General features: G+C 38.8%; 1 protein-coding gene and 1 pseudogene across 2 annotated transcripts; one reads left to right on the top strand and one right to left on the bottom strand.

The window, feature by feature from the left end:
• Positions 1-30,119: 30,119 nt before the first annotated feature.
• On the bottom strand, positions 30,120-30,836 carry LOC148011530 (mitochondrial phosphate carrier protein 3, mitochondrial pseudogene; annotated as a pseudogene).
• A 6,889-nt stretch (positions 30,837-37,725) lies between these two features.
• On the top strand, positions 37,726-41,607 carry LOC148011529 (alcohol dehydrogenase 2-like). 2 transcript variants are annotated; one of them, XM_087670237.1, is made up of 10 exons: positions 37,726-37,765; positions 37,929-38,065; positions 38,191-38,228; positions 38,356-38,696; positions 38,931-39,013; positions 39,144-39,219; positions 39,375-39,436; positions 40,242-40,337; positions 41,046-41,207; positions 41,340-41,607. In XM_087670237.1, exons 1-10 carry the CDS (start codon positions 37,726-37,728, stop codon positions 41,466-41,468), a joined length of 1,164 nt encoding a protein of 387 aa, XP_087526363.1. In that variant the 3' UTR covers positions 41,469-41,607. The 2 variants fall into 2 exon arrangements, with proteins under 2 accessions (XP_087526363.1, XP_087526364.1); XM_087670238.1 differs by lacking the exon at positions 40,242-40,337 and having other exon boundaries at positions 41,340-41,604.
• Positions 41,608-72,089: the final 30,482 nt, after the last annotated feature.

The raw sequence follows: 72,089 nt of genomic DNA, 5'->3' as shown, positions 1-72,089 counted from the left end.
GAAAAGTTCCCGGCTAACCGGAACCACCCATCCGTAGGACGGGTGACCCATGGCCCATCCTCCGCACTTTCCTCGATTTGTTTTAGTTATGTAATTATCTAACACATTAATTTGACATATAACAATCATCTTCTTTAATTAACCTTGTTAAACACTAGTTCCTTCACGTAATCTTATCACGTGACATAGAAAAACAACATCAAGCAAGTTCTTTTAACATTTCATCATTTTATTTTTGAAATACAAGGAGTTCCGCCCATAGGCTTGTCCATAATGTGCCCGAAGGCTATCCAGTAATCACCAGGGATCACTATTCCAAGCTTCCGCCCGACAACTAGTATGTGGGTCTCGAGATCCAATCCCGAGTCACGTTAGCCTCTTGTGCAGGACCCGGAAGGCAAGGGATTTACGGCCAGAGCCCCCCTTGGCACCCAAGCGTCCTTCTACTCCGAGTAGAGCTTAACGGAGAAACCTCTCGCGGCGGGTTCGGTCCACGTTCCCGGCACGGTCAACAACCCCCTTGGTTAGGGTCAGGCAGGCGGTTGGGGGTAACTGAAGCTGCCTCTCCCTTCAGGCCTTTTAACCTGAAGTATAGGTACTCATTTAATTTGTAATTCATAATTTAAACAGAGTCCTCAAATCTCTAGCAAGCACAAACATTTTCATTAATCAGCCCAGTTGTATGGCAAACTGCTAAGGAAGTGTTCTTTCCTTTTTGAGTGTATCAGCACTCGTTCCCAAGGTGTCTTGTAACTTGGCAAGATCTCTTACATTTTGGTGTAGGGCATACCCAACTTGGTTAACCCTAAGGTACCTTAGATATGCTAGTTTCTAGTTTACAACTTTCCTTATTTAGAAGGATACCCAAAAATACGTCTTTTTGCAAGATAACTTGCGTAAGGATCTGCCATCCTTGATGAGGGTTTTTCCCTCTTCTCCTTGTGGATGAATCACAAAATGATTTCATACATGTTGCGGAAGTCCTGCGATGGAATAATCTGTTTAGATTCTTTAGGCTGACGTATGTCAGGCCTAGGGTTTCTTCATTTAAGAATCTGAGGGACAAACCCTAGTTTCTTATCTTTATGAATTTATTGTCCCTACAGTAAGGAAAGTAGTCAAGTGCTAAGGGTATGAATGTTTCTATGTTTAGATTGGTTCAGTTATCTTTTGGAAGGTAATATTAATCGTCTTGTCACGGTTTTACTATCCTTGTTACAATTTACTTTCCCAATCAATATAGTTTAATTTGGCATATAGCATAATGCCAAGGTGATACAAAGAGCGACAATACTTCTTGGAACAAAAAGGCCTAGTTGTGAAATTGGTGTATACACACTTTATTAGTTCCAAGTCCTCAAATAGTAGGGGAAAAGTGTTAATAGAGTGTCATCCAGCTGTCCCCTTTTACATTTTCTTTCCAAATGAATTCATATATCTAATTTTTATACTTGTTAATTCCTAACATTTAACTTCCTCCTCCTTTAAAGATGAACTCATGCCAAATAACAACAATTTCCTTGCTAAGATGTGCAACTAGCAAAGATAACTCCCTAGTAATTTGAGCATTGAAGAAACCTTTCTTGAATTTAGCTATTTACCATGAATCGTTGCGAAAGGGAATAAGATTAATGGTGTAAGATACAATTTCTACACTTTAGGAATATATTACTATAGTAAATGGTTAATCTTGCTTGTAATTTTATAATGCTTGATGCAATTTGAAGAAAGCTAAGTTGTATACATTGTCATTCATAAGCTAACTCCTTCGTTAAAATTAACTCGAACAAATATATCCTATCCTTAACAATTTTTCTTTGCATGATCGACTTAAAACCGAATTACCACGAAGAAGAAAAACCTGGCTTTGAGGTGAGATATCCACATGGATACCGGGAGATGACCCTCCCGTAGCTACACCTTGGACTTTCTTCGGCGGCATTGTAGTTGGAATGTGAGATAGCCTTTTCCTTTTTCTTCTTGGAATTCCATTGTCTTCTCCTTCCTTTTCTTTTACCTTTTTCCCACTCTTCCTCCTTCACTCCCTCTTTTCACTCCCTCTACTTCCCTCCCTATCTTTTATCTCACGGCTATTTCTCCCTTACGGGATACCATACGAGGCCATGATGATGATTTGGATTTTTAGGACATGGGAGTGTGTGGACACCGGCTTGTTTGATAAAACTAAGAATACAAAGCTCAACTAAGAGAGCACTTGCACAAAAAGATCTAAAAAGTGAGTGAAGGAATTAAGGCAAGAGAATGGAAGTCTGCAAGGCAGCCTAAGGACAAAGTAGGCCTATGGGCGTGACTTGAATAGTCTAAAGAGCTAAGAGGGGGGAAAAAGAACAAGGGCTTAGGGGGAAAATAAAAACCGGGAGGGGAAACAAGGGGGCTTATGGGGATTAAAACCAGGGGGAAAAGGGGCTTAAGGACCACTTAAAGGTCCTTCAATGGCAAATCACGGGTGGGAAAAATAGGGCCTAAAAGCCTTAGGAGGGAATTAGTGGGGTAGCCTTAAGAAGCTATAGGAAGGGGCCTAAGGGATTCATGGGGGGTTTTACAAAAAAAACATGGGTATAACAGGGACCTTTAAGGTCAATTTTTCTTTTTTGGAGGGGGAAAAGGGGCTTATGAAGCCCCTTAGAAGCTTCTAGAAGCTTCAGTGCTTCTACACGTGGAGGTTGGAGGCCGTCGGCAAACAACGGCAGAAATCAGGCTGCTAGGGCAGTAGATGGAAGATAGCGGCCCTTGTAGCGCCTCCTCTCCAATCCTCCTATCCCTAACGTGGCAGCAGCAGCGCGTCGTCAATCTCCCTCTTCCTCAGGATGCTCCAGATTCTCCCCTTATGCATTAATGGCAGCGCCTCTCTCCCTTTTTTCCACTGCTCAGCCTCCCCTTGGTTTAAATAGTGGAGGGGAGGGGGATCTTTCCTCACGGCGTGTCAACACGCATGGTCCCCCTCCCTCCTAAGGCTCCACCAAGGAGCTTATAGCTCCTTCTATTCCCCTCCCCCTCCAGCTCGTCAGTCGAGCTGGAGGGATAAGGGTGGATTTTTTTTTTTCCATAAGTCCCATTTATTTTCTTAACGCGGTATATTACATTCTCTCCCCCTTGGAGGAATCGAGATGTCCTCATCTCGAGATAAACTGGGGATATTGATGGTTGAGAGTGCCTTCATCTACCCAGGTGGCATCCTCTTCGGAATAATCTTTCCACTAGATGAGGCATTCTCTTAAGGTTCTAGATCTTAACTATCTTTCCCTAACATCTAAGATCCTTTCTGGCCTTAGTTCAAGGACTCCTTGACTAGGCATTACAATTTGTTGGTCATCAAGTACATGATTAGGATTGGGTACATATTTTTTCAATAGGCTGATATGGAATACATTGTGAACCTTTAGGTTCTCAGGGAGTTGCAATCTATAAGCATTGGGTCCTAGGCATTTGAGGATTTTATACGGCCCACAATACCTTGGATTAAGCTTCTTGCATTCTCCTAGAGATAGAGAACTCTTTTTAGGGTGTACCCGAATGAAGACCATGTCTCCTTCTTCGAAGAATCTTTCTTGATGTTTCAAATCTGCATATGCCTTTTGTCTATCCTTGGCTGCTTGTATGTCTTGTCTTATTGACCTTATTTGATCATCCATGTCCTTCAACATTTGTCTTGAAGCTTCAACTCTTAGGGTTGGATCAGAAAAGTTTAGGGGACTTCGGCAATCATGACCATACAATGCCTGGAAAGGGGTCATTTGAATGCTCTGCTGGTAAGAAGCATTGTAGGCAAATTCAACTAATGGAAAGTATTGAATCCACCTCTTCGGCTCTCGACAGCAGTATCCCCTAAGCATATCCTCAATGATTTGATTTACTCGCTCTATTTGGCCATCTGTTTGGGGATGGTAGACGGTGCTAAAACAGAGTTGAGTCCCAATAGCTTCAAAGATAGCTCTCCAGAAGTGTGATGTGAAGAGAGAATCTCGATCGCTAATGATTATTCTAGGTAACCCATGTAGCTTGAATATCTCCTTGATAAACAATCTTGCAATGTCAAAGGCTTTATAGTTTGTCTTTACCGGAATCAGGTGTGCAACCTTGGTAAGCATGTCAACCACAACCATAATGGAATTGTATCCTCCTTGGACTTGGGGTAAGCCCACAACAAAATCCATACTGATGAATTCCCATTTCATTTGGGGAATGTCAAGCGGTTGCAGTTTCCCTGGCATCATGACATGTTTGGCTTTGATACGTTGGCAAGACAAACACTCAGTGATATACTTGAGAACGTCACCTTTAAGCCTCTCCCAATGGTAGCTCTTCCTAACTGCATTAAGAGTTCTAGCATAGCCAGGATGTCCTGCGAAAGGAGAATCATGAGCTTCCCATAATATCTTCTACTTAAGTGACTGGCTTGCTGGTATACACAGCCTTGTTCAGTAGTAGACAAGTCCATTATCAATGGAAAATTCATGATACTTAGCTTGCAACTTCTGATTCTGCTCCTTGGTAGATATTTCCTTTATCATTGTTTGGTAGGCCAAATCATGGCATGCTTCCTCTCTAGCTAGTTCAAGTATAGGGTTGTTTGGTATATATACCTTTATAGCCAGAGATCTGGCCGTTGATGGATTCCGCAAGATTGGGGAATTTAGGAATGCCTTGCGACTGAGTGCATCGGCAACTATATTCTCCTTCCCTGGTCGGTACTTGATTTCAAAATCATATTCCTCCAATACTTTAATCCACCGACATTGCCTCATGTTGAGCCCGTTCTGGGTAAAAATCCATTTGAGACTCTTATGATCGGTTACTAAAGTAAACTTGTTACCCAATAGGTAGTGTCTCCTAAGCTTTAGAGCATGGATGACAACTAATAATTCCAGATCATGCGTGGCATAATTCTTTTCATGACTCTTCAATTTCCTTGAAGAGTATGCTACTGGATGACCTTCCTGCATAAGTACACACCCCAAGGCAAGAATGCTAGCATCAGTTACTACCTCGAACTCCTTATTGAGGTTAGGAAGTTTTAGAATAGGTGCTGATACCAAACTTTGCTTCAATTTGTCGAAGCTATTTTGTTCGGAAGTTGACCATGTAATAGAAGTCTGCTTCTTTAGTAAGTCTATAAGAGGTGTTGCAATCAAAGCATAGTTTTTGATGAAGACCCTATACCATCCTGTCAATCCAAGAAAGCTACGTATTTCTTTGACGGATACTGGTATTGGCCATTCAAGCACATCTCTGACTTTGGCTGGTCTACTGATATTCCCTCTGATGATACTATAAATCCCAGATATTCAATCTGACGCTTGAAGAATGCACACTTCTTCATTTTTGCATACAGCTTATGAAGCCTCATTGTCTCAAGGACAATCCGAAGTTGAGGTTCATGATATTCTTCTTGTTTGGAATAGACTAAAGTGTCATCGAAGAAGACAAGCACGAAATCATCAAGATATGGTTTAAAAATATCCTGCATTAATCTATTGAAGGTGGCAGGTGCATTTGTAAGCTCGAATGACATAACCAAGAACTCAAAGTGCCCATATCTTGTATTGAAGGCCGTTTTTGGAATATCTTCTTCCTTGATCCTTATCTGATAGTAACCTGATCTGAGATCAATCTTGGAGAAGATCTTTGCACCTTGAAGATGATCAAGAAGCTCATCTATTCTAGGAATAGGATACTTGTTCTTGACTGTTGATTGATTCAACCCTCAGTAATCAATACATAGTTGAAGTGCCCCATCTTTCTTTTTCTAGAATAGTACTGGAGCTCCCCACGGTGAGTTGCTAGGCCGAATGTAACCCTGATCCAACAGTTGCTTGAGCTGTTCCTTCAACTCAATTGCTTCAGATATGGACATTCTATAAGGTCTCTTTGCAATTGGTGCAGCTCCAGGCACTAGCCTAATTTCATGATCTACTTCTCTTGGAGGCGAAAGTTCAATCAATTCCTCAGGGAATACGTCAGCGTATTCCTTTAGCCAAGAAGGTCCTTCATGAGACTCTTGCTTTTGATCTAACTTATTGAGTTTGATCAAGTAAACAGGTAATCCTTTTCTGACTCCTTTAATGATCCGAGATACTTTGGCTAATTGGATTCTTGGAACTCCTGCCTCACCTTGAGTTGTGACAAATTCCCTTTCAGAGTTTCAAAAGGAAACTTGACCCTTTCCACAGTGGATGTGGGCGTCATTAGGCTTAAGCCAATCCATCCCGAGTAGACACTCATGGATACCTAAATTCATGACTCTGAATTTGACTAAAGTCTTCTTTCCTCCCAGAAAGAATTCCACCTTAGCAGTTTGCCTGGTACAAGTTACCTCACGACCGTTTGCCAATTCCACAAGCAGGGTAGGTGCTTCTACTGTGGCTATTCCTAATCTTTTTGCACATGCTGGTGAGATAAAGGAATGTGTACTGCCACAATCAATCAAGGTTTTGAAACCTTTACCTTGATAGTTCGACGGTGTTTGAATCACTGAGAACTGGCGATTCGGCCCTTTCTTGTGTAAAGCGGCATGGACTGTCGCTCTTTCGAAATTCTGCTTCCATAGTCGCATCTTCCTCTTCTTCTTCTTCGCATCTTTGCCTATTGGAAATCCAGGTAGTTTTTCCTCTTCCACAGGTGGCGGCTCCTTGACCGCGGCCTGCACCTTGGAAAGGCGTTTGACGATGTCCCCCGCTGAGCTTGGGACATTGCCTCTTGAAGTGACTGGGTTTGTTGCAATGGAAACATCGGAGGTTTCGGCCATTACTTTGAGTAGGAACAAAGTTGTTGACGTTATTTGTCCTTGCTTTCTTCCTTTGTCCCTGATTGTGACCTTGAACTCTCCTCACTTGAGGTCTGAATGCTCCTCTGTTCAGGTTACTATAGAACCAAGTTTTATTACCCCTTGGTCTAGCTTGCACCTCCTGAATTATAGGTGCCGCTCAAATGAGTGCATCCTGAAGATTTGATGGACGCATATATTTGAGACGGGTATGTACGGGTGGATTTAAGCCCGCGCAAAATTTGGACACCTGCTGCATTATGTCCATTTGTGGCGCATACTTTAAAAGTGAGACGAATTTAGAGTAGTATGCGTCCAGAGTGAGTCCTAACTATTTTAGCTCGTAGAACTCATTTATTTTCTGTGTACGATATGCAGGTGGCAAATATCTCCCCTGCACGGCTTTTTTTAACTCCTCCCAGGTAATGGACCCCTCTGAAGTGCCTTGATCCCTGCACCATTGTTTCCACCATAGTCTAGCTTCGCCGGTGAGTTTTAACTTGGCGAGCATGGCCTGATTGGTAGGTGCAGTACCAGCTGCTTCAAAGTAATCCTCCATAGATTCAATCCAAATTTTAGCATCAGACTGGACGAATCTGCCTCTCCCGTCAAACTCGGCTGGCTTTATCTGCTTGAGGAGGAACTTCTTCTCCTGGGTCACAACAGTACTTGATGTAGGGGGCGAATTTGGAACCTGTACCTAGGGTTGTGCCTGGATAAAATTTTTCTTAACGTTATTATATGATAATTGATGTTAGCTTAACTTTAGTTCAGCTATCTCGTAAATAATGAAGCTAATTAACTTTTTAACAACTCTGATGCACAGCCAGATATTGATAGAAGAAGTCTTTATTTATATTTACATGGGCGTAGCCTTATACAATATCTCATGTGATGATAATCCAATCATTACATTCAGTTTGAGGAGAACAACGTTGTATTGCATTTGTTTACATGCAGGCTTTGTCATGGATCTTTAGGAATCGATAATTCATTGGAAGTTCGGGATACCCTTTTCATTGGAATCCATACTTCTCATGGCGGCCCAACACTTTAATCCTGTCAGTTGGGATTACACGTGTTACTTCCTCATATACATATGAGTTCATTTCAACCCTCCGACCTTGAATATGTAAAGTCGAATTTACATGAGCTTCCACAAAAATGAACAGCTTTACGACTTTCAAGTCTTCCAACCACTTGATCCTCTTTAGGTTGGTCTGTAGATAAGTGAACCAGTGGGCAGCTATGTAGTAGATTCCTGAAGACCCCATCCATCTTCATTCTATGTATAGAGGTGATGGATTATAAATCTGCTCCAGGATGTTCATCATCCCAATTCTTTGTCTATAAAGCGAAGAATGCATTGCAGTCATAAACATGACCCGAAACACCAAAAACTTGTTCCACGCTTCATAGTTCTGCAATACATTATCGAAGATGAGGAAATGTTTGGACAGCAACAATTTCTTTACTTCATTTTATTGAGATCTCATAAAAACAATTCCGTTGTTGGTCGGCTCTGATACCAATTGTAACGTGTCCCCTGGTATCATCCAGGACACGTCTTAGCAGTCCATTGGAAAGAATGCCTAGAAAACTCCGCCCGGCACTCTCGAGGAATGTTACAGGTTTTGTGATCTAGGTCTTTCCGCGTTTGCCACGTAGCGGAAGTATCCTGGCCATTTCCCACTTAGGATCGACCGGAATTAGAGTTTTCTTGTTTGGTCATTAGCTAACAGCAACTAGCGTCAGACCCGAGCAAACTACTTTACGTAGAAACGCTGGGTCCGAAGCGGATTCACGTTGCACTTGGTTCAAGGAGAATGGGAAACGAGAGGGATGCAAATCTCAACCTCTCTGCCATAAGGCATAGTCCCTATTCAGTTCCCCTAAAACAACGTAAATCGGGTAAGACGTAACTCTAGGTCATCGTTCTCGTTATTCTTTTTGATGATGATGATCATTCCGCTGTTCTTCGAGATTTTTGAGAAAAGTTCCCAGCTAACCGGAACCACCCATCCGTAGGACGGACCCATGGCCCATCCTCTGCACTTTCCTCGGTTTGTTTTAATTATGTAATTATCTAACACATTAATTTGACATATAACAATCATCTTCTTTAATTAACCTTATTAAGCATTGGTTCCTTTACGTAATCTTATCATGTGACATAGAAAAACAACATCAAGCAAGTTCTTTTAACATTTCATCATTTTATTTTTGAAATACAAGGAGTTTCGCCCGTAGGCTTGCCCGAAGGCTATCTAGTAATCACCAGGGATCACTATTCCAAGCTTCCGCCCGACAACTAGTATGCAGATCTCGAGATCCAATCCCGAGTCACGTTAGCCTCTTGTGTAGGACCCGGAAGGCAAGGGATTTACGGCCAGAGCCCCCCCTGGCACTCAAGCGTCCTCCTACTCCAAGTAGAGCTTAACGGAGAGACTTCTCACGGCGGGTTCGGTGCACGTTCCCGGTGCGGTCAACAACCCCCTTGGTTAGGGTTAGGCAGGCAGTCGGCGGTAACTAAAGCTGCCTCTCCCTTCAGGCCTTTTAACCTGAAGTATAGGTACTCATTTAATTTGTAATTCATAATTTAAACAGAGTCCTAAAATCTCTAGCAAGCACAAACATTTTCATTAATCAACCCAGTTATATGGCAAACTGCTAAGGAAGTGTTCTTTCCTTTTTGAGTGTATCAGCACTCGTTCCCAAGGTGTCTTGTAACTTGGCAAGATCTCTTACATTCCGGTGTAGGGCATACCCAACTTGATTAACCCTAAGGTACCTTAGATATGCTAGTTTCTGGTTTACAACTTTCCTTATTTAGAAGGATACCCAAAAATACGTCTTTTTGCAAGATAACTTGCGTAAGGATCTGCCATCCTTGATGAGGGTTTTTCCCTCTTCTCCTTGTGGATGAATCACAAAATGATTTCATACATGTTGTGCAAGTCCTGCGATGGAATAATCTGTTTAGATTCTTTAAGCTGACGTATGTCAGGCCTAGGGTTTCTTCATTTAAGAATCTTAGGGACAAACCCTAGTTTCTTATCTTTATGAATTCATTGTCCCTACGGTAAGGAAAGTAGTCAAGTGTTAAGGGTATGAATGTTTCTATGTTTAGATTGGTTCAGTTATCTTTAGCTTGCTGGTTCTTCTTGGCCGCTATAAAGTCAAGAATATGGATGCCTTTCTCCGTCCATTAGTTGATGAGCTTAAGATTTAGTGGGAGGAGGGGGTTGCCATGGAAGATATGAGCAAGCATGATCGTTGAAGGTCTGCCAAGATACGAGCTATTCTCATGTGGACTATGCATGAATTTTTGAGATTCGAGAAGTGCTCAAGTAAGTAGGCTTTTGTTCTTGTTGGTTATATATATCATAGCTCGTTCAAGCTTGTGTTCACTAAATAGAGGTGTTGGGACAAGTTTGGTTACCATAGGTTATCATGCATGTCCAGTGTGTGGACCATAGTTAGACTCCCGAAGGTCACAAAGCATGAAGAAGATGGTATATCAAGGACACACTGGTTTCTTGCCGGAGGATCATGAACTGAGGGAAGGTTTTCTTGGACGACCTCTAGCACAAATGAATGCCCAAAGTCCGTACGAGCTAAAAGTGGTCCACACAGAGTCGCATCCAAACGGAATGCGATGATTCTCAAATTTCTAAGATTTGTCGAATTAGACCTGGTTACAGATCAACCACGTACTGGATGCCATGCATATTTTCAAGAATGTGGATAGTTTACTATGGGACCACATCACAGGAAAGAGAGACATTGCAGGGGCACGAATGGATTTAAAGGAGGTAGGTAAGATGGAAGCGTTTTGGGCACAGTCAAGTGTTGATGGTAACTTTCAACTACCTCACGCTCCCTGGGTTTTTTTCCCTAAAGAAAAGCGCTTTGTGAAGCATATTACCAGCTCTATCTGCACTTCGATATGTATGATGTGTTCTCTCAGATCCACGTTTTCTGGTTCTTCTTGGCATATTAATCGTCTTGTCACGGTTTTACTATCCTTGTGACAATTTACTTTCCCAATCAATATAGTTTAATTTGGCATATAGCATAATGCCAAGGTGATACAAAGAGCGACAATACTTCTTGGAACAAAAAGGCCTAGCTGTGAAATTGGTGTATACACACTTTATTAGTTCCAAGTCCTCAAATAGCTGGGGAAAAGTGTTAATAGAGTGTCATCCAGTGGTCCCCTTTTACATTTTCTTTCCAAATGAATTCGTATATCTAATTTTTATACTTGTTAATTCCTAACATTTAACTTCCTCCTCCTTTAAAGATGAACTCATGCCAAATAACAACAATTTCCTTGCTAAGATGTGCAACTAGCAAAGATAACTCCCTAGTAATTTGAGCATTGAAGAAACCTTTCTTGAATTTAGCTATTTACCATGAATCGTTGCGAAAGGGAATAAGACTAATGGTGCAAGATATAATTTCTACACTTTAGGAATATATTACTATAGTAAATAGTTAATCTTGCTTGTGATTTTATAATGCTTGATGCAATGTGAAGAAAGCTAAGTTGTATACATTGTCATTCATAAGCTAACTCCTTCGTTAAAATTAACTCGAACAAATATATCCTATCCTTAACAATTTTTCTTTGCATGATCGACTTAAAAACCGAATTAACACCAAGAAGAAAAACCTGGCTTTGAGGTGAGATATCCACATGGATACCGGGAGATGACGCTCCCGCAGCTACACCTTGGACTTTCTTCGGCGGCATCGTAGTTCGAATGTGAGATAGCCTTTTCCTTTTTCTTCTTAGAATTCCACCGTCTTCTCCTTCCTTTTCTTTTACCTTTTTCCCACTGTTCCTCCTTAGCTCCTTCTATTCCCCTCTTCCTCCAGCTCGTCAATTGGCTGGAGGTATAAGGGGGGAATTAATTTTTTTTTTTCCATAAGTCCCATTTATTTTCTTAACGCGGTATATTACACATATGGGTGATGATCTTGTATCATCACAATATTCATGTGCATGCACACATGGTGGGGACATGGATCATGATTGTGGTCTTTGTATGGGTGATGTACATGATTGGTATGATGATGGGTATCAAAGTCTAATGATATTCATAGCAACAAGAAAGCCAATGGAAAATCTCCATGCCTCCATTACATATTAAGCCTTACCATTGAACTAGACTTCAAATAGTGGATGAAACCACTAAATCAAAACGTACTCAAGGAAAACTTTTGAACTATTCTTGAAATTTCATTTGTAAACATGTAGAGGTGCTATCAACAAGAAAGGAACTAGAGAGAAAGAGAAGAGAGAGAAAGATTCCAAAAGAGAGACAAGGAGGAGAGAGAAAGAATAGGAGAGAGAACAAGATAGAAAAAAGAGAGAAAAGGTGAGAGCAATCATAAAAGCTATGCAAGAAGGTGAAGATAAAAGAGACTTCTGATTATTATTCAATGATTATAAAAATTGAGTTTACATATTCTATGCCAAACTTGAGTAGTTGGTATTTTCCCTTATTTTTTTCAAATATATTAATGTCTTTTAAATTATTTACATTCCATCCCCACACACAAGTTTTTGCCAAAAGGGACTTATTACAAATGGCATCAATAGTGGAGATGATAGAGTACTACTTTGTTTTAGAATTACAACATTATGAGACCTAGCGAGCCATGTCTCCATAGAGGCATGGTGCAACATACAGAAGCAATTCACTTTCTCCTCCATTGTAGCATCCCTTCTTTTTCCTACTGCATTTTCAACCACCACATCTCTGGTCAATCTATCATCGTCCTTCAACGACCATAGCATGTTGTTTTCTGAATCCATCATTGGTAGCCACTATGAAATATGCACTAACGCCTCAGACACCAAGCAACCTTCAACCATACTACCTTATGGTGGCCAAGCTTGTTGTCGCACAAAACCTTTTAGGGTTTTCATGAAGGGCTCAAAGAAGAACATCCATTGCGTATGGACAGTTCCAGCAATCTCCACTTCATCTACAAGATACACCAGAAGGTGGCTTTGTATCATAAGCATGGTGGTGGTGGGCAAGTATTTCTCACACTATAAGATATAGGCCTTATATTAACGTTAAAAGTGATGACAATGTTAATAAATAAATTTACCCCCTTCGTCACAAAAAACATCGTTATTGGCAATGCCATAGAACAGTCGGTATTAGCGTCGTTATCAGTATCACTATTTGCGTCAGTATCATGCGACGCTGATACCGACGCAAATAATGACATTGATAATCGTGCTTTGCGATGCATTTTGCGACGCTAATAGCAACACGTGCAGTAAATTTGCGACACTAATAGTGACGGTAATAGCAAAACAAAAATTGTGGCAAGGCAGCAAGCTGCCCTGCCACATATAGACTATGTGTTTTATTTAGGCCATACAAAATAGTTTCAGAAATGTGTACAATTTGCGTGTAAATAAAGAAAAAGTGTACTTAAACCATAACACTAATACAGGAATTAAATACATGATTGCATAATGAAAGCGACCGGTACAATCATGGCAAGATACTACTACTACATAGAAAATGTCTACACAAATCATGTGACAAAAAAAAAAGGGTGTGTGAGCTCTAGAGATTCAAGGGCGAGCTATAGATCATTGCCATCTGAAACTTCATCCCGCCACAAAGGAGCATCGAATGGACTCTGCAAAAAAAGAAACAACTACACATCAGTCCACCATACAATAATGCATTCTAATTAAACATGGTAACTACGGGCAAGAAAGATGAGTGACTTACAGGACTGCCATGTCCATACAATTGGTCGATCAATGCAGTGAGATCGTGCCTCTCTGTATATCGAGTTTCAAGGCCGGTGGGATTGTGATTTGTAATGGAGTGCTACAAAGAAAACAAAATACAACTCTTAGAAACTTGATTGTCAATACAAAGGATATTGCAAAAAAATAAGCAAGCAAAACAAAAAAAAAACTTACAAAGTCCTCCAAATATGTCATGTGGCTACCACTCCCAAGATAATAGACCAATCGGGCCTCTACTCGTGCCCTCGCTGCCTCGTGCTACTATTTCTAACATCCTGGAGAATCTATAGCCTCCTCCCTAACTCGGCACCACTCGTCCGTGTCTAGCCACTCGGGCTTTGAAACCTCACTCTTGAGTGTCTTGCATGCATCGGATCATCTGTGTGACATATATGTACCCATGCACACCATCATCCAGCCCGTAGAAATCCTATCTGCTGCAGCTGGTACCAGAAACTCCTCATGCAAGGATGCTACTATGTAGTCCTTGCTCCCCTCCGGTATGTTCTTCTAATGATCCAAGACGTTGTACCGAAAAACTTGTTGGCACGACTCTCTCATGCAAGCCATCACCCTCCTCCCCTCATCATTCATGATGATGGTTCTTGACCTATCATCTACAAGGTAGACATACCCCTCTAGGATATGCTTAAGATGGGTTCTCTCCCACGTGTGACCACACTCCTGGGCATATCCAAGAGACCCTTGTATATCTGGTGTGTTGATCGTGGTAGTATCTATCGGAGTAGCATCCATAGGGGTGCCATCTGTAGATGGCTGAGCAAAAGTCGAAGTGAGTGGAGTAGACGTCTCCATAGGTGCGAAAAATCTCGAAGGTGATACAACTCTCCAGCAGAACAACGAGACGGAGACACCACATCCGTGCCTCCACAACAATCACTTGAGCCATGCTCTCTCGAGCTGCCACAAGAGCGAGGAGTAGCACTTGTATCCCGAGTCGACTGTGGGCTCACTGTATCCAAATCTTTGCAGCATCCCTCTGAACCAGTCCCTCGATATGGCCCAAGTTTGAAGCGTCGACCTCATCTGCTCAAAACTGAAGCATCAGATTGTGCAAAAGTAGATCTAATAGAGCGGTCTGTGAGGGTGTCTGAGATAGCTCCTTGGTCCACCATGTCTCTGAATCTCGCCATCTGATCTAGAGACATATGTGTGAAGATCTCTTGTAGCTCCTCATAGATCATCTCTTGACTCATCCTAATGATCTAAATATCCATAAAGATCACCTGCACAAACAAAAAATGATGTTAGTATAATCAATTTAAATCATACAAAGTATAGTAATATAAATATTTAAAAAATGATCTTACTTAAAATGCATATCTTATGTACTCTTATAAGCGATTTGTCAACGAATTAAGTAGGTGGATGCTCCAAGTATGAAGTATCATATGGTCCCATGTCAATCTTACTTAAAATGCATATCTTATGTATCCTTATAAGTGATTTGTCAATGAATTGAGTAGGTGGATGCTCCAAGTATGAAGTACGAATTGAGTAGGTGGATGCTCCAAGCATGAAGTATCATATGAAGATATGTCACCACAAAAGGACATGTCCACCTCGTTCTCAAATTCTTGGACTCCTATATTTCCATCATTGTTACCTGATGTTGGCTCCTCTACATGCTCCAAGCTTTCGATGACCTCCAACCCTTGTAATATCGACCCCTCTATTTTCATATTGTCCTCATCTATGCTCGGAACATCGCTTTGATCATATACTCGTGCACTTTGGAGAGCTAAAGGTATAACATACCACCATCGAGGTTATCGGAGGTTTGGATAGAAGATTACCTATTCGCAATCACGTACAAGAGAGTTTTAACTATTGTGATATGTATCATGCTGTAATACAATTAAAAAACAAATGAGTTCATGCACTTGTTCACAATGGACCGGCAATGCAAATGTGTCACGCAAATCCGTCCATTTTTTTTCGGAATCTATTTTGAGAAATCCAGATGGACCTCGTCAAACTATTGCTCTAGCTCCTTCAAGTACCATTTTGAACCATTGCACATCAAATAGGATCATGGATAAGCTATGGTAATCCACCGTAACAATACTTTGCAAGTTCCCAAAATACTCCATCTCATCTATAACCGTTGTCGGAGGGTTTTTTATCGAAACGTCGAATCCACCAGGGATTAGAAGTAGAAGGAAGTAGAGATAGGAGATGGAATAGAAGATAGAGAATACCCAAGTGGTAAATACGATAAAAACAAATTATAATGAGTTGAAACAATATGTATTAAAAGAACCTAGAATCTTTACTCTACCTAGAAGCAATCTTCAGGCATTAGTTCTCCTAGAGCTCCTTCGTAGACCAAAAACGTGGATCAAAAAATTAGCTCTTTCTCTGCTGCTTGGAACCCAAATCTGATGGCTCCGTTGGATCCGAAAGGGGGGTAATACCCTAGGACACTCCTTCTTCTTTCAGTTCCATCCGCAGTTTTCAGCCTGTTTACAGTAATCGCGACGCGCACGATTTCGTCAATCTGTCCTTCTTATGAAAATCCCCTAACTCGTCGAAAAAGCAACTAGCTTTTTGCATGCTATCCTAATCTAGCAGTTTTTTCTAATTTTTTCAAATTTTTATAATAAATAATATTAAAAATAGACTAAAATTATCCAAAAATCTAGTATTTTTGGATAATTCATGCAAGTCGTACTAGTACTAATGGCTCAGATCACATTGACTCTCTAGATCAATAGAGAAGTTGGATGATGATGCATTCCATACATTTTCACACTATGTCCTCATAAAATCACGACATCCACCCCCTTTGAACCTGCACATCCTCTGGTATGTGCCAAAATCCTAGTTGTCACTGGATTCTGAGTCCTCCTCATCCTCTGCAACCATATCCTTTACTTCTTCATCTTCCATATCTTCCTAGCTAGCCCCTGTATCATGGCCACTATTTTCTTCCAATTCTAGCAACTCATAAGTAGTAGATTCCCGTCTTTTGAATAATTTGATTCTTTTTCCTGCTATCGGAAGTTTTATGGCTATCCCATCTAGCTCATTTAATGCATAAGTAGCATTATCAAACACCTGTCTTACCACATAGGGTCCAAACCATCTCTTGGAAACTTTACGCATGGCACTATGCTGGTTATCTAAACTGCTATCATAAACCAATACCCAATCCCCATCTTGTATGGTTCTTGGTCTTAGTCTATGTCTTTTGTCAAACTATTTCTTGTTCTGTATCCTTGCTGCCCTTAACTTTGTAGTTGCTGCCTTTATGTCTTCTGACTTTCTTTCCAACTGTCTAATGCGTAAGGCCAACAAATCTTCTTGATTCAACTCCTCCTCCCAAGGTAACACACTCCATGTGACAATCATCTCTTTTATCGGCATGATAGGTTTTTGACCATACATTATTTCTGCAGGCATATATCTTGTAACACCACTATGAGTTGTTCTATCAGCCCACAAAGCATAAGGGAGAAATCGTGGCCATTCTTTTATCTTCTCTGCACATCATGAGCAAGCACAAGATACCTCATTTGCCAAAGACCTATAGGCATTGTGACCAAATCCACCACCCACTTAAAATGAAGAGACAATGGATATGTGGGTTGCAATCCGTCTCGATGTCTTACAGTTGAATACATTTGACATGTCGTACATGTTTCCACAAAGTGAGCAACATCCTTATACATACCCTACCACCAATATCTTTCTTTGATCTTTGTAAAAGTACCCCAAACACCTCTATGACCAGCCCACAAACTTTCATGAAATTCTTGTATTACTTTTACTTGTGAATCTCTGTCACCCAAAACTCGCAATGGCATATCCTGTTTCTTTTTAGCATATTTCCATAAGTATCCATATTTTAAGAAAAATCCATAGGCTTTCCTCCTGATCTTCTTAAACTTCTCATCTAACCATTCATCTCTCTTTGTTAATGTACTGAGATATTGACCAATTCTTAGCCATTCTCCTGCATATTTGTCTTCCAGAAACACTTCTGTACAAGATGCAAAACATCTAAAGTGTCTTCTCTTTGTTGTCCAAATTTCTATTAATGCTGTAGCAACACTTTGCATTACTAAATTCACTCTTGCAACATCATTTTTAGCCATAAAAAAGTCATCTTATTCCTCCTCATCCATCATCCCATCTTCATTCTCATAACATGCTCGAGATAACATGTCTACACTGGGTTATCCCTTCCTGCAATATGGTGAAATTCAGGGCTCGAAGATTTGATGTATGCAATCCACTGGAGCATAGCAATATCCAGGGCAGTACAACTAGTAATCATACCCAATACTAGCAAACAATCAGTCTCAATGACTACATGAGCACCCATAAAATACTCCTTATCACATTTAAGGGCTGTCACAATTCCCCATAATTCTCTTTTTACTTGTGGATATCTTCTTTGTCGTTCACTCAATACTTTTGCACCAAAGCGTATTGCATACCTTTCCCCTTTCTCATCATCTTGCCCAATTGCCCATCCAATCCCGATTGGGCTTGTATCAACAGTAATAATGATAGGCTTTCAATGTGAATAGTCAGCCTTTCTCAAGGTAGGAGCGGATTTTAAGAGTTGCTTCAATTTCTTCATTGCTTTCTGATACTTCCTTTCCCAATGAAAATTTTGACCTTTCCGTAGAAGCAGATAAAGAACATCGGCTACATGTGCAAAGTGAGGAATCCATATCAAATAGAACACACATGCACCTAAGAATCTACGTACCTCTGATACATTCGTGCATACATCTCGCATTCTATCAATCCCATCTATTTTTACTAGTGATGGCCTTCGCCCATAAGGCCCACACATATGCCCAACAATCGAAACCTCCTCAACTCCAAAGAGAGACTTTGTCCAAAAAGAGTTAAATGCACCTCTTCTAGACGTGTCAAAATCCTCTCATAATCCACAGTATGCTCTGCAACAAACTGTCTACATCCATGAGCATCCATCTCTTCATTCTTTTCATCCATTGCACACCTTTTGATTGGAACATCATCCAAGAATGTCATAGTCAATTGTGGTATAAAATCTCTGAGTACCCTATTCATAGCATTTGTCATGTGTGCCACTGAGTTTGTTGCACCCTCTGGGAGAGTACACATCCATACTAACCCCAAAGGAGTCTTCATGGTTGTGATATCCCTACTTTCAATTGCAAGCTGAAACTGATCATATCCCGAGTAAAGATCACCCAAAGAATAGATCGCTCTGCCTGCAAAAGCCTCTGCAAATTCATCAACCACAAGACCTGCATCCACATTTCTTATGGTCACTTTATTGACCGGTTGCATTTCTTGAATAAATCTCAAAGCCCCATTCTTTTTGGGCACATTAAACCAATGATTTGAGTACGAGGCTAAAGAAGGCTCCAAGATCTTCATGTGAATCTTTTCATTTAGTAAATCCATCAACTTTGGCAAGTGAGCTTTAGGTATTGGAATAGGCCTCAAGTTCCATGGAACATGTGGCACAATAAATATGACCATAGGAGAGACAACATTTGGATCCACACAATCTATTTCACTTGGTTAAAATGCAAATGCCTTCCCATGTCTAGCCAACATATGCATAAAATAGTTTCTCTCAGTAGGCAAAAGAAATCCTTCTGCACCAACTTTCAATTCCTGTAATGTTTCAAATGTAAACTGATGACCTATATCTTTAGGATCTCGTAAGCTTGGATGTCTTGATAATTTCTCATACAAACCCTTACTCTCTGGTGGAAGTGGCAAAGCAATTGGTTTCATCTTTTTATCAACTGTTTTGTACTTTGTCTCCACAAGTACTTCAACCCATTGTAATCCTTCCTACTGAGCAAACAATGCTATAACATCATATATATCCAAAGAACATATTGACAACACTCTGTTTTCAGCCTCATTTTTTGCATGTATAGTTGCTGAAATTTCAGCCATAGTATGAGTAATATTCATCCCATAAAAGATGCCTGAAATGCCATCATTTTCAGCTAACATCCCCAATGATTGCAGTTTCTTAATAGCCCGTTTCATAGATATGTGTTCAGCCGTACACATAGCTTCCATAGGCTTAAACCAACATGGACTGTTGTAAACTGAGAATTACCAATAGTAAATACATGCTTCATTTCATCAAAAGGCGAGTACACCCTCTGATCAGCACTATTGTAGCCCCGCATTACAGCATTGCTTAATGAAAATCTAGGTCTTTGAATTCCCTTGCATTTGGAACCAAAGGAGACTCTCGAAGCGTATCACGATTTCTAGGATGATTAACACAAACAGTAAGAAATTGGACTGCTTTCCTCCCATCTTTGCTTTTGACTCTTGCATAAGCAGAACCAAGAATCTACATACCTCTGATACATTCGTTCATACATCTTGCATTCTATCAATCCCATCTATTTTTACTGGTGATGGCCTTCGCCCATAAGGCCCACACATATGCCCAACAATCAAAACCTCCTCAACTCCAAAGACAGACTTTTGTCCACAGACTTTTGTCCAGAAATAGTTAAATGCACCTCTTCTAGACGTGTCAAAATCCTGTCACAATCCACAATATGATCTGCAACAAACTGTCTACATCCATGAGCATCCATCTCTTCATTCTTTTCATCCACTGCACACCCTTTGATTGGAACATCATCCAAGAAGGGTATAGTCAATTGTGATATAAAATCCCTGAGAACCCTATTCATAGCATTTGTCATGTGTGCCACTAAGTTTGTTGCACCCTCTGGGAGAGTACACATCCATACTAACCCCAAAGGAGTCTTCATGGTTGTGGTATCCCTACTTTCAATTGCAAGCTGAAACTGATCATACCCCGAGTAAAGATCATCCAAAGAATATTTCACTCTACCTGCAAAAGCCTCTGCAAATTCATCAACCATAGGACCTGCACCCACATTTCTTATGGTCACTTTATTGACCAGTTGCATGTCTTGAATAAATCTCAAAGCCCCATTCTTTTTGGGCATAGTAAACCAATGATTTGAGTAGGAGGCTGAAGAAGACTCCAAGATCTTCATGCGAATCTTTTCATTTAGCAGATCCATCAACTTTGGCAAGTGAGCTTTAGGCATTGGAATAGGCCTCAAGTTCCATGGTACATGTGGCACAATAAATATGATCATAGGAGAGACAACATTTGGATCTACACAACCTATTTCACTTGGTTGAAATGCAAATGCCTTTCCATGTCTAGCCAACATATGCATAAAACAATTTCTCTCAGCACGCAAAAGAAACCCTTTTGCACCAACTTTCAATTCCTGTAATGTTTCAGATGTAAACTAATGATCTATATCTTTAGGATCCTGTAAGCTTGGCTGCCTTGACACTTTTTCATACATACCCTCACTCTCTAGTGGAAGTGGCAAAGCAATTGGTTTCAAATTTTTGTCAACTGTCTTATACTTTGTCTCCACAAGTGCTTCAGCCCATTGTAATCCTTCCTGCTGAGCAAACAATGCTATAACATCATACATATCCAAAGAACATACTGACAACACTGTGTTTTCAGCCTCATTTTCTACATGTATAGTTGCTGAAATTTGAGCCATAGTGTCAACAATATTCAGCCCATAAAAGATGCCTGAAATGCCATCATTTTCAGCTAACATCCCCAATGATCTCAGTTTCTTAATAGCCCGTTTCATAGATATGCGTTCAGCCCTACACATAGCTTCCATAGGCTTAAACCAACATGAATTGTTTGCTGTAAACTAAGAATTACCAATAGTAAATACATGCTTCATTTTATCAAGAAGCGAGTACACCCTCTGATCAGCATTAGTGTAGCCCCGCATTACAGCAGTGCTTAATGAAAATCCAGGTCTTTGAATTCCCTTGCATTTGAAACCAAAGGAGATTCTTGAAGCGTATCACGATTTCTAGGATGATTAACACAAATAGTAAGAAATTGGACTGCTTTCCTCCCATCTTTGCTTCTGACTCTTGCATAAGCAGAACCATAATCAATCACCTTTGTTTTCATACGCACACCTGTAATATAGGGTTGTCCCAAAATCACTACATATGACGAATTATCTGTCAAGAATGTGGGAGAGAAGGAAGGAGTCTCACTTGTAGCTTTCTTGCTTGCACAATGGGGAAATACACACAGAGGTGGAGGCTGAAAACAGTTTTCCTCTTCTTAGTTGTGTAAGCCAAAAAAGAACTCTCATACAAAGAAAATAGAAGAACCCTATATATGGGTCTCAAACCAAACTCAACTAACTAAGGTGGCATACTAACTGAGCCACGAACTAGAGTAGATAAGGATAGCTATCATGTAGCTATTATTCATGGGCGGTGTACCAACCGCATCTGCAACTAACATGTCGGTGACATAAATGCACAACGGTCACCCTGGCATATCACGAGTGGAGCTCGATATCTCAACATTATCTTGTACAAAGAAGTGTTGCTCTTTCTGTACATTACTAATTGTCACTTTTACATTAGAACATGCAGCATAGAGCTCCCCTGAACAATTATTTGCAGCCCTCATACGCCAACCATGATCAGTGTCCACCGGCCATGCACCATTTTCATACAATCCCCGCTCAATGACATTTATGTCAGACCCATGGTCAAGTAAAGCAACACAAGGAGTTTCACGCTCCCCTATTTTCACTACTGTTTTAGTGGTAGCTCCAGCTCAATGATTTCTTGTGTAGTGACTTCCAGGAATAAATCTGAGAGTCTCTTCTCCATATTGTTGCATTTTCCTTACTCCACCATGCATATTGCTATAAGATAATGCATTTTCAACCACTTTCTTCGCTTTTCCACTTGTTGTCCATTGATTAGTAGCATCCTACATAGACAATCGTGTACTTACTTCATGCTCATATTCAGCCCAAATACCCAAAAAAAACAGTTTCCTCTTCAAATTGTAGCAATGCACTAGTGGTATCACCAAGAAACAGACGATTCCTTTTAATTATGTCAATTATCTCATCATGAAATTCTCCCTTGGCAATGCCAAGCACCTCTCCCAAGGTAAATTCTACCCAATTGTTTAAGATCCATTCTTCAAGAACCTTATTAAGATTTGTGGCTGTCTCAATGTCAGATTGCAGCTTATATCCTAGCAGTTTCCCCTTCTTTTTGCCCTCTTGTTTGTTATCTTGTTTTTGCTTCTGACTGGCCTCTTCCATATCATGCTTGGGAGGTGGCTGATTTGCACCTTTAGGCTAATCCATATTTCTTTTTGTCATACTTTTAGATGTCCTTGCAATATCTTCATCTCTTTTTCGTTTTTCTTCCACAAGTACATCTGTGTTTTATACCATTGCTAAATATGCATACACTGAATATGCATCTACTCGTGATTCGCAACCAGTTATGCCACAAATGTCTTGCCCTGCATGAGACATTTCACTATCAACGACCTTTCTCTTTTCAGCTGCATGTAAAGCATGCATCCATATTTCAGCCTTTGGACCCCAACCATCACTTGGTCATGCATTCTATCCAACTCTAGACCAAAAGTAAAAGCATGTATTGCCGCATAAGCATTTCAGACAACCAAGTGTCAACTTCTACATAACTCCCTTTCCAAAATTCAAAGCAAGAGGAAATCTCATTTCTTGTGCATGGATCTTGCCATCTTTCCAAAAGATAAGCTGTCGTGCCAAGGCCTCCTGATAGGCAGCACAATCCTTTCTCTCGTGCTGCAAACTGTCACACCACATACATCTTTTTCCAGGCTTAGGGGCTGCTGCCCATCTCCTTTCCTCTTGTCCTTTTTCATCCAATTTTGCAACCTTCAATTGAAGATCCCACATCCCTTTGAGCAATTCATCTAAGACATATTTCCTACTAGAGGGAACAATAGTAGGTACAGCCATAGGGTTAGCCACAAAAGCGGGTGGCTTACTGGATACTTCAACTATCTTACCTGTAACAGTGGGCAAGCTAGAGACATGCAATCTTTCTCTTCTTCTATGTTTCTTCATAAGCGCAGTAACACCTTCCTTGATATGTCGCCACTCTGTTTTCAAACCTATCTTTGTAGTCGGATCCTCCAGCAAATCATCAAGCTTCTTTTGAAGCTTAGGATCAGCTGCTTGTAGAAACAATTCAATTTTCTAACTTGCAAGAGCTTGCTGTTCTACAAGATCCAACTACTCAAATCTACTTTCAAATTCTCTTAACAATTCTGTAGCCACAAGACCCTTATTAGGTTGTATAACCCACTCCTAAAAAGTCTTGTACGTAATCAAATTGGTGTCCTCAATGTAAAATTCTTCCCTGAGTGTCTTCTTGAAGGCTACCCAGTCAGCATCCTGCAAGTATAATTCAGTAATCCGTGCTTTCAGTTCATGAACATTGAGCCACTCCATGCACATTGAGCCACTCCAAAGAATTCCATCTTCTGAACATAGGTATGTACATATGCAGATACATTTCTACCATTGAGTAACTTCACCTCATGCTCAATTGCTTGCAAAGCATTCATCACAACACTTTCTATTTGAGTTGAAGCTTGCATCACCTATTGTTGTTGTACCTACATAAGCATATTCATATTTCTCACCAACTGTTGCAAAACATCACTGGAGATTGTGTTTGAAGGTTCTCCCATCTTATCTTTCCTTCTTCTGTGACAACCTTTCACGTCGGGTTCACCAATGTCGGAGGGGTTTTTGTCGAAAGGTCGAATTCACAGGGGATCAAAAGTAGAAGGAAGTAGAGATAGGAGATGGAAGAGAAGAAAGAGAATACACAAGTGGTAAACACGACAAAAACAAATCACAATGAATTGAAACAATATGTATTGAAAGAACCTAGAATCTTTGCTCTACTCAGAAGCAATCTCCAAGCATTAATTCTCTTGGAGCTCCTTTGTAGACCAAAAATGTGGATATGAAAAATCAGCTCTTTCTCTGTTGCCCAGAACTAGAATCTAATGGCTCCGTTGGCTTCGAAAGGGGGGTAAAATTGCAGGACACCTGCGGACACCTGATCATGGATCTCCCAGATCACTTCTTCTTCTTCTTTCACTTCCATCTGCAGTTTTCAGCTTGTTTACAACGATTGTGACGCGTGCGATTTCGTCAATCTATCCTTCTTGTGAAAATCCCCTAATTGGCTGAAAAAGCAACTAGCTTTTTGCATGCCATCCTAATCTAGAAGCTTTTTCTAACTTTTTCAGATTTTTACAATAAATAATATAAAAAATAGACTAAAATGATCCAAAAATCTAGTATTTTTGGATAATTCATGTAACTTGTACTAGTACTAATGGCTCAGATCACATTGACTCTCTAGATCAATAGAGAAGTCAGATGATGATGCATTCCATACATTTTCACACTATGTCCTCATAAAATCATGACACCGTGTTTGGATCCGTTACTCGTCGTCGGCTCTCTTGCTCGAACCTTGCCATGATACCACAATCTGTTATGGAGAGCATTTTGTCAATACGGTCCATGCGCACGTTGCACTATATATTTTGTATTGTATAGTGAAACACTCAATTAGTTGCCATATATAAAATATAGATACGAAAAACCCTAAATACTCATCACCTTTAGACTACATCCCCTCAAGAATTCCCACTCCTTGCTTGAGATCTCCACCCCTTCACGAGATGCTACAGTCAAAGCTCCATGCAACCATCACATTGACATAAACCGCAACATCTCCTCCATGCCCTCGGGATATCAAATCAGTCGATGGCATGTACTATGTCGAAATTCAGATCGTGCTTCCTCTCGATCTTTCCTAGCTTATTGGTACCTAGCAAGCCACGTCTCCATATGGGCATGGTGCAACATACAAAAGTGATTCACTTTCTCCTCCATTGCAGCATCCATTCTTTTTTCTATCCCATTTTCAACCATTACATCTTTGGTCAGTCTATCATCATCCTTCAGTGACCATAGTATACTATTATCTGAATCCACCGTTGGTAGCCATTGTGAGATATGCACTAGCACCTTAGACACCAACCAATCTTCACCCATGCTACCTTCTGGCCAAGTTCGTTGTCGCATAAAGCCTTTCACGGTTTTCATGAAGTGCTCGAAGAAGAACATCCATCGCGTATGGACATGTCCAGTAATCTCCACTTCATCTACAAGATGCACAAGAAGGTGGATTTGTATTATGAGAATGCTTGTAGGCAGGTATTTCTCAAAGAGACAGACCGTCTCCACTGCTCCCCGCCTCGCGGATTCGATAGAGGACGTCTTAATCTCCTTCTGTGAGATCCATTGCACTAAATTTGACAACCTATAAATCTCCTCGCGTATTTTTGAAGTATAGCATGCTGCGATCGCGATCGGTAGTACAAACTACCACAAATGAGAAAGCATTATGAACAACAACTACACTCCAAATAGCAAAATACGCAGGCCACTTACAATCCATTGTAGTACAAACCTGGCATATCTTATGCCAATCATGGGATTCTAGCCCCAATAATTGGTTGTCTTTAGAAAACGCAGACCTAAGCAAACGTATCATACCCATCAGAGTGCGGATAGACTTGACTATTTGCTTCATAATGCACTCTTCTTTAGTGGACAAAGCCCAAAGAGTGTGAGGTAGCTGCAAACAACCATTAGTGGTTGATCCGTAAGTGGGTCCAATACGACAGCTCGTAGAAAATTGAGAACCATCACATTCCACTTGGATATGACTCCGTGTGGACCATTTTAAGCTCGTACCAACTTTGGGCATTCAATATGTGTTGGAGGTTGTCCAAGAAAACCTTCCCTGAGTTCATGACCCTCTAGCAAGAAAATAGTGTATCCTTGATATATCATCTTCTTCATGGTTTGTGATCTTCGGGAGTCTAACTGTGGCCCACACAATGGACATGCATGATAACCTGAGGTAACCAAACGTGTCCTAATACCTCTAGCCAGTGAATACAAACTTGAATGAGCTATGATAGATATTACCAACAAGAACGGAAGCCTACTTACCTGAGCACTCTCCGAATCCTCGAAATTCATGCATCATGCACATGAGAATGGCTCGAATATTGGCAAACAGTCGACCATCGCCCTTGCTCTCCACCCACCCACAAATCAACGTATGTCGGAGTGTTTCCCGTCTCGTGGTATTACACCGGACCTCACCACCACTCTCTCTTTGTTTTTTATCCATTCATTCTCTTCTCTTCTTCCATCTCTCTCTCTTTTACTCTTTCTTTATTATGCTGTATGTTTATTCCCTCTCTCTTGTTCCTTCTTCCTTTTTCTCTTCCTCCCTCTCTCTCATTTCCTTTAACAAAACATATCTCTCTCTCTACTACCAATTTCCTTTAACAAAACATCTCTCTCTCTCTATATCACTACCACTACCACTACCACTATAAACAAGAAAAGAAGAAGAAAGAAAACAACAACTACTACTACAAAAAAAAACAAGAAAAGAAGAAAAAACTACTACTACTACCACTACTACAATAATAACAAAAAACAAGAAAACTAAACAACAATAAACAAGAAAAAAAAAACTATTACTACTACTACTACAACAACAAACAAAAAAACCACTACTACTACTACAACCACAACTACGATTACTACGACTATGATAAACCACTAGCACTAGCACTAGCACTACCACTATCACTACCACTACCACTACCACTACCACTACAATAAATAAGAAAAGAAGAAGAAAGAAAACAACTACTACTACAAAAAAAAAAACAAGCAAAGAAGAAAAAACTACTACTACTACCACTACTACAATAATAACAAAAACAAGAAAACTAAACAACAATAAACAAAAAAAAAAACTATTACTACTACAACAACAACAACAAACAAGAAAATCACTACTACTACTACAACCACAACTACGATTACTACGACTACGACTACAACAAACCACTACCACTACAACTACCATTACCACTACCACTAACACTACCACTACCACTACCACTACCACTATAATAAACAAGAAAAGAAGAAAAAACAACAACAATAATAACTACTACTACTACTACAATAACAACAAACAAGAAAAGAATAAAAAACTACTACTACTACTATTACTACTACAACAAAAAACAAGAAAACTAAACAACAATAAATAAGAAAAGAAAAAAACTACTACTACTACAACAACAACAAACAAGAAAACTACTATTACTACTACTAGTACTAGTACTACAATCACGACTACGACCACCACAACAACTCTCTCTCTCTCTTCTACTACCACTACCACTACTACTACCACTACAATAAACAAGAATAGAAGAAATATCAACAACAACAACAACAACAACTACTACTACCCCTACTACAATAACAACAAACAAGAAAACTAAACAACAATAAACAAGAAAATAAAAAAAACTACTACTAGTACAACAACAACAATAACAACAAACAAGAAAACCACTACTACTATTGCTGCTACTAGAACCACGACTATGATGACTACGACTATCACAACAACAAACCACTACCACTACAATAAACAAGAAAAGAAGAAAAAACAATAACAACACAACAACAACAACTACTACTACAATAACAACAAACAAGAAAAGAAGAAAAAACTACAACAACAATAACAACAACAACAACAAACAAGAAAACTAAACAACAATAAATAATTTTTTTTAAAAAAAACTACTACTACTACTACTACAACAAACAAGAAAACTACTATTACTACTACTACAATCATGACTACGACGACTATGACCACAATTACGACTACCACAATAACAACAAACTAGAAGAGAAGAAATTAAACAACTACTAATATTATCATTATCACTACCACTACTACTATTACGACTACCAAAACAACAACAAACAAGAAAATAACAAATTAAACAACAACTACCACTACCGCTACCGCTACTACGACAACCACAAAATCAACAAACAAGAAAATAAGAAATTAAACAATAACTACTGCTACCACTACCACTACCATTACCACAACAACAATAAACAATAAAAAAAGAAAATAAGAAATAAAACAATAACAACAACCTCTCTCTCCCTCCCTCTCCCTCTCCCTCTCTTTCTCTCTTTCCCTATTATGTTTAATGTTTTTTCTCTCTCTCTCTCCTTTTCTCTCTTCCTCTGCCTCTCTCATTTCCTCTCGCTCCCTCTCCCTCTCCCTCTCTTTCTCTCTTTCCCTATTATGTTTAATGTTTTCTCCCTCTCTCTCTCTCTCATTCCTTCTTTTCTTTTCTCTCTTCCTCTCCCTCTCTCATTTTCTCACCCTCTCTCAATACATATGATTTAAAAAAAAAACAAGTAAAAGAAAAAGAAAAAATAGAAAAACAAAGCAAGAAGGAACAATGCACTCACCGTAAAGGCCCGAGGATGGATTCAACGGCTCCTCTTCGCGACGGCGGCTCCTCTTTGCCCTTCATACACTTCCTTGTCTTCTTCGGGAATGGCAACCGCGGCGGTGAGAAGCTTTCATTCTCCCTCTTTCTCTCCCCCTTCCTCTCAAATGCAAGATGGAGTTCACTCTCCCTTTCGCTCTCTCTTTTGTTTACTCGCGCAAAATAATGTGCTCGGGTTTCGGCCCACGTTTTTTTCGTCTAAGCACCGTCGCTATTTGTGTCGTGACGCAAATAGCGACGTCACTATTTTGCGTCAGAAAGTGCCATCGCTATGCCTCCATATCCTTGTAGTGTCAAAGAGATAGACCATCTCCACTGCTCCCGGCCTTGCGAATTCAATAAAGGATGTCTTGATCTCCTTTTGTGAGATCCATTGCACTAAATTTGACAACCTGTAAATCGCCCCATGTATTTTTGAAGTAAGGCATCTTACAATTGTGATCGATAGTACAAATTGCCACAAATGAAGAAGCATTACGAACAACAACTACAATCCAAATAGCAAAATACACAGGCTACTTACAATCCATTCATAGTACAAACCTGGCATATCTTATGCCAATCATGAGATTTTAGCCCTGATAATTGGTTGTCTTTAGAAAACGTTGTCGTAGAGTTCACGCAAGGGCTGCAGAACACGGGGTTCAAGATACAGCAAGAGAAGAGGCTAACAAGAAGAATTCAAATATTTGATGCCAAATTTCACTATATTTCTTGTCAAGAGTGTTACAAGAAATTCATGATCAGAAAATTCTGGTGACAGTTACATTGATCAGAAAAATGGACATTATCTAGTAATCCAGTCAAACATATCTCTTAGTGCAGAGAATCATCTGTTGTACAACACATCTGATTTCTGATGTTCATAGAGGTTTCTATCAAATACAGATTACATCAGCATATACATTTTGTAACTTGACAATTGCCTGTTCAGCAGAAGATTTCAGAAGATCAAGAGATCTGAAAGAATCTATGTACTAAAATCTGCCATATTCTAGAGTATCAAGTGTCCACATCTGAAATTGTATAAGCATAAGAATTGCCGTTCTCTGTTTGCCATCACGACCTATTCTTCCAGAAACGATGCATGAATGTCTTATAGCATGTATATGTGGAGGTTTCAGACATTCCAGTTCAGCCACACACCCTGTTCTTCAATTCAACATTAATTGCATTGATCACCTCCTTCGTACATGAAAAGCAGTTACAACAGGCTGTGCACCCTTAGAGTTGTTTAGGAAAGACACAAGATTGTCAGCTGGATGTGAGACAATGGCACAGAAAACTCCTGTAATGTAGCCATCAGCAAAGCTAATTGCAAGCTGAGTAAGTTTTGAGCACTCTTCTTTGGGAATAGGCACAACATTCTTATACAGCAGCTCAACCGTTTTCTCAAAGCATGTAAACTTCATCATAGTGTATGGAATCTGGTGTCCCCATAATGGAATAAGACCCTTATAAAGGCCTGGGTAGCCCTTGGATTCAACAAACTTGGGAAATCCATCAGCCAAGTCTCTGGTAAAACCTGGCTGGGTTTGAACACGAACTTTCACATCTTCAAAAGGACATAAACCAATGTCAGAAATGAATTCTGCAGAAGCTGATTCCGCCAGGTCAATAAGGGTCTTGTACTATTCAGCGTTCTCTGGTCCAGCCAAATTAGTATAGTACTTCTTAAAGTACTCGTGGAATCCAAACTTGGCGAATTCTGTCAAAGAATTGTGTAAAGATTCGATCAAGAAACCCAAATTCCGAGTCACACTACGACTGAGCTCAGCACGGAGAGGCATTAACAGCATGTCCAAGCTAAAGTCCCGCCTTAAGAACCAGAAATTCTTCTGGAAAGAGAACTTGAGGCGAAGGTCGATCGGAAGGCTGGAGTTCTCTGCTCTCATGCACCATAGCAAAAACCCTAGCTTTTCTTTGTGCCTACCTGCCTCAGTGTATGAGTCTGTGGGAAAGCTTCCGTGCGAGTTCAACAATATAGCACGATGGCCATTTAACACCTCTGTCTCTCCTGCAAAAAGATGGGTAGACGTCTGAACTGTTGTTGAGCGTCTCGTCACAAAATGCAGTCCAACCAGGTCTTCATACAAGAGACGGCCATGTCCTCAACGGTAATCCCCATTCATAGCAATGTTCGCGCCTCGGAGCTCTTCCGTCGCCTGTACAATGGCTTGATAACACCATCCACAACCGCCAAACTTATCAGTTGTCGCCCTGCAGTCCTCTAGTCTGGAGCTCGTCTTGCAGGAAGCGCCTCCATGCTTTGCAAACCCGAATCACGAAGATGATGACGTCGTCTATTGCAAAGCTTTCTTTATCTTTGCAGTGGCTTTTTCAACTGCAGGTCGGCCCTTGAACACGTCCTTCACCATAGCGTCTTCTCACCCGTTGTTGTCATACTTGGAGTCTTCTGTAGGCTTCATCAACTTGCCACCTTCAACATCTGGCTTCTCCCCTCCTCCTTCATTGTCGTTTTTCCACATGGCTTCCTCCACAGATTGAAAAAAATGTCACCAAATTCCCCTGTGATTTTTTTTAGTCATGCCGTCCTTCATCTTTTTCCACGAAGGCCCCTAAAAAAAATCCCTTCTTTTTTTTACCCAAAATATGCTTTTTCCCTCCAAAAACAGTTTTTGAAACCAAATTAGTCTTCTCTTCTCCTCTTTTAGTTGAGCAGGAATAAAATAAGACCTCCTCTTTGACAAGATAATTTCTGTACACCCTTACAAGATCTAAGCACCATCATTGATTTTGACTTTGAGGTTTATGTTTGAAGTCATGCATTGCCCCTTTGACAGTCAGCTTTACAAGAGTAATCTGCGCATAAACTTCGACTTCGGCCTTGAAAATTGGATGGCAAAATACTTCCTCGGTGCTTCACTAATGCTTTACTCGCTTAAGCAGCTTTTGAGAGACTTCCTTCAACTCTATGTCATGGGAACTTTTGAACTTAGATGATCACTTCCACAAACCTTCCTTTGATTCCATAATTCCCTGCACTTTTCTTAGAGATCATCATTGAAATTATCAGTTTGATAATGTCCTTTGGCATCAGTTTTTCATATTTTTCCAATACACACACATCATGCATCCAAACAAAATCATACACACACACTAACGGAATATATACATTGGATGTGGATTATCATAATGCATCTCACACACAATGAATCACACACAGAAAATAACACAAATGCACAACAAAAGAAATGGAGGTGTATACGACTCGGATGCGCAGCAACACGACAACGTGGACCTGAGAGAATGCATCATACCCATCGCAGTGTGGATAGACTTGATAATTTGCTTCACAATGCGCTTTTCTTTAACGGACAAAGCCCAAGGAGCGCGAGGTAGTTGCAAACAACCATCAGCACTCGACTGCAGCCAAAGCACCTCTATCTTGCCTACCTCCTTCAAAACCATTTGTGCCCTTGCAGTGTCTCTCTTTCTTGTGATGTGGTCCCATAGTAAGTTGCCCACGTTCTTGAAAATATGCATGGGATCCAACAAGTGGTTGATCTGTTAGTGGGTCCAATATGGCAAGTCATAGAAAATTAAGAACCGTCGCATTCCTCTCTCATTTCCTCTCTTTCTCTCTTAGTACACATCATTTTTTACAAAAACAAGCAAAAGAAAAGGAGAAAAATAGAAAAAAACCAAGAGGAAGCAATGCACACACCGCAAAGGCCCGAGGATGAATTCGGTGGCTCCTCTTTGTGATGGCGGCTCCTCTTCGCCCTTCCTGCACTTCCTTCTCTTCTCTTTGCAAATGGTGGCGACCATGGTGGTGAGAAGCTCTCCTTCTCCCTCTTTCTCTCCCTTTCCCTTTCAAATGCACGATGTAGTTCACTCTCTCTTTTACTCCCTCTTTCGCTCTTTCGCACAAAATGCCACGCTCGGGTTTCGGCTCACTTTTTTTTGCCTCAGTACCATCGCTATTTTCATCGCTAGTGATGTAAATATCGATACCGCTAATTTGCATTGGAAACAACCATTGCTATACTTCTATATCCTTGTAGTAACTCATATTAAAACTCCCACAAGAGGGTGGTTCCTCCTCTTTGAATATTGGCCAAGAGATTAATCCATATGAGCATTACTCCTACATGTAGATAGAGTAGCTTGCAAGTTAAATGAACAATTGTGCTTGATCCCATTGGGACCCTCCTCCTTGATAACCCCACCAAAATGGAGGACTAAATGAGTGTTTAAGTGTGAAATAGCCTAGAATTTTATGAACACACAATAAGAACATAGGTTTCCAACCAAGCAATGCACCTAGCAAGACTCGAACCCATAACACAATCATGAGGCCATGTTTCAACTACTATGCCATCATATCTATGACCAAGCTACACATGTCTTATATTTCTATAAGATTTCCCTTGAGTTTTGAAGCACCATTAGGATTTTCATTTCTATCTTTGTTATGATCTACTATACATGCATAAAGATGAGTATGAACACATCAACCAAACTTAGATTGTGGGACCACACTTGTTTCTGAGAAAAGTTTTATCTTTGTAATTGACAAATATGGTCTTAAAAGCATTATCTTTAGTATCATATCTACTCTTATTATAAAAGTCGTCATATTGATATCCATACTTTTCCTCTATAGAAAAAGCCATTTTAGTCTATTAGAAATCAATTTTTATGCCAAATTTTTTTATATTAGGTGATCATTATGATTTTGATAGCTCAAAGATAACCCTATTTTTCACCTGAGTTGTTTGATGACCCTTATTTTTAGTCTAAAAAGTGAAAATTTTCCTTTTATAAGAACATTGATCATAAGATAGGATTTGACTTTATAGTTGACAAAGCTTTTCTTAAAAGCATTACCTAGAGCACTATATTTCCTCTTATCATACATATCAACATAAATGCAAAAAAATTTAATGTGGCTTTTTATAAGGTAGTGTGTAAGTTATTATTTTAAAACCTTAAATTTATATGTACCAATCAATTCTTGCACAAAGCCTTCTTGTTTATTGAAAGTGTCAATACTTCTAAGGTAAGGGTAATGAGAGGGTAACTTCTCTAGAACATATTCAATAAAACAAAGATAAGCCATATTGCATTCATCCCAATCAACCTAAGATCTCTCTTTCTCATTTGTAGAAGAAAACTATCTACTGAAAGCACACTCGAATTCACGCCATGTATAAGCCTGGAATTAATATACTAATTCCATAGGGATAAGATCGTCTTGATAGAAAAAATGGGAGACATAACGTGGATAATTTTATCATATTAGGTAGTGACTTATGCACATTGAGTTGACAAGGGGTTGACTAAAATAGGGAGTGATGAGAGTTCTTATGAGCATGACTACCAAGGCCCCTAGACCAGGTTGATTCATCTCATTTCAAACTCAAGGTAGAATGGTGCCCATCTCAAGACATTAAGTACAACAACAGCTACTCCAACTAATTAGCAAATCTAGATATGCCCAAATGTTCTATATAAATGCATGATAGCCTCTTCTAAAGGTGTAAATTTAATGCCTTTATTATTGAGGTGTAAATCAAGTAGGGAGCACATAGTAGCATGTGATAATTACAATCCTAAATTTTCAAAGAGGTAATTCTTTGAAAGATTTATGTTAGGCTCATAATTTTTTCTTTTTGTGAATCTATTTGTTTAGACGTATGAAACCCCCCTACAACAGTTCTTTCTTGATGGTAGTTGAATAATGCTTAATGGACCCCTTTGTTTTTGCTGATTTATGTGACTTAAATGTTGTCTCCTTCTTTTTCTATCACATTGGACTCCATCTAGCTATCTTTTTGTAGCTTGTTGAGACACAACTAGGAAAATTACATGAGCTTATCTCTAAACGTTCAAAGACTCAAGTGGAACATTAAAACTCCATTAACACCATTACTATTTTCTATGAAGAATGCAAAAAACTTTTATCTCAATAAGGCAAGTAATAAGTGAGTGATAGAATGCATAAAATTGCAAATTGACATGTGAGGTTTACTTGAAACAATGCTACTAAGAAAAGTCGCAAGTTGGAACTTCTCTTGAATCTAATTCTATGAGTATTTTAAATGCGTCCATTTTCTAGAAAGAATAATCCAAATTAAAGGGCTTCATGTATGTGAACATTTGACCAAAGATTGACTTCTCTTTGAGTACACATGTGAGATTCAAACTAAATATTGAAGTTAGGACTTTTTTTAATGGCACCATGAAAAAGACTCTAAGCGTCTCTCCTTAGATATAGTATCACTCCAATGTCAAGATTGTGGGAGAGAAGGAAGGAGTCTCACTTGTAGCTTCCTTGCTTGCACAATGGGGGAATACACACAAAGGTGGAGGCTGAAAACAAATTTCCTCTTCTTAGTTGTGTAAGCCAAAAAGAACTCTCATACAAAGAAAATAGAAGAGCCCTATATATGGGTCTCAAACCAAACTCAACTAACTAAGGTGGCATACTAACTGAGCTACGAACTAGAGTAGATAAGGATAGATGTCATCTAGCTATTATTCATGTGTGGTGTACCAACCGCATCTGCAACTAACAAGTCGGTGACATAAATGCACAACGGTCACCCTGGCATATCACAAGTGGAGCTCGATATCTCAACATCCAATGTGTGCCAACCCTACATCTAACACTCAGCTTGTCCAAAAGTAGAGTAATAACCCCATAAGGGAAAATCCTTTTTTGACCTTGAGTTCAAACCATTCAAGATTGCTTGCATTAAATTAGCAAATATTAAAAGCATGGAAAAGGCTCCAAGTGTGTCTCTTTAGACATAACATTACTCAAACATGTGCCAACCCTATTAGGCTTGGGGCAATAGCTTCACATTTGACTGAGCTTGTGCAAAAGGTACTATAAAATCCCCACTAAGATTGGGTTTCAACAATTCAATATCACTTGCATTTGGCAAATATTAGAAGCTTGGCATTGGATGGCCCATGGTCAATATATGAGGAGTACGGATGACTCAAATACCACCTTTCCATGCTGTAAAGTTATAAAATCTATGGTGAATCCTAAGTTGCTCCACACAAAAGTAGTCTATGGTGTATAATAAATCAAAGTGTGGTGAATCTTTTTGAAAAGATTTATATCAAAATCAAAGACTTTTGAATACAAATTCGATCTTTTTTCAAGAAGAAGGCTTCAAATTTGAATTTTTGAAAAAGTTAGCAAATCATCACTGATAATGACCCCATATAATACTCACATTCATGGTGTATTTTTATATACCTTAATTATCTATTTCTAATGATTATTAGATTATTTGTGCATATACTTAACTTGAGAGTGATAAGAAACCCCTTACACTATACTAAAGGGTTAATGCTATATACCCCCTCCCTTGCACCCCCTAAAAAGAAAAAAGGAAAGAAAATAAAAGGCTTGAAATAAGAATAGTAAGTTTATTAGTAAGTAGCATGGCAGTTATAAGTAAAATATATGTGATTGAAACTCTACTCTCATTGATTAGCACTTGAGGCTACGTTACTATCATAGTTAATGTCTCTACAAGAAGCTCTACCACACGAGTTGTATAGTTTTGAAGTGTTCAAAAGAAATCAAGCTATTTAGCTATAAAGGAAGAGTTGCATGAGATGTATCTTGGGGCATCCAACTTAGCTGTTAGGGTTTTCTTGCTTTGACCAATAAGTATTTGCATGAAATTCTAGTCCAATTCCAATAGTTAAGTTAATTTTCTTGGAGAAAACTTTAACATTGTATTAAAAGTAGAAAAGGATTTACATCCAAAGATGGGGACTTCCAACATTTTAGTGAGTTTCTGACTCAAACCCTAGTCCACTTCCAACACTTGACGTAGCTTAAATGGGTAGTACTTTCCATGAGATGTGAATTGTTTGCTATACAACTTGTACAATTTCTCCCTCAAAATTTTTTAACTTGAAATTGCAATCTAGTTCGAATACTTGAGAGTTGATTGAAAAATTGAATACTTCTACTTCCCTTCCAACACTTGAAGTAGCTTCAATAAGGTAGTAGCTTCCATGAGATGCTACTTTTTGGAAGTACAACTTGAATAGTTTTATGTTGTGTTGTATGTCAATACTATACTGCTTAGGCTATGAAGGTAGAGCAGCATGAGAACTGTCTCTCATCATCCACCAATGCGGGTTGGTAGTAAGGGTTTTACATGGTCAACAAGGTGCATAAGTGCAAGGATGTGGATTTTTTCCATCAACTTGTAGAAGAAAATTTAGATAAATTCCCAATAGAATTTCCCACATTGTGAATTGCAACAACATCATGAGCTAGGTGTGGTTGGGGCCAATGCGAGAGTCTACATACATCATGAGCTTTTGCAAGGGAAAGACTACATGCATAACTAGGTACGGTTGGGGCAACGGGTTGTCAGCCTCAAGAAGTGGGCCTGCTTGCCCCAAGCCGCAACTAAACTAGGTGTGTGGTAGGCTTTTTGAGGAGAAAAGGCTGAAATATTGGACACTACATGGGAAAGAGCCCCTTTGCACGCATAAGAAAATGTCAAAAACTTTGTGTGAATTGGTGAATTGGTCATTGTGGTGACTTGTGAGGACTATGGTCCTCTCTCTCTCTCTCGATGTTTGAATATTCATAAGACAGCGTTGAAAGAAGGGGCCGCTCGAGGCCCCATCGAGCCCACGTGTGACACGTGGCAACATGGCTCTACACCTCTCTCTCTCTCTCTCTCTGGTCTATCAATCTATATATTTGCCAAATTTATTATTTATAAGCTGTATCTCTAAACACACATAATGCGCACCTTATCAGACACCACGATGCCTAATTCGACAGCAGGACAGGTGATAACATGCAAAGGTACGTAGCTGCCATTCTCTGTTCATCATCACCTCCTTCCAAACTATAGTTCCTATGCATTTGGAACTGTATTAGTCCTTGCCTTACATCGTAACATATTGATTTTATACGATGAGAGCAGCCAGTGATTTTTTCTGTTTCTGATCCCCCCCCTCCGCCATAGCTGCTGTGGCCTGGAAGCCCAAGGAGCCCCTGGTTATCCAGGAGGTGCAAGTGGATCCCCCGCAGGCTGGCGAGGTCCGAATCAAGATCACGCACACCTCGCTCTGCCACAGCGATATGCTTGTGTGGGAGAACGAGGTAATGTATGCGGCCATTGCTGATTATTTTTATTGTGTCAGGGTTTCTTGCTCCTAAGTACGACGGCCAGCAGGTTGATAGCTGATGAGCATTCTCCTTCTTGTTTGTGGGGTGATTAATGGCAGGGTGCCTTTCCTCGGATTCTCGGACACGAGGCGGCCGGGTGAGGATGGCTTGGGTCTGATCATGAGAGAGAGAGAGAGAGAGAGAGATTGATGAAGCTTGCATGATGGTCTCTGGACTGAGAAAGACACTGAGAGATGATCGTGTACTGCATATCCAAATTGCAGGATTGTGGAGAGCGTGGGCGAAGGCGTGACAGATTTGAAAGAAGGGGATCATGTCCTCCCAGTGTGCACAGGCGAGTGTGGGGATTGCCGCCAATGCAAGTCGGATAAGACCAATCTCTGCGCCAAGCTCAAGGTGGATCCCGGCCGGACTTTCATGCTGCATGATGGGAAGTGCCGCTTCTGGATACGAACCAGCGAGGGGGAGCAGATCCCTGTTTACCATTTCCTGAACGTGTCGAGCTTCTCGGAGTACACGGTGGTGGATGTTGGCTGTGTTGCGAAGGTCAATCCGGATGCACCTCTCGACAAGATCTGCCTCTTCTCCTGTGGAATCTCCACAGGTGGGGTCAGAGTTTACCAGTTGCACTGTATATTTCTGAAGGCTGTCACAGCCAATCATTTAAAAACTATGATACGAGCATCTTTAAAGCTACAATCATCTGAAAATCTTGATGAGCCATTGTCCGTTTGTCTGTCTCTCTGCACACGCGCGCGCACACACACATGTACTAGTTCCAGCTATCATGTACTTATGTTGATTTCATGATCATTCAACAAGTGTGTGTACATTATAGGACTTGGAGCTGCCTGGAACTGTGCCGAGGTGGAGAAGGGATCTACTGTTGTTATCTTTGGGCTGGGAGCTGTGGGTTTAGCGGTAATTCATGGGGTTAAAATTTCCGAGCTTTCATGTCTGCTTATGTGTTTCCCACAAACAGAAAAGGGAAATGAAGAATGGTTTGCTCTCATCTGCTGTCCGATCGTGTGCTCTCCCTTCTGTTGTTTAGGTTGCGGTTGGATCCAAGAGTGCCGGGGCATCGCGTATCATCGGGATCGACATCAACCCAGCAAAATTTGACACAGGTGCACAAACAGCGGCAAGGGTTTTACTCTGAGCAAATAAGTAATTAACCGGACAAGAAAGATTTGCTCTGATCAGAACAAGTTATGATATGTTACTGGCCATAGGAATGAAGTATGGCTTCTCTTTTGTCTCATGGGTTGTGTGTGAATGACAGCCAAACAGTTTGGTGTTACCGAATTTATTAATCCTCGGGATCATACCCAACCAATTTCAGAGGTATGCCTTTTTTCTCTAACCCTTTATTGTTTGAAAATATTACATTCATATCATTCTCAGAATGACACTTTGGGTGACCTTTTATTCCAGATGTAAGGCTCTTTTCTCTAACCATTAATTGTTTGAAGATTCTATCTTATTAATATTTCAGTATGACGCTTTCAATGACCTTTTACTAGAAAGCAATGTTCACTAAAAGCCGAGGATTAATAAAACATGGATTGGAAAAATCTTAGAGAAACACTTGCAAAATAAAGAATAATATGTTTAGAACCTTCAAGTATACAAACTTTTAGGTGTAAACTGGCAAATTTGTGATTTGATTAATTACAAAATCCCTCCAAAAGTTTTAAGTTAAAAAGCATTCGTATCTGCTACCAAAAATGTTTTTCATGAACACTCTTATTGAGCCCCTTGGGAAGGGGCTCTTAGAAAGGTAAGACTTTTGGAGGAGGTTGCAACTTATCGAAATCACCATTCAAGAAGTAGATAGAATGCTTTGGAACTTTTCCAAAAAATAAAAAATTTGCATTGATCCTAGGTATCTTCATTGCTAAAAAGAGCATCCTATCTCATGACGTGATTTGGTCTTACAATGCATGAATTGTAGTGGTCCTACTAATATCACATGATGTGCATCGATTTGGTGTGTTTATGATGCTTGCATAGAGGATAGTAGTATTTTATGATATGATTTAGTGTGTATTGAATGCATAGCAATAGCAAATAATAGTATTATGAATGCAATAGTCCTTTTTGGTAAAGTATATGTAACTACATTCACTTTTTGCTTGTGTACAAGCAGGTGGTAAAGGATTTGACTAGGGGGGGTGCTGCCTATTGTTTTGAGTGTGTGGGCAATGTTGACCTTATGTTATCTGCATTTGAAAGTTGCCATGAGGCTAGTTTACTCTCTCTCTCTCTCTCTCTCTCTCTCTCTCTCTACGCTCCGAATAACAAATAGTAAATATAAAACTCATTCTCATTCAAAAAAAAGAACATGTTAATTGTATTGTGAATTATTAAGGAACAATGGGGGCAAAAAATATATGCCTATCAATAATGTGGCTTCATTTTATGAATATATTATACTCATCTCAAGCTTGTGCAATTACATTGAGCTCTCAAATATAGTGCATTATTGAAGATCTCTTGATAACTTATTCGAATATGACTCTTTTCACATGATACAAAGTAGTTTACCACTCTTAAAGTTTTGATATATTGAGATGAGAGTGCTTAAGTCACTCTTGGAAAAAGAAAGTGATAGCTTTCTTTAAAGGAGAGTAGTATCTTTAGAAAAAAAAATGGGAATATTGTTCCCTCTTTTCACATTTTTGTATTTTAGTTGCTAGAAGTTATGTGCTTTCTTATGTTTTGTAAAATTACAGGCAAGTTTCCTTGACTTGTCTCATCTTAGATAGCGATTCTTGAATGAGTTGTTTTTCTTAATATTTGTGTTAGTCACCATGATAGAGCACTAAGAGGTGTAACCAAATCATAGCAATTTACTCATGACACTAGTAACATTCTAAAATATCCTCTTATAATGTGGATAAGATTGTGGTGCAACTCTTCGACTAACATATATATATTTTTATTCGTGGAGGGATGGGGCAAGACAATTTTGGTCGGTATAGAAGTTCGGCCAGAAAAATTGCTACATATGCATCCCATCCAATTGTTTGCAGGAATTCAAATCAGATCCTCCATTTTTGGTGAATTCAAAAGGTCACAAATTCCAAAACTTGTGGACATGTATATGGAGAAGGTATATTAACTTTGTTTTTTACACATGTTTTCAAAAGTTATAGATAAATTTCAATTTTTACATATCATCTAACATGCGCTAACATTGTTTTTGTTGTAAACTTTAATAATTGGGTGGGCAAATCACATGAAGACATTAAAAGTCGATGACTTTGTGACACACGAGCTACCATTTGAACAAATCAATGATGCTTTCAAACTTCTTCAAGAGGGAAAAAGTTTGCGATGTGTCTTGCATATGATGCATATCCCCAAAATGTAATTCAAAATATGTTGTCCAACATGAATGCTCGTACACTGTTTTTAGTCCAATAAGTATCAATTACTTATATCGATTAGCATCGACAAAATTTTAACACATGGAAAGTAACGTGAGAAATGCTAATAGGAGGCACCATGAAACTTTGTACAACATTCCATATATATTTTAATGGTGAAATATTTATTGTTCAATTAGTGTAGGGTCATCTTTGCAAGTCAAATAGTTATTATGGTATTAACATAGGCTCACAATGTTCTTCAGATAATTGTATGCCAAACAGTTACTAGGTTAGGTTTTTATTATTATATTATTAATAATTGAGAAAACCTAAGAACAAGAGAGGCCATGCCTTTTTTTCAAAAAGTTATGTATAAAGACACATTGGACATTTAGAAAATGCACTTAACATGAACTGTAGATAATTATTATTGATGATGATGACAATAGAGATAATGCTCATGTTCTCAAGCTAGATAGAAATGTATTCCATAATCTAGCGCCTACAATATCAAATAATACAAACTATATAGCTAAGTACTAGCATGCTAATTTCTTATTGCATACTAACTTTTTTTATGCCAACAACACAAGCTAGCAAAAGTATCTACATATTTGTGTACTAGCTTTGCAAATGACCAGCTTACTTATAGTAGCCATGTTGTCATTGTCACTAGATACTATGCTAGTTATATAATTACTAACGGTGTACCTAGTCACTATCTAGCTAGCTAACTATCTCATTAGTAATTAGTCGTGGTAACCTCGGTAATTCACTATACATGTACTCTCTGTATCACATACGTTCAAGGTCTATTTATAAATATCCTTATATGTGAATTTTTCCTTAATAAAACATAGCCTTTTTCTATTAAGTAATCCCTTAATATGGGACCTTTTTGTATGTAAAAAAAGTGTGAAAATAGTATTTTAAAAAATTTTTATGTTGAACATACATGATATATACATATATTTATTATTGATCTCCTCAGGGTGGTAACTATTTAGTTAGCCTCGTTGTAGCTTTTTTCATAGTAGTTAGACATGGTAACTAACTAGTTAGTCTCATAATAGCTTTTTCCTTGTGCACTAGATTCTTTCTACTTAGCTAGTCATTTGCATATTAGCTATTTACTTAGCTAGTATAGATAGTCAATTGTGTATTAGCTACCTAGCTAGTTTATTACACTCTACCTGTACCTATATATCTATTACTTATATAATCGGGTTTCTCCATATTGGCTATGTAGCTAGTTAATTGCATATTGGTTACAATTACTTTTTTTCTTGTCAGATTCTAGCCAGTTAGTTACATACTAGCTATCCCACTAGTTTCTTACATGTAGTTATGTAATTCAGTGTCCTATACACTTGTTATCTAACTAATTTGCTACATATTGGCTATTTGGTTAGTTAGGTACATACTAACTATCAATCTTGTTAATTGCATTCCAACCATGTAGTTATGTAGCTAGTTAGTTGCCTACTAGCTATCCAACATGTTCCTTTCACACTAGCTATCTATGTAATTAGCTATATAATATCTATAAACCTTGTGAAATCTTAACTATATAGCTAGTTGGCTACATACTAGATATCTAGCTAGTTTTGTATAGTCATTGTCTAGATACTTAGGTGTAGACTAGCTATATATGCTTGTTAATTATATTCAAATCATAGAACTATGTAGCAAATAAGTTTCATACTAGCTATCTAGCTAATTAGCTACATACTAGTTATGTAGCTAGTTAGCCACACTAGCTATGAACCTTGTTAATTGCATTCTAGGTACGTATATATGTATCTAACTAGATACATACTAGTTATATAGTTGGTTTGTTGCATATTAGCTAGCTAGCTAGATAACCATAGACCACCTTTCTTGCTTGCTAGTTTGTTACATACTAGATGACAACTAGTTAGTTGCATTCTAGCTATGTTGTTAATCTTAATGATTTCACTCTAACTAGGCAGTTAGTTTTCGACAGTCCATATATAACCTTGTAAATGGCATTCTTTTTAGGTAGCTAGATATCTATATAGTAATCCCTACGATTTGCTACATACTAGTTGTTAACCTAGGTAGATGCATATCATTAACCTAGCTAGTTAGGTGTATACTAGCAAAAAAATACAAATCTCATATATGCTTATTTAAATTTACAATTCTCTTGATGCGACTTATATGTCAAAATTTTCCCTCAAATTTTGCTTATAACTTGTATGTGAGCATACTTCAACACTTGTTTTAGTAATTGAATCATCTTTTGTGTAGGAGTTGAAAGATAGGCATCTAAGTGTTGAAGTAAAGGTGAAATTTATAACAATGTAAAGTTAATATATACTATTTGACATGCCAAATATGTAATTTTGTCCCAAAGCGATAAAAAATAACAAAAAAGCTAGATGAGTCATATATTTGTGTACATTGTATTCTAAGAGAAAGAAGGAAGAAAAAACAACAAGAAAACATTTTGGCCTCTATCTATCTTATTGTGTTCTTGAGTGAGCTTTCTCATGTATGCTTTGTGTATGTTCAATGCAATAACTTCACAAGTTTTCCCCACCACATCATTCATGACATGCTATCAGAGGGGAAGTCCCATCGAGAGACATTGTTTTTAGATGTTCAAGTGAAACAAAACAAGGATTCAAGCAAGAAAGAAACTGGTAAGGAGATAGTCTAAAATGCTTTGACAAATTTGTTCAAACAAGAATCAACTTTAAAAGTTTACACATCCAAATTTACTAATTGATAGTAAGTTGAACTATTCAAGAAATGTGTGCTAACATTTCTAGACAGTACAATTATATGAGCTATGGACTTTGCTAGGAATTACGATCCATGCATTGACATTCAAACTATGTTATAATCTTAGTTTCATTGAATCTTAGTTCCTATCAATAACAGATTCAAGGTGAGGTGGAGAAGATTTTGCATTTCTACACCTCATCTTGAATCAATAACATTCATTCATGGTGAGGTGGACAAGTTCTTGCATTTCTACATCATGAATGATATATACTTCACACTTTTGTTTAATGTCATTGTATGTTACATTATGGCTCATTGAGAGAGAAAGTTTTTCATTGCAAAAACATCAAGTTTAGTCAAATGATGCCGATTTACCACGCCTTGATTGAGAAGATGTAATAACATGTTTCCAAATGGTACTTTCCCATTATTGTCTTGACTATGATGCTTGAAGAAGGCACAGAAGAAGAGGGATTTAATGACCTAGTATATGGACACTTCCATGACAATCTTTCAAATGCCCTTAAAATTGGTGATAGTTATGCTATAATTTTTTAATACTCTACAAGCTTGCAAAGGACCATTGGACATTCTCTCATTATTTCAAGGGATTTTTGCTACACAAAATCCATAACTAGCTCTCACCTAGCCTACTTACATGATAGGTCCATATGAGATAGGAGAATGCACTTACCTATATTTACCTTTATTATAGTCCGCACATTGTCTTGCCTCATTTCCTTATATCCAAATGCATGCTCCTTCACCTTTCAGCTCACTTTCTTACTACCATAATGAAGAGGAGACACCCACAATGTGCTTAAGGAGATGAAAAGAAGAAGACCTCTCATTCCATGTTCCTCACCCTCTTGCACTCTCAACTCATGTTCTCTTGCTCACAAAGGCACTCACCATGAAGTGGGATGGATAAGTAAAGATAGCATACAAAGAGGTTCACAATCCATATCCCTCACCCTCTCATAAACTCTCACACTACCTCTCTTTCACTCTCATTCTCAAGGAAACATGTTACAAGAAATCAAGAAAGCAAAGTTTGCATAAATATGAATAACTTCTTGCAATAGTTCTTATTCTATTTATATATGAAATCTAGGGTTAGGGTTTCCTCATGTCCCTTGAGAATTTTACCTCTTTTTTTGCGGCTATTTGACTAGTCATCACACATTTTCTATGCTTGTAGACCTTAGCCTTAACAACAAATTTAACTAGTATAACTATAACTTCAAAGTGGTATCTAATTATTATAATTTACATATTACAAATCACATGGTAAGAGCCCAACTCTTATCAATATAACATGATATTGAAGGTCATTTTCTCTTTCCTATTAACATTAACCCCTACCTTAGATGAGTGCTAGTCCCATGGCACTCATACCAAAGCTATTGTACTACTTCTAGTGAGCGGTGTTGGGACATCCAAAGGATGAATTTGGTAAAGGAAGGATATTGTATTGATGCACATGAATAATTGAGTCCACTCAAAGTAGTGGTATTGAATAACTTGATTGTTAGCCATTGGCTTGACACATTAGCTTTACCCTTAGTATGATCTATTACCTTAGTCTTTATTGTTTCTTATATTATGAAGTAGACTTAAAATGTCTGTGAAAAAAAACTTTGTTTTATGGAAGAAAAAATGAATTTTCTATATGCAGTTCAAGGGGTTTCTTTTCTATGTGTATACTATGTTATTGTTTTCTTTGTATCTCTAGTTTAAAACACTAGTAAAAATGATCTTGTTTGATGGAAAAAAAATGAATTTCTTGTATGAAGTAGTGATACATTTCATACATCAAGATGATTCAATTTTATCATTTTTACTCTACATCTCTAATTTCATAGCCTAACCATAAATGCTTCTGATTGATATGAGAAATGTGAAATTTTTTGTCAAAATGTGAAGTAGTGATATATTATTAGAAGCATGATGATGCAGTTCATAGGGTAATTTTCACCTTTCTACTTGTGTGATACACAATTGCTTTATAAATTTGTATAGAAGCAAGTCTGGGGAATTGCAAAAACCATTAGCAAAGGAACAGTTGTTATGTTGCTACGTGGACACAATGTGAAAAACCATGGAGTGTATCATCATCTAGCTTTCTTATTAATCTAGAGAGTCAATGTCATTTCAATCATTAGTCTTAGTGTCCATAGTATGGATGGTTCAAAAAATAACGGGATCTTTGGACGAGTTTAGTCTATTTTTGATATTTTAGATATTATTTCTTATAAATATCCAAAAAAAGATATAGAAAACTTCTAGAATAGAGTGACATGCAAAAATCAAGTGGTTTTTAAGCTAATTCTGGGAGATCTCATGCTAAAAGAAGGGATTTTCAAATTTGCCTGACACGCAATAGTAGTTTACAAACAACAAACAACATTGTGAATGGGGAGAAGAAGAAGGAACAATCTAGGAGAATTTTGACCATGTATAATGGTATTTTACCTCCTTTTTAGAGCCAATGGAACCATTAGATTTTCTGTTTGGAGTAGCAGAGAAGAAGCTAGCGTTGGGTGAACATTTTTGGTCTACCAAGGACCTCCAGGAGATCTAATGCTTGGAGATTGCATCCGAGTAGTTCTAGACAAGGATTTTGTTTATCTTCTTGACACGTTTTATCAATACATAGTGCTTTGATTCATTGAGCTTTGTCTTAATCTTATATACTTCTTGTCTATTATTTTTGTTCCCTTCTATCTTCTATTCTTTAGTTCCTTCTCTCTTTGATCCCCAGTGGATAGGACCTTTTGACTAAAACCCCTTCAATATTGGTGAATCTGACGTGAAAGGTCGTCGAAAGGAAAGACAAGATGGGAGAACCTTTGAGCATAATTTCTAGTGATTTTTTGCAGTAGTTAGTGCATAGTATTAACATGCTTATGCAAGTACAACAACAACAACAATAGGTGATGCAACCTTCTACTCAAATAGAAACTGTTATAATGAATGCTTTACAAATAGTAGAGTATGAGATGAAGTTGTTTAATGGTAGAAATGTATCTACATATTTGCATACCTATGCTCAAAAGATAGAGTTCTTTGGGGTGGTTCAACTTGCATGGAGCCAGTATTTTTTACGGCTCACAGTACATGAATTGAAAGATAGAGTTACTAAATTGTACATGTAGGATGGTAACTGGGTAGCCTTCAAGAAGACTCTTTAGAAAGAATTTTACATTGAAGACACCAATTTTTATTACCTATAAGACTTGCTAGGAGTGGGTTCTAAAACCCAATAAGGGTCTTGTGGCTACTACATGAAAGGCGAGAAGGATCAAAGCTTACTTGGAAGAGCTATGGCAGGAGAGAGAGAGAGAGAGAGAGAGAGAAAGAGAGAGAGAAAAAATGGGAACTCCAACAATCACAATGTGTGACCGCGCCTTCCTTTATTCAAACTATCATTGAAAGAATAAAGAATGAAGTGACAGTGACAGCGGCCGTCACATGTAGTGTACAGTGGCGGGTACTATCAATGTAGTAACAAACGGTTGGCTAGGCAAAGGCACCTTTATCCCCAACAACCTCCCACTTAAAGGAAAATCTTCCCTAGTAAGGAGTGAAAAGAAAAAGAAAAGAAAGTACAATGTATACATGTACAAGTGGATGAGGAAAAACATCATCTCATCTAATGCCCATCAATCTCCTAAGGAAGGGAAAGTGCTCAGTAGTGAGGCTTTTTGTGAGCAGATCTACAGGATTTTTTTCAGTGGACATCTTGATAAGATCAACAGACTTGTCCTCCACGATCCCACGTATGAAGTGATATCTCACCTCAATGTGTTTCATCTTCGCATGGAAGACCGGATTCTTGGCTAGCTGAATAGCACTCATAGAATCCAAATGTAGCATAGGTATAGTATCAATCCCAAGGTCATGAACCACACGACCCAACCATATGGCCTTCTTGTAAGCCTCAATGGTGGTTGCAACATACTCAGCCTCAGTGGTGGAGAGAGCCGTACACTTTTGAACCTTGGACATCCAAGAGATAGTACCTCCAACATAGATGAATACATAGCCAGAAGTGGACTTCCTACTATCTGCATGTCCTACATAGCATAATCGGAGTCTGTGTACCCCACAACTTCTATACCCTAGCTTCCATAACAAATACACATATTTGCTATTCCTTTCAGGTATCTCATGATACTCTTCACGGCATCCCAATGTTTATTGCCAGGTGTAGCCATATAGTGTGCCACAACACCAACTGCAAAGGCAATATCTCAATGAGTGGCTATCATGTCATACATCAAAATACCCATAGCTAATGCATAAGGGATCTTACCTAAAGAGATTCCTATTGAAGCTGAGCCCATCTGCTCGTGAAACAGTGGCCATCTCGGCCTCTTTCTCATCTGTCTATAGACTTTGTTTGTGGACAGTTGACCTGTGAAACCTTCACATAAGAAGGTAATGGACAGCCAATAGGCTTCACATCCTGCATGCCAAAATGCTCAAGGCCTTTTTGAATATACTCCCTCTATGAGAGGTAGAGTAGTCCCTGATGCCTATCGCACTTAATGTGCATACCGAGAATGTGAGAGGCCTATCCCAAATCCTTCATCTCAAAGATCTTCTTCAGCTGAGATTTAAGAGCATCCAGATCATCATGAGCTCTCCCTACTATCAGCATATTATCCACATAAAGTACCAAAATAAGCAATGAGCCATCACGGGATTTCTTCATGTAAAGATACGGATCCATAGCACTCCTACTATAGCCCTGTGACTACATAAAGGCATCAAAATTATGATACCACTCCCTAGGTGCCTGCTGTAAGCCATAAAGAATTTTCTTCAACTTGCACACTAGGTGCTCCCTACCAGATTCTGCAAAGCCCTTGGACTGCTCCATGTAAATCTCATCATGCAAATCCCCATGCAAGAATGCAGTCTTGATATCCATCTGATACATGTCCAAGTCAAGCTGTGTGACTAAGGACAAAACCAAGCGTAGGGTGATTATTTTGACCATAAGAGAAAAGACTTCATCAGAGTCAACTCCATGCTCTTGTTTAAAACCCTTAGCAATAAGTCTTGCCTTATAAGCTCGCTTGGGGTTTCCAAGGGTATTTTTCAGCTTGTACGCCCATTTTCACGGCAAAGCCTTCTTGCCCTGAGGCAATGCAACCAAATCCCAAGTCATATTCTTATAGAGGAAGTCCATCTCAGATTGCATAGCCCTTTCCCAGGAGTGACTATCACCCTTGCACATAGCCTCATCATAGGTGAGAGGCTCTCCTACATCTGTAACCAAGACATAATGCATCAAGGGCTCAAATCTATAAAGTGAACGTCTAGCTCTACTAGACCGTCTCAGTGGAGGCTTTACTGCATGTCTAGCATCTTGTCCAACACTCTGGCCATGTGTACCAACTGTTGTTGTAGGCTATCCAACTAGCTGTGCAGGAGCATGTGGTTCCTCCTGGAATATAACCCTGCGTATCTCTACCGCCTTCTAAGGATGCCTATGCACCTTATCTTCATGGAAGACTACATCATGGCTGTGGATGACTTTTCGCACCTGTGGATCATCCCAAAGATAGTAATCCATCTCACCTAAATCTCCATAGCCAAGGAAAATGCATTTAACACTCTTAGGATCCAACTTAATCCGCTTGTCCTTGGGCACATGGAAAAATGCCTCACATCCAAAGACACATAGATGCGCATAAGATGGAGGTTTCCCAATCCATACCTCCACTGCAATTTGGAAATCCAAACCACTAGAAGGTGATCTATTTATAATATTCACAGATGTATTGACTTCATCATCCCAAAAGCTCTGTGGTAGGCCTACATGGCTAAGCATACTGCGTACACGCTCCTGGATGGTTCTATTCATCCGCTCAGCCAAACCATTCTAGGATGGGGTATAAGGGGTGGATCAAAGCTTGCTTGGAAGAGCTATGATAGGAGAGCAAGAGTAAAAAAGAGAGAGAGACAAAATGGGAACTCCAACAATCAATATGTGTGACTGGGCTTTCCTTTATTTAAACTATCACTGAAAGAATAAAGAATAAAGTGATGGTGACGAGTGCTTATCACCTACAGTGTGCAGTGGCAGGTACTGTCAGTGTAGTAATACACAAGCGGCTAGGCAAAGGCACCTTTACTCCCAACACTATAGAGATATTAAGAGAATTTGAAAGTCAGTTTGAGCAATTAGATCTTGTAGAGAAACAAGCTCTTGCAAGTGAATTAAATTGTTTCTACAAGCAGCAGATCCTGAGCTTCAAGAGAAGCTTAATGATTTATTATAAGATCAGACTATAGAGATATGGCTTAAAATAGAGTAGAGACATGTTAAGGAAGTTGTTACTACACTAGTGAAAAAGCATAGAAGAAGAGAAAGATTGAATGTATCTAGCTTGCCCACCCTTATGGGAAAAACAGTTAATGTATCTAATAAGCCACCCACTTCTGTGGCTAACCCTATTTTTGCGCCTACTATTTCCACAATTAGGGAAGATGTATTAGATGAATTGGTTAAACGATGAGAAATTTCAGTTCAAGGTTGTGAAATTGGATGAGAAAGGACAAGAGGAAAGGGGATAAGCAGCAACACCTAAATTACGGAAAATATTTATGTGATGTGATAGTTTGCAAAATGAAAGGAAGGATTGTGCTACTTATGAAGATGTCTTGGCATAATAGCTCATCTTTTGAGAATATGGCAAGATCCATGCACAAGAAACAATATTGCCTCTTTCTTTGAATTTTGAAAAATGAGGTATGCAAAAGTTGTTGGAAGACTTGGCTATCTGAAATGCTTATGTGGATGTACATGCTTCTACTTTTGGTCTACAATTGGATAGAATGCCTGGCCGTTTGAAGGCTGCAATATGGACACATTCTTTGCATGTAGTTGAAAAGAGGAAAGTTACTAGTAGAGAAATGTCTCATGCAAGGCAAGACATTTGTAGCTCATCTTTTGGGAATATGGCAAGATCCATGCACAAGAAACAATATTGCCTCTTTCTTTGAATTTTGAAAAATGAGGTATGCAAAAGTTTTTGGAAGACTTGGCTATCCGAAATGCTTATGCAGATGCACATGCTTCTGGTCTATAATTGGATAGAATGCCTGGCCGAGTGATAGTTGGCTTGAAGGCTGCAATATGGACATATACTTTGCATGTAGTTGAAAGGAGGAAAGTTACTAGTAGAGAAATGTCTCATGCAAGGCAAGACATTCGTAACATAACTAGCTGGAAATCACCTATAGGTGCATATTCAGTGTATGCATATTTAGCAAAGATGAAAAATATGGATGTACTTGTGGAAGAGAAATGAAAGAGAGATGAAGATAATGTAATAACAATTAAGAGAGTGACAAGAAGAAGTGTGGATCAACCTAAATCGCAAATCAGCCACCTTTCGAGTATGTTATGGAAGAGGTTGGGTAGAAGCAGAAACATGATAGTAAATAAGAGGGCAAAAAGAAGAGTAAGAAGCTAGGATATAAGTTGTAGTTCGATATTGAGACAGCCATAGATCTTAAGAAGGTAGTTGAAGAATGAATGTTAAACATTCGAGTTGAATTCACCTTGGCAGAGATGCTTAGCATTTCCAAGTGGAAATTTCATGATGAAATCATTGGCATAATTAAGAGGAAGCGTCAATTTCTTGGTGATATTACTAGTGCATTGCTGTAATTTGAAGAGAAAACAGGTTTGTTGGGCATCTGATTTGATTATGAGCATGATGTAAGTATTGGTTTATCTATGCAAGATGCTGCTAATCAATGGACATCATGTTGAAAAAAGGAGAAAGTGGCTAAAAATGCATTGTCTTGTAGCAATATGCATGGTGGACTAAAGTAGATGCAACAATATGGGAAAGAGACTCTAGGATTTATTCCTCAGAGTCATTACACAAGCTATCATTGGGCAAGGGCTATCAATGAAACGATAGTGAAAATAGGGGAGTGTGAAACTCCTTGTGTTGCTTTTGTTGACCATGGGTTCGAGATTAATGTCATTGAGCATAGATTGTGTGAGAATGGTGCATGGCCTATGGACACTAATAATGGTTGGCGTATGAGGGGGGGTGAAAATAATTTTTCGGGGAAGCTCTATGCTTCTTATCCTAATGTAAAAGTGACATTTGGTAATATACATGAAGAGTAGCACTTCTTTGTGTAAGATAGTTCCTCATATGTAGTGATTTTGGGACAATCCTATATTACAGGAGTGCATATGGAAACAAAAGTTCTTGATGATGAGCATGTATTTATTAGTGGTTATTCTCAGTTTATAGAAAATAGTTCATGTTATTTTAACCCTATGAAAGCTATGTGCAAGGCTAAATGCATATCTGTGAAATGGGCTACTAAGGAACTGAGAGCATTGGGCTTGATTGCTTGCTGAAAATGAAGGCATTTTAGGCCTCTTTTATGGGATGAATATTATTGACAATATGGTTGAAATTTCAACAACTATACATGTAGAAAATGAGGCTGAAAATAGAATATTTTTAGTACGTTCTTTGGACATGTATGATGTTATAGCATTGTTTTCTTAGCATGAAGGATTACAATGGGGCTGAAGTAGTTGCGGAGACAAAGGACTGTTGACAAAAAGGTGAAATTAGTTGCTTTTGGCTTCCACCAGATAATGAGGGTGTATATGAGAAAGTGTCATGGCAGCCAAGTTTACAGGATGCTAAAGATATAAGTCATCGATTTACAATTGAAACATTAAAGAAATTGAAAGCTAGTGCATAAGGGTTTCTTTTGCCTATCAAAAGTGACTTTTTTATGCATAATGTTGGCTAGGCATGGAAAAGCATTTGCATTTCAGCCAACTAAAATTTTCAAATGAGAAATATGTGGTTTCCTACCAGTATACCTCTCCTCTGGAGTCATCCCATGTATTGCTGTAGTGGGAGTCCTGTTCATTATGTAGACTGCTGTAGCAACTGCCTCAGCCCAATAAAAATCTGGTAGGTCTTTTTCATTGAGCATGGCACAAGATACCTCTCCAATATGCCTATTTTTCCTTTCTGCAATTCCATTTTGTTGTGGGGTATGACTACATGAATATTGCTACTTTATGCCATGCTCCTACAGGAACCTTGCAAACTCATTTGAGAGGTACTCTCCCCCTCCATCTGACCTTAGGCATTTTATTTGCAGGCCTGTTTCTTTTTCAACCATAGCTTTAAGAGTTTTGAAATGCCCAAAAACTTCACTTTTCTTTTTCATAAAATATACCCAAACTTTTCTGCTATAGTCATCAATAAAAGTGACAAAATAATGACAGCCTCTAAGAGATGCAACCTTAGTAGTCCACACATTAGAGTGGATTAATTCCAATGGCTTCTTACTCTCTTGAACATGTCTAGGAAATGGTTTCCTTGCCTGTTTTCCAAACTGATAGGCTTCACATACCTTATGCATTTCTGAAACCTTGAATTTAGGCAATCTTGCAACAATATTTTTGGCCTGCAATGATTTAAGTCGCTGTACATTAACATGACCAATGCGTTTATGCCAGATATCAATATCTGCAACTACACCGGTCCCATGTGCAAACATTGCTGCACTCAATTCAGGCATGTCTGCATCCAACGTAAACATTCTGCCCTTCTTCTTTCCTTTTGCTATCAAGTGACCTTTATTTTTGATATCCTCAACAAAGCATCCGTGAGGATTAAATTTGACCTGCAAGCCCTGCTCAACCATTTGACCAATAGAAACCTGATTCTTGGTGATATTCGGGACATGAATTACATCTGACATGTATTTCTTTTTCCCATCCTGCATAGACAAAGGAAAATTTCCAATCTGCACAATAGGATGTGCAGTATCATCACCAGTCTCCACAAATCCTGGTTTTTCCATTTTTCTTGCATCCTGCATCCATTCTGCATGACTTGTCATGTGGTTTGATGCAGCTGAGTCAATATACCACACTTTGTTGCTTTCTGGACAAATGCTCATTTCTGTCATCACCCTATCTACTAGAAGATGCATAATTTCCTTGTTGCAATTTTCCATTCATGATGTCATTCTGCTTTTTATAGCAGTCTTTAGCCATATGACCCATTTTACCACAATAGTAGCATTCAACATTGCTATTTGCATTTTGGTCTCTTTGCCATCCACCACGACCTCTTTGGCTCCCCCTGCCTCTAGAGTTACCACGTCCTCCTCCATAGGACTGGTTTTCTTGAGTCTGCTGCATATTCTGATTTCTACCACGGCCTCCAGATTGGCCTCCTCTACCTTTGCCTCTACCTCTTCCAGCATTTGAGTAGAAGACAGTTTCTTTTGAAGTTCCTCCTGAAGAAGACGCACCACCATTTCTCTGCTCCTCAGAAATTAGAAGAGCAATCAACTCCTCAAAATCAAGAAATCTTTCACGAACTGAAATGGATGTCCAAAACTATGCATAATCCTTTCCTAGACCATTCAAGGTCACAGAAACTAAATCATCATCTTCCATTGGTGACCCAATGGAAGCAAGTGCATCTGCAATCTTCTTCACCTTCATGTGGTAGTCATTGATGCTCATACTTTCTCTTTGCACATTATGCAACTCTTGCTTGAGCTGCATTTTCCTGGCTTGCATATTTGTGCTATACATTTTTGACAAAGTATCCCATGCCTCCTTTGGCGTACTTGCATCCTAAATATGCACAATCATGGAGTCTGAAATACTGATAGACAGCCAGTATATAACTTTCCTGGCTCTCTCATGCCATGCTTTAAATGCCTGCATTTGTTGTTGATTGAGGATATCAGGAAGAACTGGTTCTTCTTCATTTCCTGCAACAAATTCCCAATATCCTTTTCCCATAAGGAAATTCGTCATTCTAAACTTCCATTCTTGGAAGTTGTTCTTGTCAAGCTTTTCAGTTACAATCTATGAAAGAGAATCAGACACCATTACAGAACACTGCAAAAAATTCTGTCACTACAAAAAACACAGCTTCACCCTCACAAGGGCAAATCTGCAAAATTGGCAAAAGTGGTATTTGACCACACAGTCACTTCCTAGTGATGATTTTGCATAAACAGGAAGCAAGGATGATTCTGCAACTCCCAATATCTCTGCACACAAGCATACGATGCAATTTTTGTGGTAACTTTTTACCGACCTGTAGAACAGTGGTCGCACAGCATAAAACATGGCCTTTTTCTGAGTGCGTGCAGAAAACTTCCACCTCCAAAACAGGCCCCGAAATGGCCTCAAATAAAAAAAACAAAGCAACTGAGGGCTAAAGCCTCTTCCCACAGCATACACTGGCCTCTTGCTACACCGAGAAGGGCGTCTCAATCTGAGACAATGCACTCTTGCACTTCTGGCTGTGCTACCTGCAGAGACTTGCTCCTAAAACAGAAAAATAAAAGCAACATTGGTCCTCTTACTAGAACATTGCGAACTTGGCTTGCTTTCTTGAGCTCCTTACCATGAATAAGGCTCTGATACCATGTCAAGATTGTGAGAGAGAAGAAAGGAGTCTCACTTGTAGCTTTCTTGCTTGCACAATGGGGGAATACACACAAGGGTGGAGGTTGAAAACAGTTCTCCTATTCTTAGTTGTGTAAGCCAAAAAGAACTCTAGTACATAGAAATAGAAGAACCCTACATATGGGTCTCAAACCAAACTCAACTAACTAAGGTGGCATACTAACTGAGCCATGAACTAGAGTAGATAAGGATAGCTGTCATCTAGCTATTATTCATGGGCGATGTACCAACCACATCTGCAAAATTGACAAGTCGGTGACATAAATGCACAACGGTCACCCTGGCATATCACGAGTGGAGCCCGATATCTCAACATCGATCAGTACTTCAGAGGTCTCCCTGCTGCTCTCTCTCTCTCTCCTTGGCTCTCCAGCTCACTCTCTTCTCACAAGGAAGAATTCCAAATGTGGTATTTCCTGGTTCCCTGGGCCTCTTATTGCCCCACTCTAGCCTGCTGCAACCTCAAAAGTTAATCCCGCACACTCTTCGAGCTAGAAATCTGAATCTATGCCTCTATTTCCCTGTTTCCAATAGCAAAGAACCCTTCTATTTTCCTTCTTTTTCCTATCCTAATCTTAATCTACTACAACAAAAATCAAAACCAGAGATGGGGATGGATGGTCCTACTCTAATACTCAATAACAAATCAAAATACTTACTTGCTCCAAGGATTAAAACCTCCTAAATCTCCTAACTATCTCAAGCAGCATCGGTTTGGGCTGCAAACCCTACTTCTATGCTCGATTCGATGCGCGTGGCACTCAAGGCTCGATTTCGTCCATCCTAGCAATTGAACAAAATGGAGGGGAGCTATGAAGCTCTACCCCAAGACCTATGGACCGCTTATTGATCAAGCGGCCATGGCTACCTCTCACATAGCCGACGCACGATGCCTACCTTACGGGTATAGTGAGCTTACCTCCATGCCGATCGATTTACCTCCTCTCCCGCGCACTCCGGTAGCTCCACGATCCAAGTGCAAGCTTCAAGAAAGCTCCATCCTCAAGCTCTATGCTCCAAGCTCCATAGCTGCGAGCAAGAGAAGAGAAGAGAAGAGAAGAAGAGAGGAGAATATGGAGAGTTTCTCCTCCCCAGTCCCTCACCCTCACACACTCACTCCCTCACACTCTCACACTCCCTCTCTCAAGCACAAGCTCAAGCAAGCAAGAAGAAGAAGAAGAAGAAGAAGAAGAAGAAGAAGAGGAGAGCCACTTTTGGCCACACACAAGAATGAGCTTCTCATTCACTTTTCAACTTTATATACAAAACCCTAAATCCCTTTTGGACGGTCATCCCCTTATCCCCTTTTTTTACATGGCCGACCATGGCCTAGGGCCTTTTTCCCATCATCCTTCTATCTTCCTAGCTTCCTTTCCACCGCCCATCTACATTTACAAATTGTACAGGTGAGAGCCCGGTGCTGCTTAAATTAAATCATGATGCGCTTGCGCTCTTTTACAAAAGTATTGACTTGCGCTTTTCCTTGTGCGCCTTTTTCCTTTATTTAGGACTTTTCTGCATTCCTTGTGCTTTCATATTTTTCTTGGCACGCCTTCGTCTTCCGTTTCACTTTTGCATTGGCCTTTGTCCTCCGCTTTAGATTTTCCAGATTTTTCACCTTGTTTGTCTGATGGTTAATAGTGGACAACATGTGGAAAAGAGAAGAAAATAGCTAAAAATGCATTGTCTTGTAGCAATATGCATTGTGGAGTAAGGCAAATGCAACAATATGGGGAAGAGACTTTAGGATTTATTCCTCAAAGTCATTACACAAGGAATCATTGGGCTAGGGCTACCACTGAAACGGTAGTGAAAATAGGGGAACGTGAAACTCCTTATGTTGCTTTACTTGACCATGGGTCTGAGATAAATGTCATTGAGCATAGATTGTATGAGAATGGTGCATGGCCTGTAGATAGTGATCATGGTTGGTGTATGAGGGCTGCAAATAATTCTTTGGGAGAGCTTTATGTTATATGTCCTAATGTGAAAGTGACGATTGGTGATGTACAAGAAGAGCAACACTTCTTTGTGCAAGATAATTCCTCATATGCAGTGATTTTGGGACATGCCTATATTATAGGAATGCATATGGAAACAAAGGTGCTTGATGATGGTTCTGCTTATGTAAGAGTCAGAAGCAAGGATGGAAAGAAAGCAATCCCATTTCTTAATGTTTGTGTTAATCATCTTAGAAATCGAGATACACTTCGAGAGTCTCCTTTGGCTCCAAATGCAAGGGAATTCAAAGACCTAGATTTTCATTAAACACTACTGTAATGCAGGCCTACAGTAGTGTTGTTCAGAGGATGTACTCACATCTGTTGTAGCCCTGTGACTGCATAAAGGTATCAAACTTATGATACTACTCCCTAGATGCCTGCTTCAATCCATAAAAAGAGAAGACACTTTAGATGTTTTACAACTTGTGTAGAAGTGTTTCTGGAAGACAAATATGCTGGAGAGTGGATGAGAATTGGTCAATACCTCATTACATTAACAAAGAGAGATGAATGGTCAGATGAGGAGTTTAAAAAGATTAAGAGGAAAGCCTATGGGTTTTTCTTAAAATATGGATACTTATGGAAACATGTTAAAAAGAAACAAGGTATGCCATTGTGAGTTTTGGGTGACAGAGCTTCACAAGTAAATGTTATGCAAGAATTTCATGAAAGCTTATGGGTTGGTCATAGAGGTGTTTGGAGTACTTTTGCAAAGATCAAAGAAAGATATTGGTGGTATGGTGCGCAGATCGGTCGCAGAATGCTCACGAGTGAATCCCGGAAGGTCCCCAAGAACAATGAACTCTACCTTTTTGCACAAAAAACAATGTAAAAGCATGAACGACAAGAAGCAAGAGACCAATTGGGTTCAATCTCCCCCCATGCCTTGTGTGAGCGCTTCACAAAGCATGTATTTTATGTATATTTCCATCTTCATGCTCAATAATAGCCCAATTTACAAAAATATGACAAGCTTTTAGCTTTTGAGTTTGCTTCCTACAAAAATAGGAAAATAAAGCTAATGGACGGTGCCCATAGAGTCTGGCATGCCCAATCTCAATGTCCAAATAGAAATAACATATCCGTGCGCATAGGCACATACAAAATAATAATCAATAATCGATGTCTCAATAGACATAACAAAATATAGGTGTAGCGCCTAACAAAATATAATCCAAAGGTCGAATACTCGCTAGACTCCAATGCTTTCCTCCGCCACTGCTGCTATCTCTACACATCAACTGAAGCATTCACAATCGTTAGTAAAATAATACAATTAAACCGACAAAAGTGAATACCTAGCAGTCTTCAGCTACATAAATAAATCAACTGGTTAGAAATAAATCCTAACCTTAATTTATTACGAGTGTGCACTCTAAACTCATAAACGTTTATTAATTTAATATGCATTTTGCAGAATCACCCGCTATGGAATCACCCACGTACACACTAAATTAATGAAACGCCCGAAAAGGACAGGCGTCCCCATCAACTTCTCGCACAAAGAATCCTCTTTGTGTATGAGCCCCGGTCATCTAAGTTTATGGAATCCACCGTAAAACCTCACGGAATCCACCATGGAATATGCCTCCTGGCATCATACCCCCGGGGTGGGATAGCAATTGACCTCAATTGCTATTAGCTCAATGTGGAGCTAACAGAGTGGGGAAAGCATTTAAGTCTCTAGCGTGCATCCATTGTGCTTCCTCTACAGGATGGTTCTTAAATTTAACTAGATATCTAGAATACCTTCGGCCAGTTCTAGTGGTCATATAGTCAGTGTCTATGATGGCTTCTGGTTCAAGTATTTCAGTCTCTTCTTCTAATAAAGGTGGGTTTTCATAAACAGGGTGGATAGGTAATTGGCCTCTAAATGGTCTCAATAAACTAATATGAAATGTATTATGAATTTTCCAATGAGATGGCAATTCTAACTTGAATGCATTATCATTAATCTTATGAATGATTCTAAATGGTCCATAGAATCTAGGAACTAATTTGACAACTAGATGTCTATCTACACTTTGCAGTCTACGCTTGTCTATTCTAAGCCAAACATAATCATCAACTTTGAAATTCATGGCTTGTCTTTTCTTGTTGGCTTGTTTGGTATATGATTCTTGGGCTTTAGCAATCATATCCTTAACCTCATCAAAAAGACTGTTATGCATAGTAGCAATATCATCAGCACTCTGAATTTTATTAGACAAAGATGCAACAAGTGTAGATAATCTATATCCATAAATGACTTCAAAAGGTGCTTTCTTTGTAGATGTGTGCGGTGTATTGTTATATGCAAACTGTAATAAATACAAATGAGTATCCCATGTCTGAGGGTTAGAGATAGTATATGCACGTAAAAGATCTAAAATTGTGCTATTTGTGGCTTCTGTTTGTCCATTAGTTTCTGGATGGAATGCAGATGAGAAATCAATCTTTGTGCCTAGATTTGCAAACAGTGTAATCCAAAAATTATTACAAAATCTAGAATCACGATCTAAAATAATCACTTTTGGCAATCCATGGTTAGTAAAAACAGTTTTAAAAAATAATTGTGCTGCTTGTGATGCTGTTAAAGTTTTCTTACATGGAATGAAATATGCTTGCTTACTAAATCTATCTACAATTGTCCAAATCATGTCATGGTTAGATTTAGTATTTGGTAAACCAGTAATGAAATCCATAGAGATATGTTCCCAAGGTTTAGATGGAATAGACAAAGGCATTAATAATCCATACTGTTTACCATGATGTCTCTTTATTCTTTGACAAATCAAACATTCAAAAACGAAATTAGATACATCTGCATCCATATGCGGCCAATAAAAATCTTCAGTTAACATGCGTAATGTAGATATGATACCTCTATGACCTTGATATGGGGGACAATGAATTTCATTCAAAACAAAAGATCGGAATGGAATAGTAACACACAGTCTCTTTTCAAAAAACATAAATCCATCATTATATGACAAGGAAGCAACATGAATGAAATTATTTTGAACTAATTTTTGCGAATCAGAATGAAAAGTAATATCCTGGTGATATGTATCTTTCATAGCAATCAAAGAATCAAAAGATATGATAGAAATATTATGAATTGCAGGTCTTCTACTCAATGCAACAGCAACTACATTTTCTTTTCCAGGTTGGTATTGAATGATAGGATGAAAACTTTGAATGAAGGAAGCCCATTTGATATGACGGTCGGAAATTTAGGGTTGGCTAAGTAGATGTCTAATGCTTTGCTGATCGGTCTTTATCATGAATTCTGAACCCATTAAATAGTGCTTCCACTGTTTTAATGCTTGTACAACTGCTAATAGTTCTTTGTCATAAGTGGAATATTTGAGCTCAGAGGGTTTCAGCTTAGAACTAGAATATGCTATTGGATGATTGTCTTGCATTAATACAGCTCCTATTCCTGATCCGCTAGCATCGGTCACAACTAGAAAGAATGGTCTATTAAAGTCAGGCAATTGTAGAACTGGGGCATTGGTTAATGCACGTTTCAGTAAGTCAAAGGATTTCTGCTGAGTTTCAGTCCATTGATAAACAATTCCTTTTTTAAGAAGTTTGGTTAATGGTAAAGCAAGTAATGAAAAATTACGTATAAACTTCCTTTAGAAACTAGCAAGACTAAGGAATGAGCATAATTCATGCACGTTTTTAGGAACAGGCCAATGCAATATTGCATCAATTTTCTTAGGATCAACTTTAATTCCTTCTTTTGATACAATATGACCTAAATATTCTATTTCTGTCTTAAAGAATTCACTCTTTTCAGGATTTGCAAACAATTGATTTTCTTTCAGTAATTGAAAAACTAATGATAAATGCTCATAATGCTCTTTTTCACTTTGACTGAACACTAAAATATCATCAAAGAAAACAATCACACAATACTGATATTTCAGAAAGATACAGTTCATCATTCTACTGAAAGTAGCAGGTGCATTAGTTAATCCGAATGGCATGACTAAGAATTCGTAATGGCCAAACTGTGTTTTGAATGTAGTCTTAAATATGTCAATTTATCTAGCCTCACCTGATGATATCCAGACTTAAGGTCAATTTTACTAAATATAGAAGATCCTTGCAGTTTGTCCATAAGGTCATCAAATCTAGGTATAGGATACCTATTCTTTACAGTGATCTTATTTAAAGCTCGGTAGTCAATACACATACGATAGGTATTATTCTTTTTCTTGACTAAGGGTACAGGTGCACCGAATGGAGAACTGCTAGGTCGAATTAAGCCTCTATTTAGTAATTCTTCAACTTGACTCTGGATTTCTTTTTGCTCTATTTGATTGTGCCTATATGGTGCTTTGCAAGGTGGTTGTGTGCCAGGTATCAAATCAATCTTATGGTCTTCTGGACGTGAAGGAGGTAAACCTGGTGGTAGGTCTTCTGCAAAACAGTCCTTAAAATATGCAAGAAATTCCTTATGCCTAGGGTGCATATGATTTTCCTTTGCGTGCAATTCATTCACCCAAATGAGATATGATTTAGTATTCTTGCGTAGTGCACGTTTTGCTTGAGTATGCGAAAGCAGTGGAAAAATATTAGATGCATGCATACCATATAATGTAATAGATTTTCCTTGAAAATTAATATTCATTGTGTGCGTGGAATAATCTATATTTGGATTATGCTGGTGTCTCCAAGGCATTCCTAAAATAATGTCGCTTGACTGTAATGGAACAACTAAGAAATTTCTTCATTCAATGTATGCACCAATTTGAATCTCTAAATTTTGTACTTCTTGTGTGCCATTGTACCTAGTGCCTAAAAATGCAGCTTTTATGCGATAATGCGTAGGTACTGTATGTAATTTCAATTCCTTTACCAATTTTGCTGAAATAAAGTCATGAGTACTATCGTCATCATGCAAAATAGTTCTTTCCTTTCCATGCACTAAACATTTCATAGTCAATAACGAATGTGGAGTAGGCATACCTGGTAAAGTGTCGAAAGTAGTAGTAGTATCATCCTCATCTTCAGTGAAATCTGGCATATCCTCATGCTCGTCTTCATCCATGGCTCCAAGATAGTTGATATGTGCTGGTGGCTTCTTTGAATGACAATTTGCTGCGAGATGCCCTGGCTGGTGACACTTATAGCATACTATTGGCTTGGCTTTGGTTACATTATTTTCAATGGCTGGAAGTCTGGGTACATTTGGATTTGCTTGTGGAATAGGCTTAGGATTTGGATTGACAGTGGATGGTAATGCAGGTGGTTTAGCCCAATTCTTGCGGAAAGATGGTGATGAGAAACGACCTGGATTAAACCTTCTAAAATTGGAATTGAATTGTTTAGATCCATAGTTACCATTGGCTTGGAATTGCTGTGGTCGTCTGTCTCTTTCGCGTAACTTATCTTCAGTGTCGTGAGCTAGTGAGATGGCGTCTTCAAGGGTAGCAGGCTTGAACATGTTCACTTCAGCGTAGTAATGTCCAAGAAGTCCAGACATATACTTCCGCTTATGTGTCGTCTCTGATACGTCTTCAAGCATACGTAGCTGTAGGAGTGCATTCCAAAAACGCTATGTATACTGTGGAATAGGCTCACGATCCCGTTGTTGAAGTAAATCCCATTGCTTGATAGCCTTCTCATGAAATTGTGGTGGAAGGAAATTCTGCATGAACTTCTTCTTGAAATCTTCCCAAGTAGCAGGACATTCTATGTTCTTGCATACTACAGTCCACCATAGTGATGCTCTGTCTATCAGATGATTAGTAACACACTTGATTTTATCTTTTTCTGGATAAGTTTCCTCATGGAAATAGTCATCAAACTGGCTAATGAATGATAAAACAGTCTTTCCTTTTCGTATGCCATTGAAAGTGCGAAATTTGAAACTTCGTTTACTTATCTTGGATTCCTTGCGAATGGTTTGTGCTTCAAGAGTGGCGTCGATGGTACATCGAATCAAATCTTCTTCTTGAGGTTCTTCTTTGTCGGTGGACGCTCTTTGTAATTTTGTCAATTGCGCTTGCAATGCTTGCCTAGCCCTTCGCTCTTCTTCCAATTGTAACATGATTAGATCCAGCTTTTGTTCCATGGTAGGCTCAGGTAAGTCGTCTTCAGCCCTAGGATCATCCATATGTGGGGTCATCATCCTGTAAAACTCAATAAACCATTCTCACTCAAAATCAGGTTAGCGGGATGAGCGTAGCTCAAATTCAGGGTTACAAGGCTATGTATTTTTGGGTATTTCTTTCTCAATTTTCAGAAAATTTGCAATATTTCCATCTTCTTTTACTGAAAGTACTTCAACAAACTTGTAGATAGGTAGAACACCTTGCCATGAACAACTTTCCAGTTCAGAGTTTTTGCATAGAAACAAGTCTTCTAAGAGTTTTAAGCACTAGTCAGTTCTGACTCCAGTTGACTAGTCTGACTTGCAGAGTTGCAGACTTAGCCGACTTGCAGAGTTGGTGACTTGCAGAACTTAGGCCGACTTGAGGAACTTGCAGGACTTGATTCCAATTGACTTGCAGAACTTGACTTCAGAAGTGCAGGACTCGGAGTTGCTGAACTTGATTGCCTTAACTGACTTGCAAAAAGCTTAATGGTTTAAGCTTAGTAGCTTAAGCTTATGGTGGAGGAGGAATCGTGGTAAAACGGCGCAAATCGTGGAGGACATGGGTAGCCGTTTGCTGACGTTGCGAAAATTGCGGGCATTCTCAGATACCTCGTTGACGAGTTTTGTGGAACTTCTTCAATTCCTTAAGCCTTTAAGCTTGAAGACTAAGATTTTTGAAGAAAAAAGATATGAGCTTCTTACTGTATATCCACGACTTGTTTGTGGAGATGAGGGAGTGGTCCTCTGCCTACAGAGCCTGGTCCTTCACGATCTGACAGTAGAAACAGGGGTTCTTGATTGCCAGAAGTCTGCCTATATAGACGGTTCGCGATGAGATTGACTGTAGAGCCCAATCGTTCCTGGAGCTCCGCCTTCGCCCGAGATTGGTAGCGATTGGAAGCTCTTGATCTCAGCTCCGCTCTGATACCACTGGTGCGCAGATTGGTCGTAGAATGCTCACGTAGTGAATCCCGGAAGGTCCCCAAGAACAATGAACTCTATCTTTTTGCACAAAAAACAATGTAAAAGCATGAACAACAAGAAGCGAGAGACCAATTGGGTTCAATCTCCCCCCATGCCTTGTATGAGCGCTTCACAAAGCATGTATTTTATGTATATTTCCATCATCATGCTCAATAATAGCCCAATTTACAAAAATATGACAAGCTTTTAGCTTTTGAGTTTACTTTCTACAAAAATAGGAAAATAAAGATAATGGATGGTGCCCATAGAGTCTGGCACGCCCAATCTCAATGTCCAAATAGAAATAACATATCCGTGCACATAGGCACATACAAAATAATAATCAATAATCGATGTCTCAATAGACATAACAAAATATAGGCATAGCGCCTAACAAAATATAATCCAAAGGTCGAATACTCGCTAGACTCCAATGCTTTCCTCCGCCACTGCTGCTATCTCTACACATCAACTGAAGCATTCACAATCGTTAGTAAAATAATACAATTAAACCGACAAAAGTGAATACCTAGCAGTCTTCAGCTACATAAATAAATCAACTGGTTAGAAATAAATCCTAACCTTAATTTATTAAGAGTGCGCACTCTAAACTCATAAATGTTTATTAATTTAATATGCATTTTGCAGAATCACCCGCTATGGAATCATCCACGTACACACTAAATTAATGAAATGCCCGAAAAGGACAGGCGTCCCCATCAACTTCTCACACAAAGAATCCTCTTTGTGTATGAGCCCCGGTCATCTAAGTTTACGGAATCCACCGTAAAACCTCACGGAATCCACCGGGAATATGCCTCCTGGCATCATGGTAGGGTATGTATAAGGATGTTTTTCACTTTGTGGAAACATGTATGACATGCCAAATGTATTCTCTGTGAGACATCGAGATGGATTGTAGCCCACATATCCATTGTCTCTTTATTTTAAGTGGGTGGTGGATTTGGTCACAATGCCTACAGGTCTTTGGAAAATGGGGTATCGTGTGCTTGCCTGTGAAGACTTGACTAATCAAGTGGAAGGGAGAGCTTTACGTACTAAGACAACAAATACTGTGTGTACTTTTCTCTTTGAAGAGATCTTTTGTAGGTATGGCTATGTGGGAAAAATTACTGTAGATAGGGGTGAGTTGGATGGAGATGAAGCTCATGATTTCTTTGCACGATTAGGGATAAAGCTTGCTTTAACTTCAGCCTAACTTCTGCCTATAACCCTGAAGGAAATGGAAAAAGTAAAAGAGGTCATCCACCTATTGTGAAGGCATTGGCAAAAGCATGTGGAGAGAGGGTAAAAGAGTGGCCACGATTGGTCCCTTATGCTTTGTGGGCTGACAAAACAACTCATAGTGTTGTTACAGGATATATACCTGCAGAATTGATATATGGTCAAAAACCTATCATGCCTGCATAATTGATAACAGTCGCATGGAGTGTCCTACCTTGGGAGGAGGAGTTGAATCAAGAGGAGTTGTTGGCCTTGTGCATTAGACAATTGGAAAGAAAGTTAGAAGACATAGAGGCATCAATTGCAAAATTAAGGGCAGCAAGGATACATAACAAGAAACGGTTTGACAAAAGACATATATTGAGACCAAGAACCATACAAGATGGGATTGGGTAGTGGTTTATGATAGCAATTTAGACAACCAGCATAGTGTCATGCGTAAAGTTTCCAAAAGATGGTTTGGATCCTATGTGGTAAGAAAGGTATTTGATAATGCTACTTATGAATTAAATGAGTTGGATGGGACAACCATCAAACTTCTGGTAGCAAGGAAAATAATCAACTTATTCAAGAGGCGGGAATCTACTGCTTATGAGTTGCTAGAATTGGAAGAAAATAGTGGCTATGATACAGGGGCTAGCCACAAAGATATGGAAGATGAAGAAGCAATGGATATGGTTGCAGAGGATGAGGAGGAATCAGAATCTAGTGACAACTAGGATTTTGGCACATACCAGAGGATGTGTAGATTTAGAGGGGGTGGATGTCATGCCACTACACAGACACGGTGTGAAAACTCTGGAATGCATCATCATCTAACTTTCTTATTGATCAAGAGAGTCAATGTGATCTGAGTCATTAGTACTAGTGTGAGTGGCATGGATTATCTAAAAATACTAGATTTTTAGATAATTTTAGCATATTTTTTATATTATTTATTGTAAAAAAATTTGAAAAAGTTAAAAAACCTTCTAGATTAGGATGGCATGCAAAAAGCAAGTTTCTTTTTCAGTCAGTTATAGGATTTTCATAAAAAAGAGAGATTAATGAAATCGTGCAGGCCGCGATTGCTGTTAACAAGCTGAAAATTGCAGTTTAAACTAGAAGAGGAAGAAGAAATGATTTGGGAGATCCGTGAGCAGGTGTCTCTTGAGATTTTATCCCCCTTCCGAAGCCAACGGAGCCATCAGATTTGGGTTCCGAACAGCAAAGAAGGAGCTGTTATTTCTTATCCACGTTTTTATTCTATGAGGGAGCTCCAGGAGATCTAATGCCTAGAGAATGCTTCTGAGTAGTGCTAGACAAAGGATTTCAGGTTTTGTCAATACATATTGATTTGATTCATTGTGCCTTGTCATTATTGTGTTTACCTCTTGTGTATTCTTTATCTTCTCTTCCATCTCCTATCTCTACTTCCTTCTACCTATGATCCTTGGTGGATTCAACCTTTCAACAAAAACCCCTCGAACAAGATGCCTACCTAACCATTCCCTAACAGCATGTTTTAGTGGTCCATCAGTGAACTATCCTAGACGGCTTCACTTGGCACTCCAAGAGAATGCATGGGGTCTATTGTCTAGGTTTCCCATAGTCCACCCCGTAACAGAAGGTACTAGCTATCCCCACGAGGATCAACATGCAAGCTCGGGGTCCTAATTTGACAACTCAGGTCTCGATGCATCAACTAGCTCCATTGGATATGTCCCACAAGGGCTTCTTTTCTTATTGGAGTGATCGTAGTTACCCTTGGTTCATGGAATACAACACTTTTTTCCAGCAATTGGTCAGGATTCAGGGAACCTTAAGAGAGTTGTGGCACAGGCACCACACCTTTTCCCTAAGGTAATTACTGATCAAGTTTTTAAGACCTGACCCTAGGTAAGTCAATGCTTGGCTCTACCTAATCAACATTTCGTTCAATCTCTTGAGAGAAGCTCCCAGCTTATCAGGACCACCCATCCTTAGGATGGATCCATCAGGAATCTCGCCCATGTGCTTCCCACAAATGGTTTTCTTTAGTTTTCTAATTACCTATCACATTAAGTTATGACATATGAAAGCAACTTCGTTAATTAATCCTTTATCACATGCTCCTTCGTGTAATTTTACGACACAACACAAAGATAGAGAAAAACAGTCTTTTGGAAAAACATATTTATTTATTATTTCACAAAGTTATTTACAATGATTTTTCCCTTCTACATATGTAGAAGATAAACCTCTGTGTCTGTGTGAAGAAGAAAAGAAACCCTCCAAGATTTCCATCCCTTCACTAGTACTGGAGACTCCATGATTCCACCTTGATTCGTGTGAGGGTCAGGCAGTTCCTAGGAGCGATCATGAGGTTTATAGCTAGAGCCCCTTGGTAATCATGCCTCCTCCTACCTAACGGATTCCTCATTGAGCAACGTCTTGCCATCAAGACCAGTACAAAGCTCTTGGCGGTGGTACAAAACAATCCCCCTTGGAGCAAGGTTCCCAATCTAGCCATGGGGGAGGTATAGCATGATCTTTTCTCTTATTATCCTCATTATATATTTACAATCAGATCAAGTTGCTACAAGCACAATCAATATTTCTTGTGCAACCATCAATGCATACACAAATAAAAAAGAAAGAGCAGCAAGTGTTTTTAGTATAAGAAGTAGCCCCATCCAAATCTAGGGTTTCTCTTTTAAGGTCCCACCTTATTCTTAGGGTTTCACTTCCTACTTGTAACTCTTTTTTGGGATCCAAAGTTTATTTCACGAATTTGAAGTCTATTTTATCCATATGAAAAATTTGGTATTTCCGCCCTAAAAGATAATATGGGCATGTACACCTATGGCAGGCAATTCATGCATTGTCCTACCCTAACTGGCACTTAGTAGGATTTCAAATGCTTTTCCGAGTCTATTTAGACTTTAGAATTTGTATTGACAAATTCTTATCAATGTCCAACAACTTCTACACAGACTTCTGATATTTATTTAATTTCTTGATACTGCTAGTTTCAAGGTTATTGAGTATTTTATAGTTGTTTTTACTTCAACATTCTTGATATTTTAGGTTAGGTTTTTTCATTGATTCATACATGGGTCACCTCATGATATTGACGATTTTGCTAATATAATCATTAATATTAACATTGCGTGTGTTTTCAGTAAGAAAATAAATTTTATTTTATTCTATTCATATTCCACAGTTTAATTGATGATGTCCGACCATTTGTCGAACTTTCAACATTATCTAGAAAGATCAATTTTCATTGAGCTATGTCTTAAGTGCAATGTTCATTGTTTTTTTGAAAAAATTATTCTAAGTAATGAAAAAATCATAACTGTAATTTTTCTTTCATATTTTATATATCAATTTATATTTTAATGCATATAATTTATGCGTATCTAGTATATATTTTCTTATGTAAATTTTTGTTGATTTAATGTATTGATTATTTCATGATATTATCTAAATGATTTTTTATATATTATTATGGAACTCATATGCATTTGTTTATCATTAGCAAAATAAAATAGAGATAGTCGTTTTCAAGGAAAATTTATAAAATATTCCCTTCCCTAATAATATCTACATTTTTTAATATTATGATCACATGCGTCATTAATAAAATAACAATAAATATCACGAAATAAACCATAATTAAGATATTTTCTTAATTATAAGCATATAATCCTTTTCCAAGTGAAAGAGTCTTTTAACTAAATACTTAATTATTATATTACTTAGGCTATTTTTTTAAGTGACAGTTCATTGCCTTTTTTAAAAAAATACGTTTATAATCATTTAAGGCCAAATATAGCAATAAGCTTATAAATAATTATTTTTTTCCAAACCAATGAGATGTTACCTCTCTCAAGTTTTCTATAACAGGGGTTTTGCCAATTCCTACTGTGTCATTTTCTCCATCGACTACCTTCTTTACTTCCCTTGCTTCAAATGGGCTTTTTGAATTTCTACAACCTTGTGGAGCCATGGATGTCAGGAAAAATTGATGTGGTAGTTCAATGAGAGTTGGTGGTCATCCAAAAAAATTTCGCCAACATTTTGCTTAGCGATATGGCTGTATGGAAGGAAGGCATAACAAGGGGTAGAGAAAATAGAAATGAGGTAGAAGAGGGGTATTTTCCCCCTTCAAGGCTCAAGCTACAATAGAAAAGAGAAGTGGAGAAAATTTTCCATCATCAGGAGCTCTTCATTCTTACTTTCTTTGTGAAGGAGGGGGGTGTATTTATAGGCATGAGGGGGAGCATGCAGTCGACTCATTCTTTTGGCTACTTGTCTCAAGATCCAAGTAACCTTTATAAAAAATGCATTTTGATTGTCTACCTGTTGGATGGTGTCATGGGGATGATTTTAAAATGCTTTCTCTCCCTCCAAGCGTAAAAAATGTCATGATTGTTGGTCTATGTTTTCAAAAATATATTTTTTTCTTCAAAACGACTTCATGTGGTGGTTTTTGGCCAAGTTACCTCATGACTTATCTAGTTTATAAAGTCATGTCATACTCTTTGATACTTAACTTACTCAACATCGTGCTCATTCTCATGTGTTCTTTGTTTACCGATTAAGACTTTTGTGATTTGTCTTGTGGTTACAAAATCAATACAATCTTTGATGCATTAAAAAATCAAGTATAATGTGGGAAAATTTATGATCAAGCCATCGTAATATTATTTACAAGGTGTCTTTGCTTTTTATTGGTTCTGGGAACGTTGAGACGTCTTCCCATGTTGGATTGCAGAATTGATTTAATGTGATACTCGATATCAAGAAAATTAGATGTGGTCACTTATGTGATAGCTCGACGAGTAATTTTTAAAATGTCTCAAGCCCGAATTTGTTTCTTGATATGAAGCACTATGGCGGGAATATTACAAATGTTGCCCAAGGTGATCAACCAATCACAACCGAGTACAATACCTATGGGCTCAATTTCCAAGGTTATCAAGTTTACTTTTGCTTCAAAATTTTCAGCCTACTGTAAAGAAACTTGTGGGCATATTCGAGTGCTGATCTCTTCTTCACCAATGGCTACCTAAACACTTATGGGTTGATGTAAGTCAGTGGGAAGACAATTTAGCTTGTCCAAAATGGACTTATTCACAAAACTATGTGTACTGCCACTATCTATTAGAATGAACACATCCTTTCCATGAACATTACCCTTCATACGAAGTGTGTTAGGGCCCTCAAAACCTATCCAAGCATCCATGGAAATGGAATAATTAGTGGTAGTAAGTGAATCATCATAAGTTCCTCCCAAATATAAAATAGAACACTCCCACCTAGATCAAAAGAAAAAGTGTTAGCACGATCATAAAAATACTCTTGCCCAACTTCCTCCTCAAGATCTTCATTTTCAGTAGTAGGTTCAAATATATTGGCCTCATCAATGTCATCTTTATAGTCCTCAAAGACTAACATATTATGAACCTTGGCTTTTGTATTTTTGTATACACACTTTGTGAAATGATCAGTTGCAAAATTTTCTCCACATTTGAAGCATATGCCTTTTTCTTTTCTTTCTTTGTAAAGGTCCATATGAATAGACTTTGGATTCATATTGGCTGTAGTAGATTTAGGCTTGATGTCCCCTTATTTGAAATCTATTACTGGATGGTTTTTTGTCTTGAAATTGCTTTGAGGTCTTGAAGCATTGAATGATGGATAAGTTTTCACTCTTAAGCTTCCACTTGGTGCATGATTGCTGCTATAAACATTGCTAGATTGCCTCTATTTTAAAACAGTCATTGGATGTCCATAACTAGGCCGAAATGGGGAGTCCATTCTATATTTCCTTCCAAAGAACTCTACAAGCTCAATAGCTTTGAAGAGATTGGTAGGGTTTTGTGCCATGACATTAGCTAATAAAGATGGCTCTAAACCACCATACATATACTTGTGGAGTTTAGCTTCATCACTAATGCTCTTTACATACATGGTAAAACTGAGAAATTGGTTTGTATACTCCCATACACTTAGGCCGTTTTTCTCTAAGCCATACTATCTCTATACCAATTTCTCTTTTTCAAGAGGAGAGTCAAAGACCTCA

The sequence above is a fragment of the Lygodium microphyllum genome, chromosome 28, assembly GCF_053477565.2.
Source record: "Lygodium microphyllum isolate KBCC chromosome 28, Lygodium_microphyllum_v1.1.10, whole genome shotgun sequence".
In the NCBI taxonomy this organism is placed as follows: domain Eukaryota; kingdom Viridiplantae; phylum Streptophyta; class Polypodiopsida; order Schizaeales; family Lygodiaceae; genus Lygodium; species Lygodium microphyllum.
This window is presented reverse-complemented; position numbering and strand designations above follow the sequence as displayed.

What these genes read in the sequence shown, in the direction of transcription:
- LOC148011529 (XM_087670237.1), top strand. Translation starts at nt 37,726, where the DNA reads ATGCCTAATTCGACAGCAGGACAGGTGATAACATGCAAAG. An exon ending in ACAGGTGATAACATGCAAAG is followed by an intron (nt 37,766 to 37,928) that starts GTACGTAGCTGC and finishes CCTCCGCCATAG; the next exon opens with CTGCTGTGGCCTGGAAGCCC. An exon ending in TGGGAGCTGTGGGTTTAGCG is followed by an intron (nt 39,014 to 39,143) that starts GTAATTCATGGG and finishes TCTGTTGTTTAG; the next exon opens with GTTGCGGTTGGATCCAAGAG.